This window comes from Thermobia domestica, chromosome 5 (assembly GCF_964235325.1).
Source record: "Thermobia domestica chromosome 5, izTheDome1.hap1.1, whole genome shotgun sequence".
Taxonomy (NCBI): domain Eukaryota; kingdom Metazoa; phylum Arthropoda; class Insecta; order Zygentoma; family Lepismatidae; genus Thermobia; species Thermobia domestica.
This window is the reverse complement of record NC_137458.1, coordinates 27,849,300-27,921,388: the sequence shown is the minus strand read 5'-3', so window position 1 is coordinate 27,921,388 and position 72,089 is coordinate 27,849,300. Positions and strand designations below refer to the sequence as shown.

Genomic DNA, 72,089 nt, shown 5'->3' with positions numbered 1-72,089 from the left:
CATTATTTTCCTTCTAACGTTCTAAAAATGTACTTCCTGTACTACGTAAAATGTTCTCCAAACATTTCTTAAAAAGCATTTCCGGTAAATATCTGAAATACTTCTCAGATATAACAAGGAATATGTTTACTCCAGTAACGGAAGAGTATATTCTGAAAGAATGTAAAAGTGTTTCTATAATATATATCTGAAAAGGTTGTTCACTAAAAACACAAAATATTTTCCAAAACACAACAGAAAACATTTTCTATTCATTTTCAACAATAGAAAATGTTTTCTTTTTCCTGTTTTAAAGTTTTATATTCAAAATTCGATAAAATATTCTGGAAATAATACTAAAATATTGTACGAAAATATTTCTTTTAAGTTATAATAGAATATTACTAAAATACTTTCGTAAAAATTAAGTAAATTTTTAAAAACATTTCTGAAAAATATTTTTTATATTACGAAATAATTTATTTTTAAAATATTCTAAATGTTTTTAAAAATATATATTCAATATGTTTTCTCGTAAAAATAGAAAATATTGCAAATATCGTATTGGGAAACATTTTTTGAATATATGGAATATATTTCGTTTCATTGTTTTCCAAATCATATATGAAGAACTTTTTTAGTATCATTCCGAAAATATTTTCCTTCTCAACAGTGAAAATATATTACATTACATCCAATATAATATTTCTAATACATTTTGTGAATATTTTTCTGGATTTATTTTCCGGCGAGCATTCTCAAAATGTACTTTCGGTAATTTCTAAAATGTTTTCCAAATATTTCTAGGAAAATATTTTCGGGAAATATTCGGAATACATTGGTGAAACAAGTATGGAAATCTCCAGAGAAGGAAAACATTTTAGAAACCAAGGAAAATATTTTCTTTTCGTTAAGGAAATATTCCTTGCTGTGTGGGTCTGCGTAGTCAAATTACTATCTTTCAGAACCTGCAAACATTATCCACAGACGCAGCTTATTTAATATTTGATATCATAGATCCAAAAGAGTTTCGTCAAGGATCGCAAACTATTTCGTTTCGTGGCAACCTATAAATCAAGTAGATTTTTTTTTATTAAATTAGATATTTTTGCAGAGTCCTTGGTCAGTGTATCAAGAATCAAGTTAACATACGCGTCCTTGGCAAATGCGAGAAAATTCTATCACTACACGAAAGTCAGAACGTATGTCTACCAAGTGTATGATATCAGTTGGTTTTGTTTAAATTTTAAAAATAAGGGAACAATAGTTATAATTAACAACTTCTTGTGTCCAGAATATTAATTACGAATTTATAATTGCTTAACGAAATAATTCACGGAGTCTATTGACACGTAACAAGAAGCAAAAGGGTATAGTGGCACAAAGTTCACGATCTACTGATTTAAACCGAACTAGTCCAGCAGCAATGATTGTGGGACTCAAACGTCGAAAAAAAAGAAGAAAAATGAACTCTCTGGAAGTTCAACTGTTTCGCATAAAGTTCGCGTACTCAAAAACAAAGGAGAATCTGTATGTGAATTCAATATTTTCCTCAGGTAGGATGAATTCACATATATACGCCTAGTCATCACATATATTTATGTCATCACAAACCACCTCTTCGCGTGGTGTACACGTGATCCTACTCCTTTACAACGTATAGTTGTACTGAGTTTGACGGCTAAACATACACCTATATATTACGACACGTGTACACCACGTGAATAAGTGGTTTATGTGCCGCGATACTTTCTTCATTACAGTAAAACCTGTCAACTTGGCCACCTCTCTAAGTTGGCTACCTGCTTATCTTGGCCTAGTTCGTCTTGAACCTGCATTTCCCATAAGACATTTGTTACTTACTACTCTATAAGTTGGCCACCTGTCTATCTTGGAAGTTGGCCACATTGAAGCAATGTTTACCCTATGATGATAATGATAAATTTACCTGCGTATCTTGGCCATGAAAAATACATTTTTGATATTTTTCTTAACTCTTTCGAATTCCCATATGAGAGGCAGATGTTCTGTATTTGTGACTGGACACAAAGAAGCATAGATTCACACGATTTGTTCTTGGAGGTCAATGGCCAGAAAACTACCCTCATAAGGGGGTGGTGAAGGGTCGTGCCACTGCTTATTAAAATTTTACAATCAAGTAATACTAGAAATCCTATTCTAAAAGTACACAAATCACACTTATTTTCTGTAAGTTGGACACCTGTCTAAGTTGGCCACTTTTCGATGGAACCGATGGTGGCCAACATAGACAGGCTTCACTGTAATATTGAAACCGGAAATGGTAGTAGGGTTGAGTTTATTGAGTAAACGTCCTATTCAGCAGCGAGGTTGTATGAGACGGGACCTACTGATTAATGTGGAATGCGAACCACATGAGCTTTTTCCGGGAATCAAACTCGGGACTCCCACGCCAAAGGCGCGTACGCTAACCGCTTAGCCAGGAAAGAGTTTAATGGTAGTAGATTTCTACCACTTCGGTTGTAGTAGTGAGATTAGATTGAAGATGGGATATATATTCTTGGGACGTTACACTGCTTACAGAAAATATTTTCTTGTTATCTGACTGCTTTTTATTCTATAGTGATGACTGTTAAAACCGGAAGTGGGCAATTTTCTCCCACAGCAAACCGCTTGTTGCTCTCTAATACTGGTTTTAATTCTATAGCGAAGAACGTTAAATCGGAAAATGGTATATATTGAGTGGTGCCATTCTGATTTCTAACAACTGGTTCTCTCTTTCTATTCCTCTCTGAATATATATATATATATATATATATATATATATATATATATATATATATATATATATATATATGAGAGAGAGATAGTTGATGGATAGTTAAATAGACAAATATAATGATCTTATGAAACAAACCACATAAGAGAGATTTTTACTAGATACCACAAATGACTAGTAGCGAAACAGAGTATCGTAATACAAGGTGGTGTGTCGAAATTAAGTAGCAATGTGAATATTTTCTAAACAAGTTGTCCAAGATAGATTGTTTCAAAAAGTATTGGAAAGATCTTCATCCAGCAATGGATCAACAATTGTTGATAATGATGTTTCAAATATAAATAACCGTCACTATTTCACTCATATGATTCCAGTTCTAATTGCTGATATGTGAGCATCATTCTTGATATCTCATGTGTGTGCGTCTGCGTTAATGTTTGGGTATAACAAACGATTCTGCGACCTGAAAATATTATACAATCGGTTCTAGAGAACTGGCTGAAAAGCACCACTGTTTATATCTGAAACCGCAGGTTTGAATAGAGTTAAGATGGAAGATATTTTCCATTCTTAGAACGCTACGTCGATTTTTAACCTATAACTATGGAGGTAAATTATTTAACCTTTAAATTACGCAGGTAATTTATTTGACCTTTAAACTATGTTTAAAGCGTTTTCGTAAGGGTTTACAAAGAAGTCAATTTCTTCACTCATATTTATCGAAGACACATAAAACAAAAAAGTGTTACAAACGTTATTGTAGTACCATTTCGAAATCGAAATATCCGTAGTTAAGACAAGCAACAGGGTAATTCGAAAACGAAATATCCCGTAGTTCATTGGTTAAATAAACAGCTTATAGCTATCTCTTACCAGGTTTGGCCTATGTAGAGCAATACTGAAACCGAAAGTTGTAATTGACTCTTACTGCTTCGGGTTTAGTACAAAATAAAGAAGATAGATGATATGCACTCTTGGGATGTTTAACCGATACAGAAAACCACTTCTACATACGCATGTCACCGTGTTGTCTCTACAGCGATCAACGTAAAACACAGTAATTGTTCATTTTTATAGCCGGTTTGATTATTGCCTAGGTAATCGAACTAGATTCCAAACTGGGGGTGCGGTGGCTCAGTGGTAGAGCGTTCACCCCCGGTGCTTGGAGACCCTGGTTCGATCCCAGCTCGCGCCTTGTGGACTTTGTGGTAGACAAACACCGTGCTCGTGGGTTTTCCCGGTGTTCTCCCGTTTCCTCTCACTTTGTTCATTCCACAATTTCATCCATCTCTCATAATCACCGTCTCCTTTAGCCTAACCGGCATAACCGTGGGACGTAAAACTTAAAGATTTCATTTCATTTTCATCGATTCCAAACTTTTAACTCACTAAACTTTGTGGTGATTATCAAGTAATTCTTAAGATGTTTATGGCTTGCGGAGTGACGAAATGTTTAGATATATAACGGAGTTTTAACAACCCAATCTCAAATAGATTTGTTCCTCATTGTAACAGTTTCGCCTACAAATTAAAATTGTTCCTTGTTTCTTTTCTCCTCAAGATTCTAAAACATTGTAGTAGGGGAAACGTTACTGCGCCAGGGATGAAAAGTTTCGCCTTGGAGCACACATTTTTGTGAGTGTGAAATCCATTCCCCCGTCAATGCCAATACTAGGAAGAATAAATGCTTTGACACATTTTAGTGGCATCTATGTAACTTTAAAAAAAGAAAAGTTGTTCAGATTATTCATTTCATTTCTGAAATTCTTGGATACAAACGGTAATTCGTTAGCGACTTTCTAAAGTATGACTTCTGCTGAAGGAAGAAAGAAGGAAGTTAATCCAGAAGCCAAAACCTGTAAACTTAGAAGAGCAGAAAAGTTTGTTAAAGCAAAAAAATGAAAGCCCCCCGTGGGACTCGAACCAGGTTCAAAGATAAGAAAGATAGGAAGAAGCAACGCACACGAATGTCTAAACACATTGTAGCAGCGACTCAAATCTGTCTTCAACATTAGGGGGGACGGGTAAGACCGTTTCAATAATGTTTTTTAAGCGATGTTCAAAATATTTATGAATTTGAAACACAATACTATGGAAGATCAGATATCTTCAACATTGAGAGGCGGGCAGATTTGAGGCTTATTTTGGGGGGCATAACAATTTTATCTCACTTTCCTTTGTGGCAATCGGACACAAATCATCACATTTCTCCGCAGAAAACAAATTTCAATCGGATTTTTCGGGACAAGACTCCCAATTACATGAATGGAGAGGACATGTCCCCTCATCCCCCTGGGAGTAGCGCCAATGTATTGTAGAACTACCTTTCAATTGTATTGATAGGGATGGAATTCCTTAAAATCCTCTTTGTTTTTTCACAATTTTCTTTGGATTAAAACCCTTCAGTGTTTTCTTTAACTAAACAAAGTTTTCTCCATTAGCCAAGTTAATAAATTGCGCTGAAACTAAAATTACATTAAGTAATAAAAAAGGATCTGAATACTTCAAACAGCGAACAAGAAGGTGTGTTGGGAAGGCTTCACTACCCTTTCTTTCTTGTCTTCCCCTGCTACAACTCCAAGCGCGTTGTTGCCAAGCTGACAATTTTAATGGACTTAGAACAATTCAGACGTGTAGCTATATATTGAGGAAGTACACATCCGGTATGATAAGGTTAGTTAACGTAAGGTTACCACTATATAGTTTATATCACTCGTTGCTTAGTGCGTATTGCATATTGTATATCACACAGGATAAAATAATCCAAGAGTCAGTTTCAGCACCCAACTTATTATTTCAAATAGAACTAGTTGAGCACTGTTTAGTGTGTTTAGTATTGTGTTATATAGTAACTGATTCTTATTATGAGTTCATTTTAACAGAATGAGTTTCACAGAGTTTTGTCCTTAAATGATTAAATATGTATCCACAAAGGAGATAAATGTGTACCCGCCTTAGTTAGTAAGTACGTCACTGAAATAAATTAATGTGTATTGATCAAAACGGTAATACATGTTGAATGTACGACAGGACTGAAACTGATTACACATTGAATAATGTACGATAAAAAATGTTCATTCATACAGCCTAAGACTGTAATTTTCTCGAAATTTTAAAATATTTTTGATTTATTTTTTGTATTAGTTCTTTATAGCGCATATAGGTATTTAATTGTAAAATTATTTCTTTTTAAAGATTTATGACTTAAACCATTTAAGATATTGATATCAACCGATAATACACTACTATTAACTAGACCTACAATGTAGGTCCATAATTGTTATATTTAGCAAAATAAGAGAGTATAACCCCAGTTTTAACTAATGGTGTCCTAATAAAGTAGCAAAGTCTTAATACATTTCAGTATTCTGTATTTTTTTCCTTCTTAGAGTATGACTGAATAATGCGGGACGTAACCTTTTTTAAAATAGTATTTTTGGGTAAGCATTTGAATTCTATTTGGTTGATTAAGGTATGAGTTATAGACGTATTGCCAACCTTGTATATTTTCTGTGTTTTTATATCATATTACAACTGTTTTTTTTTTTTTGAGACAGGTCTTATGGCGCTTAACGCCACCTATTAGGCCACCACAATTTCTAGTTCAGGCCATGGTTGTTGCAGAGAGTCAATAATGTTTGTCTTTTCAAATATTAATTGGTCTAAACGTCTATTCGTTAATCTGTTCCCTATAATTTGTCTCATTGCTTATCTTCTTTCGTATGTAATACAAGAGGCTATAACACTACAACACAAGGAAGTAGTTATTCGTTAGAAATACATCTTAAATGATAAATTATTAATTGGTATTCTCCTAGTGTCCGTAATTTGTTTAAGTCAAATCTTAGTGTTAAGTGCTTTTGTTCATTTGGTAAAACACTTACCATATTGTACAAATTGAGTGAAAATAACACATAATGGCATGTAATCTCTGAAACTAGCGTATTCAGAAGTTAGCTTGCTAGAAAGTCACCTAACACCCTGAATTTATTTCGTACTATTTGCCAAGAAAATTTTCATAAAGGTGAAAAGATGGCTCAATATCTATAACTACTGTAATGCTTGTATGTAATACTGTATTTTGTAGATGATTGATAAAATAGCTGACACAGGGAAACTATATGGAATTAAAATCAACATCGAAAAATCGAAAATCATGAGAATATCCCGTGGAAGTACACCGTTAAAGGTCAGAGTAGAACAAAGAGTACTTGAAGAGATTGACCATTTCAAATATCTGGGAAGTATTTTGATGAAAGACGCATACTGCACTAAAGAGATCAGGTCGAGAATTGCTATAGCTAAAGAAGCATTCAACAAGAAAAGGTCACCCTTAACTACCAACCTTATTATTGAACTAAAGAATCTGGCCAAAACGGATAGAAGAGAAGATGACGCTTCTAGCCACTATCCTTCGTAGAAAAGCCAATTGGATTGGACACATCTTACGAAGAAATTGCCTTTCTCATACCGCCAGAGAAGGAAAGATGGAAGGAAAGCGAGGAATAGGAAGAAGAACACAAGTGATCGATGATTTGAAAAATGGAAGAAAGTATTCGGTTAAAAGAGGAAGCTGAAAATCGAAACATGGAAAAAACATTTCCTGGTCAAAACTGAAAATAAGAGAAAAACCTCACTAGTCCCAGGACCTACAAAAAGGCAGAATACTTAATAATAATAATACTGTAGTGCTTATCAAAAAGGTTCGTAACATTTAAAGATAAACCAATAGAAGTTAATTAACTATTCAAGTTGATTTCCACATAAAATATAATCGGAAAATGAAACCCTACGATCCTGTTATGTAACTCACCGTATACAAAAACTACAGTCCACATTAACGTTTTTCTCATAAGTAAAGCCTCTTCGCACTTGAACTGTTATAGTACCATTACCGACTGGTAGATAGTGCAGGATCGAGTACATCTTCCGGAAAGACGACTTGTCTTAGTTTTCCTTTTTATTTTTATTTTAACATGCTAGACAAATAATCTATTACACAAAATTGGTTCCTGACGTCGTAATGCCGGACTGCTTGAATATATCTGTCTCACACTTTCTTGAATGTGCGAGGAGGGAGAGAGAGATGGAATGAATCTCAAATGATGCTAATTTAACCTACAATTCGCTACCATGGGACTTTAAATAACCGAAAAGTGTTGTTGGTTTTAGACCAGGCTTTATGATTTCCTCAAATCAGAGAGCTAGGTTAACACTATGTAGGAAAACCTAACTTGCGTTACTCATTGCAACATAAGCCAGAATTTAAAAAAAAGTGTATTTTTAAAACATCGGAAAAGAGAAAAGAACCATAAGTTAATATTTCTCTTTCGGCGTGATTGAGCTAGAAGACTGTTGAACACCACGGCGCCTGCACAGCAATCTCCTCCGCTTTCTCTGAGCGCGTGCCAAAGTGGCCTCTGTTGAAAAACACAGAAGCTGAAGGCCATGCGTAGGACGCCACGTGCTATATAATAACTAGCATGACCTTGAATTTTGTCGCCAGTCACTTCGAAACCTAATGTCGACCAGATCAGAAGTAATGGGCAGTCACTGTCAGTTGAGCACATTTTGCAAGTATGAATTTGTAAGTTAGAACTTAGGAGTTGGAGGGTTGAATGATAAAGTGTTGAGCGTACCGATGATTAGAAGGAAGCAAGCAGTAACCTGTAAACAATTGTCATGCCCTACGGTAGTATGAACTTCTTTCCCGTCTGGGTTTTACTTTTCTTAACTTAGTCTGACGAAAGAGACTTTTCAAGTAACTTACGTTTTGGTTCCCGATAGAGATCTTGTGTTCTAGCAGTTCATACGTATAGTCAGTTAAGTTGGAGTTGATTTCATAGAAAGTTAGAACCTACCGCATGTATCACACACCATGTAAGCCTCTTGTACTTTCCATATAATTTTCTATTTTTCTTCATTGTTAAAAAATTAATTGCTAGAAGTTGCTTCTTTGCTTCAACCAATATAGAACCTCAAGCTATTCACCAGTTTAACTGAAGTTATAAGATCTTGGTTCCATAAATACCTGGTACAAATCTTGGTGTATTCTCATCTGAGATTCAAGGTCCCTTAAGGTGATCTGGTACCCCTAGCAACCTTGAAAGTTAGCCCATTTAAAAAGCATTGCAAAGTTTTTCACTATTTTCTTCTTTATTATCAAAGTTACAGACGTCAAAATTTGAACAAACCTAGAGGAGATACATACCTATGCCTTGCCTGTTTTAGATTTTTAAAAAAATACAGTAAAGAAACTTCTATCTTTACTTCTATCTTTAACTTTGAAAACATGGCAAGAGTAAGACCTGAACTCCCTGCGACGGTTTAGTTTTTCCTTTCCGCCCGAGTCGAGCAGCAAGTTTAGTTCTCTGCCTCGCTCAAGTTGTTCCAATCAGGTGACTCATAAACAGTGGTACAACGAAAACTTTCTTTTCTAATCTCTCTCCCTCTTTTTTTCTTTCTGTTCATTCTGCAAATTCCTGGAAGGGTAGTTGTCACTTGTCAGCTTACCATTTCCGCAAAATAACATAGTACAGATGTCAGTTTGTGATATTTGGGAAATATTGTAGAAAAAATATTGTTGGAATCAATCTAGGAAAAAGTTACCCTTTGAAAGCGAGATCAAAACCTTCTCTTCAGAAATAATTGAAAGATACATGAATATTTTTTGAGGAAAATATGATCAAGTGAAATTTCTTATGGACAAAATTCCTGGGCCCTGCATTTTTAAAAATCACTTTCTTTCTTTGTTGCCTGTCCACATGGTCACTTCTATACTATTTAGATCTAGAACTTTTTTAATTTTTCACTCACATATGTCCGGTGACAATACAATATTTTATAAATTGTATAATTATATAATTATCGTATACTCATGTGTAATGTCTGCATCTCCCTTTTCCTGGAAGTGAAGAAGGAAAAAAATATAGACCCATGTAATGTTCACACTAGCATTTCCTAATTTTAGATTTTTTCTAATAAATGAATTTCGCAAGGCGCCTGAACGTTGTGGGATTCTATCATGTGCATAAGTACACCCTCGATCAAATTCGTGTGAAATATCTTGTACAAACTTTCATTGAGAGTTCGAACAGAAGAGAACCAAATTTAATAAACCTGGGTAACAGCTCACGCAACATTTTATGTTCTTGTAACTAAATGATGTTGGTTTATTTTAAAATTGAGCATGATTTAGTAGTAAATTTATTTTGCATTATACAAATTTGTTTAAATTGTGTAATACCTGTGAAAACCTTGTTGACCAGACCCGCAATCAGCCACTGAAGTTTGGGGGGCATAAATATGCTAGGGGGCAATCGTAACAATTCTAGGTCTCTGTATCAATATCATACGGATGCATTGTGGTTTGAGGAGCTAAAAAAATAGCAAGGGACCAGGCGTCCTAACCCCCGCCGTAGTTGCGGGCCTGTTGACGACTATGTAAGTAGATTCCTCAGTACTTTATTTTGCAAAATAAACATTACTACATTATTTCGCAAAAGATATTTTTCACTACGTTATATAAAAATTGGATAACTGGACGGGTCAGTGTGCGAATTGAATATTTTTCCCAGGGTGGATGAATTTCACTCATATACGCACCCAGCCATCACACACGTAAGAGAGGGGAAAAGTTATCCCTGTCTGGGGTGAAAATTTTCTCTTGCAGGGGGATAAAGATTTCTGAGGAGAAATCCCTGGCATCCCCTCGTCAATTAGCACACTAGGACGGGCCTCCCCCAAGTTATAACGAAATCGACGCAAAAGGCTGTAAGATGACATTTTTCATACTTTTTCTTTCCACATGACATATTTTCGACTCGAAACGACAGTGTAAGTCTTGATCAGGGACGGATTCCTGAGGGATAGGGTAGCGGTGAGTTGTGGCGAGCGATCCTTCCCTCAGGATTCGCCTACAAGTCTCTGTACCATCCCTACAGGATAAAATTAAATACGCAAGAATGTTTTGCACTTATGTTTGAAGGCACCGGCGTAGCCAGAAATATTCGTTAGTCGGGTTTAAATATAGACTCCCTAATAATAATAATAATAATAATAATAATAATAATAATAATATCCCATTCGTATTGTGTTTCGTAGAACAGATGTAGACTTCTTCCTCTGACACTGTCCGTCTCCGTATAAACATGTCCCCCCACATCTTTAGACTCCAAATCAGTCTCGGTGGTCCGTCTCTCTGTTTATTGTTAATTTCACTGGAATGCACAGTATCCCATATTTGCATGAAATTAACAATTCTCACCTAAAAGATGTGACGCAATACTTTCCTCTGGGAAACCTGGAAATGTATGTATTGCAATCGGGGATCTCACCTGTCTCTCGTTTAATCAGTAAGTACGATGGGAATTTTATTTTCTGAGGTGTTCAAAATACAAGAGGAGGAGCATTTAGAATAGTGATACATATTTTTACACGGGGTTGGGAAAGATTTTAAACACAGAAACTTCATTTCTTAGCCTTGTCTGAATTACAGGGGTGCCCACAGTCAGGTTTTGGGACACAGGTTGCGCCTATGATTTTTTTAGAGGACGGGGAATAATTTGCCATTGAAAATGGAACAATCGAATTTTATTTATACCACAACGATGCTTTTATGAAAGCCAGTGGCGTGTTTAGAAATTTGTTTCGGGGAGGGCTATGCACAATACGAGTATAAGCACTTATATTTTTCTTTTTGGATGCCGACAAATTTTAATGAAGTTGTGAATATAACAAATTTATTTTGGGGGGAGGGCTTGAGCCCGATAGCCACCCATTTAAATACGCCACTGATGAACACTAAGTATGAAGGAGAACTTGCATGAATAACATTTTTAAATAAGTAATTGTCATAATAATGAATGGTAAATTTGGGGATAGAACAGTAAATGGGAAGAATGGTAACCTTCAGGGGAAAATAGGGACCTCTGCCTGGGTGTGTATATTCTCTACCCATTTACATTTTCTAAACATTCTGGTGTATCGTCGTACGTATATGTAAGTCCCTTCTCCACACAGGAAGATTGTTGTTGATCCAAGATGAAAGCTAAAATCTTCTCACTTCAATAGTATATGAAAGGAGGGATTACAACCTGCACCAAGACCTCTTGAAGTAAGCCACTGTTTGAAGGTATTTCTTTACTAATGTACATACTTTTCAAGAACTTCGGTTTGATATGTTAGGTCCTATATTTCCTTTCTAGCTATTTATGTTTTTAAATTTGTAATCATTTTTGGAAAATATCTTTTTCTGCATTTATATGCCTATCTATCTATGTATCTATATTTATCTATCCATCTATCTATATATTACGTCTATCTGTCTACTTATCTATCAACCATTCGATTTATAATCTTTTATTCAATATTCAAATACTGTATAGAAATAAAACTATATAGAAACGCAAGAAATAACCACGGAAATATGAAGCACAATAGCACTTCTTTCTTTTTTTCTTGTTTCTGAAGCCGAAAGTCGGTGCGATATTTTCTCCTCGGTCGGCAGGAATATCTTGCTTTCCGTTGTCTTTTCACGGCACAGATATTTGTACTGCTATCCCTCCTGCTGTCACTCACGAAGTGATTATCCGTCGATATTCACATTTCAGCAACCAGGACTCGGACAGGCAGAAAAACAACCGCTGAACGCGGACAGAGAGGTTCACACAGGAGTCAATAGACATTTCAACAAAAGCAGACATCAGCTCAAAATTTGAGTGGGAGGGCTACAGCTGCGTTGCCACGTTTTTAAAGTCAAACATGGAAGCTTTCTTACTGTTTTTTTTAATCTAAAACAGGCAGGGCATATCTCCTCTAGGTTTGTTCAAAGTTTGATGTTTGTAACTTTAATAATAAAGAAGAAAATAGTGAAAAACTTTGCAATGTTTTTTAAATGGACTGACTTTCAAGGTTGTTAGGGGTACCAGATCACCTTAAAGAGACTTGCCCTCTTATATTCCCAAACTAGCGTGCAGAAGATGGCGCCTGATGTCCTAGGTTTAAATGTAACTTTCGGATCTCCGAACTTGGTTCCTAGGTGGAAGAGATGGAGAAGCTAAAACTTAAGATCCGTAGGGTAACTGTCCTAGTAATTGACAGTATACCAATAATTGACACACTCTCTTTTTCTCGCCATAGCAAGATTGCTGGGCTAGGTACGAGCAAATGCTACCATCTTTTAATCCTTTGTAGTGTTGTCAATCCTACACTACTGCTAATATTTGCCGCTCGGTAGTAGTACTTCAAAGATAGTAGAACATCAATGGACAGTGAGAAGTGAACTGTTTTTTTAAACTTCTAGTAACGGTTTTCTTAAGGTAGGTTGTTTTTGTATTCGGTGCATATCAAATAGATCATAATAAAAACTGACGAGTTAAAGATGTTTTGAGGGAATTGAAGGACTAATAGATCAGACTAAACAAATAAATATAGCTTTTTGAAAGTAAAACCAAGTTTTCAGGGGGTGTCAATTATTGGTCACAGGTTTTCTGCAATAACCAGTAATTGACATCCTCTGTGAATTACTAGTGATTTGCCTAAGCTCAATAAATATCAGTAGAAATTTGTATGCCGTGTATTTCCTTGGAGTTAAGTTGACTGATAAAGTTAAAACCAATATTTCTTATAAAATTTCAGTAGTTGAGAGGGGGTGTCAATTACTAAATCAAGTGGTGCCAATTACTAGGCTACTGTGGAAGAATTGTACAAACAATTTTCCAAAGCACGTCTGAATTGTTAGTATGATTTGTTATAAATCGAAAGGTCCTGGGTTGACACCTTTGTGATTAACATAGAACCAATCATGCTTTTTAATTTTTTTTTCCTTAAAGTGGTAAATACCTCTTGGTACGGGATTAAGTACTCCTACGTCCTTTTCTTTATTTTTCTTTGAGTGTTAAGTGTGACTTTTAAGCAAGTGCCTTCACTTAATCTGCAGTACTCTTACTTGGCACGTTGTCACGGGTAGAGTAGCCTACAGTAGCAAATTAGTTAAAAAAAAAGACATGTTTATGGATACTGTGAATGCTTTACACTGACTATACTAAGGAAAGTTTCTACTTTGTAAATCCATCAAACGTAATTCCAGGTAAATCGAAACCTTTCTTCGAGTACTCAAGGTGCAAATGTCGAAGGCAATCGCAACAGTGAGAGTAGAATATCATGTTCAAGCAAACAGTTCGGGATTTCTAGAACAACCTTAATAATGCAAGTGTTTAGAAAGGACTCCAAAGGGTAGGAAAATGAGGCAACAGACAGTATTTACTGAGGCCGAAGAATACCGTAATGTTGGTTGAGTACTCTCGATTACAAAGCGTGGTTTCCCGTTAATGACATGATGTTCTAGTAACAGCTCAGAAAATTGTCTTGAACTCTAACCCTCAAAATCCATTCATCGAAACCTGGCCGTCATTGGCATGAATCATTCACGGGCGTCACCCCGAATTAGCTGCATGAATACCTGAGCAGCTCACAAGCCAGCTTGCGAATGTTTCCCAACGGCGAATTCGTAACTGGTTTAATGAAATACAATCATAAACAGAAGACAAAAAGCTGATTGAAGTTCTTCAGGGTTCCTGTCGTGTTTTAAACTGCGACAAAACCGCATTCCAGTTGAATCCAAAAATTAATAATAAAGAGATTGGACTACGAGAAGAAGAAACATGTATAACATAATTTAAGGCTCTCATAAAGAATCCATTACCGTATCTCTGACTGTGTGTGCCAATGGTAGTCCTGCCATTTATAGTGTTCTCGTATGCTCGCATTCCAAGTGAAATTGTGCAAAATGTGTCTGACGACTGGTCAATAATAATAATGAAAAAACTTCGTAGGGATAATGACTGGAGAACCCTTTTATGAATATATAACCAATGTACCTCTATTGACTCACAGACCCTGCGTGTGTAGCAGGAGTTGCAAAATAGACTCCAATTGTGTATCCAGCGCAATGGAGATCATATTGAGCATATGCTGTAATGTCGACTCTGATAAGTGTCTCAAATTTTAACAGATCATATTTCCTACACAAATAAAAACATCGTGAAATGGATTGGATAGTTGTATTCGCGAAGAAATGGCAGTGTAAAATGATATGCGACATAACCCCCTTTCTATTTCGAAAACCTAACCTAAATCCAAGATGGCCGCCGCTGTCGGCACAGCCCCTATAAATTTTGGCCCAACCTCTAGACACCCCATACCAAACGACATTATGATTCCCCACACCGTTTGACTTTTATAGGGTATATCTAAACTTTTGCCTCACCCTGTATTTTACCCATGGCTTCTTAGTCATAAAGTGAATTTACCATTGAATTTTCTTTTTCTGTACTATGAATATTTGTATTATTTCAGTATTAACGTCCATTGTATAGAAAAATACTGTAAAAGCTCTATTTGAGAAAGAAATAAACATATGTTAATGTAAGTAAAAACTTATAAATTAGCTTGGAAAATAAGTAAAAAATTATACGGTTCATTGGAATGATATTAAGAGATGTCAATTACTGAATCACGATGTGTGAAGACACATCGTGATTCAATAATTGACATCTCTTAATATCATTCCAATGAACCGTATAATTTTCTACTTATTTTCCAAGCTAATTTATAAGTTTTTACTTACATTAACATATGTTTATTTCTTTCTCAAATAGAGCTTTTACAGTATTTTTCTATACAATGGACGTTAATACTGAAATAATACAAATATTCATAGTACAGAAAAAGAAAATTCAATGGTAATTACTGGTGATTATCCCAAATCATAGTGTGAATTTCTGGGACAATGGTCAATCTTTGGTATACATATTTAAAATATAATACGGTAATTACCAGTGTATATTTTTACCATGATGGTGTGTATGGATGAAGGAAGAATGCCTTCGTAACTATACGAGAGATCAGTAGATCAGACCCATTTAAAGGGTGAAAAAACATGTAATTTGTCAAATACTGGTCTTATATTGTCAATTATTGGGAGTTACCCTATAGGAGAGAGTTTACTAGAAAATCCTGTTCTAAGCGGAATAGTACAGACACCCATAACCCGGCTTCATATTGAGTGGTTTCTATCACACGTTGAAGTGAGACATGACGTCACACAGACACATCAACATACTAACGTTTAAAAGGAAACGCACATACACAATGCGCAAAACAGACGTGGGTAGGGTGAACCATGTTCCTACGGACAATTACACCCCACACAAATAACTCAGATCACACACACACACACATTGAGTGAAGCGACTCACGTGTACTTACGGCGGAAGCTAAAGAACTGGCATAAAATTAGGATTGCAAATCGGAAACACTCAATGTAAGAAGAATAATTTTATTTCTACTGCACTGAAAAGGGAACATGAATCGGGTAGGGATTTACTAGCTACGAAACTGTTATGCACTTTCAAACTTTGCTCACTTCTTACGTGTTACATTGTTCTAATCAGTTGTAAACTATCATATTTTAAAAAAAATAATGTTATAAGAATGGAATGGGACAAAAAAGCATCAAAGATCAAGTTTTGTTTCTACTTAGGCTTGCATCACTATGAGCGCACCACGCTAAATCCGTTGAACTAATTTCTTACTTTTCAAAATAAATGCATGTTTTCGGGCAATTTCTCTTCCCTTCAGGTTTTAGAAGACACTCTTCTGTTTCTATGTTCCCGCCCGAAATTTACAGGAATCCGTATGGGCTTGCGTAAAATGCACATGTTATAAATCAAGAAATAAATATTTTACGGGGTTACCAACAACTAACACGTAACCAGCAATTCGGTCAGTAACTTTTAACTTATTTTCCTAAAAACTGAATTAAAGATTTATCTGTGGAAAGTATATAGCTTGCATATATATATATATATATATATATATATATATATATATATATATATATATATAGTGCTTACTCAAACTTACATTATTATTCAATGGTAGGTTCGATTTTGTCTATTGTGACACAGCATGTGCATGTCAACATGCGCGCTACCAACGTTGATCTTGTATAAAATTCTTTTCATTCCCTTAGTACGAAGTTTTTAATTTTGCATGTACGACGTGTCCTGCTAAATGGGTTTTCTAATGAATCATCCGACAATCTTGGAAATTGTGAGGCTTTACACCAGTATGAGGACATGCGTTGCCAAACTTGATTTTCTTCCTAATCCCTTTTCACACTTTTGGCATATGTAGTTTTTCTCCGATATGTGTGAACATGTGTTTTGCAAAATCTGATTTTTCAATAAATGTCTGTCCACAGTAATAGTAGGTTTTTTACGTCTATGTGTGAGCATGTCTTGCCGATTCTGATTTCCAAATAAACTTTTCGCACTCTTGGAACGTTGATTTTTTACTTGTATTTGAGAGCATGTCTTCCCAAATCTGACATTTCAGTAAAACCCTTTATATTCGTGACACTTGTGAGGTATTTCACCTGTATGTGTGAGCCTGTGTTTTGCCAATCGTGATTTCCCAATAAATCCCTTTCCACACTCTTGAATATTTTTAGTGAGTGTGTGTTTTGCCAATCGTGTTTTCCCAATAAATCCCTTTCCACACTCTTGAATATTTTTACTGGGTGTTAGAACATATGACTTGGTAAATCGGCCTTTTTAATAAATAAGTTTCCACACTCTTGACTCTTGTAGGGTTTTCGCCTGTATGTGAAAAATTTCTCGTTACAAATCTGACTTACTAAATCCATTTCCACACTCTTGTCACCTGTAAGAGTTTTCAACTTTGTGTGAACTTGTTTTGCTAATCCTGATTTTCCAATAAGTCCCTTTCCATACTCTTGGGAGTTGTGAGATTTTTCACCTGTATGTGAAAGCATATCTTCTCCCTAATCTGACTTTTAATAAATTCATATTCAGTCTCTTGACACTTGTGAGATTTTTCACCTGTATGTGCGCACATGTTTTGCCAATCCGGCTTGCCCAATAAATCACTTTCCTCACTATTGGCATTCTCGAGGTTTCTCACCTGTATGTGAGAACATGTCTTGTCAAATCTGACTCTTTAATAAATCCCTTTCCACATTCTTGGCATATGTGAAGTTTTTTACATGTATGCGTGAACATGTGTCTTGCCAAATCGTACTTCCTAGTAAATCCCTTTCCACACTCTAGGCAATTGTGAGGGTGTCCATCTACATGTGTGAACATGTGATTTTCCAAATCGTATTTCCCAATAAATTCCTTTCCACACTCTTGGCAGCTGTAAGGTTTTTACTTGTATGTAAGAACATGTGTCTTTTAAAACGTGACTTTCTAATAAATCCCTTTCCACACTCCGGGCACCTGTGACGTTTCTCACCTGTATGTGAGAACATGTGATTTGCCAAATCTGATTTTTTAACATATCCCTTTCCACACTCTAGGCAACTGTGAGGTCTTTCACCTGTATGCGTGAACATGTGTCTTACCAAGTTTGATTTTTGAATGAATCCTTTACCACACTCTAGGCAATTGTGAGGTTTTCTTCCTGTATGTGTGAACGTATGTTTTGCCAAATCGTATTTCGTAATAAATCCCTTTCCGCACTCTAGGCAATTGTGAGGGTGTTTACCTGTATGTTTAAACTTGTGTTTTGCCAAATCATATTTGCGAGTAAATCCCTTCCCACACTCTTGGCAGTTGTGAGGTTTTTCACTTGTATGTGAGAACATGTGTTTTTTTAGAGATGATTTCCAAATATATTCCTTTGCACACTCTTGGCATTTGTGAGGTTTTTCATCAGTATGTGTGAACATGTGTTTTGCCAAATTTGATTTTTCAATGAATCTTTTACCACACTCTTGGCATTTCTGAGGTTTTTCACCTGTGTGTGAGTACATGTGACTTGCCAAATCTGATTTATAAACAAATCCGTTTCCACACTCTAGGCATTTGTGTGGTTTTTCACCTGTATGCGTGAACATGTGTTTTGCCAAATTTGATTTTTCAATGAATCTTTTACCACACTCTTGGCATTTCTGAGGTTTTTCACCTGTGTGTGTAAGCGTGTGTTTTGCCAAAAGGGATTTATCAATAAATCCCCGTCCACACACTTTACACTTGTGAGGTTTTTCACCTGTATGTATCAAAACGTGTCTTGTCAAGTATGAACTGCGTGTAAATTCCTTGCCACACACTTGGCATATGTGATTTTTTTTAAGTGAATATTTTAAAATGTGAGTTGCCAAATATGAACTGCGAGTAAATCCCTTTCCACATTCTCTCCCCGTCTGAGGTTTTTCTGGTGAATGAGATTTTTTGTGATTTCGTCTAATAAAGGCATTTGCTTTTCTGGAAGGAGTGTTTAAGAAACTTACAAAAAACAAAGAACAGAAACTGGAAATATATAATATGAAACTCCAGAAAACGGAAACGCTGGTATAAAAAATACACACTAATAGGGAGATACTTATTTGTACTATTTAAAATATGAGGGGTTCACAGGCATTCGGACGTTATTTTTTGTGATAAAATGAAGTTTCATAACATTGAACATGAAATATTACTAGTACATATCAAGGAACATTTGTTGTTGTAGTGAACGAACATGATATTATAGATGAATATGGAGGCAGGAAGTCAATGAATATGTTTAAGAAATATATTGTTAAAATATGTCAGAAAATTTAGTAAATGCGACAACTTGCTACAATTACAAATACCAGATACTGTTACTATAACGAGAAGGAAAAAGAGGAAGGCTATACCAAATTTTAAAAATTTTGCACAAAATGTTATTTGAAGCTGATAATAATAACTGCTGATGTTTTCAATAACCTCGGATTGCTTTGATATATTAAATTTTCATAAAAATTACGATCTTCATGTCCATTGATATAATTATATCTACGTAATAAATTTGATACATATCTAGATGTTTTTGTCCATAAAACCTTTTAAGAAACATCGACTTTTCAATTCCTGGTATCTTTTCACCTATTCATAAGAAATGTGATTGTAGAATTCGACGATAGGATAATGAGGATAAACAGTGCGCCGGTCGTCTCATTGAGGTTGATAGTAATAGAAGCTTTTAAGCTTCATAGGTTATAACGCTGGAACGTCCTTATCTTGCAACACGAAAAACAAGTGTGCTATTCTTCTAGATTCCTGGTAACACGTAGATTTACAGTTTGTAATAGCCTCATGTAATGACTTTGGACGAAACAAATACTATATTTGGTTTGCAACACTCATATTGCAAGGAATGTCAAATAGCGTCTCCTGGGTATTATTTGAATTGCGAAAAACTTCAGTGTTTATTGTTGTTACTTTAAAAGCTAAAGGAGCAGGTCCAGATAAATGGTCCACTCTATATTTTAAAGAAATGAAAGAAACGTGTTATACATTACATTATTAATGAGTAACCATCTGAGTTCTTTGAAATAAATTTTCTAGTATCTTCAGTGCCTACCTTCAATTGGGTCTTTGTCATATTACTTTCATTGAAATGGGAATCATAAAAGAACGCAATTAGAAATAAACGTGAAAAATTTTCATGTCACGAGTCTCTCTTCTTAGATAAAGAGAACTTAATACACATAACTATCAATCAAAGCAAATGAGTCGTGCACAAGTGTTGAGGAAAATACTGCACCCCCCCCCAAAGCAACAAGATCATTGTATTACTTCTCAGTACGTATATTTCACATCCACTTTCTCTTAGCTCAGGAAGGGAGAAAATCGTTTGAAATTAAATTTTATACTGAAGTTGCCACTGTCTCTGACTGGAATGAAGATTCTATGAGTAAATGAACGTATGTAAATGTAGGCTAAACTTGGGTTTTTTACGAGTGGGTTATGGCAGGATGGTGAAATCTGCTGTATTAAATCTCTACTAAAAACCAGTGGGCTAGTGATCTATGTTTTAACTGCTGACAGGGCTATTTGTGTTGTTTTCAATTATATGTATCACATTTCCATTTTGGAGTATGACACAAAATTAATATAGTACGTACATACATCTATCACACATCATCTAATAGTTTACTGTCCACAGGTTTGCCAGCACAGAAGAAATTTTAGGAAAACTAGGTTTTCATGTGGATGTCATTAAATATTATTAAGATGTGAACCCATATGTCTTAAACACAATATATATTCTTCTTTTGAAATTTTAATATTTGCAACGCCTTACACTGCCGAGGTTCTTGTGGCATAAGTCTTCAGAAATTTCATCAAGCAAACGAAGTATTATCATAATTTTTCTTCTAAATTGCAAAACTTTCCAGTTCCTAACGTATCATTTGAGGAAACTATGTCCAATAATCACACTTTCTTTCTGCATTATTCACACTTATATTACGTATTTCATTCAGGAGTTATTAGGCAACAATCTTGACGGGACAATTCTTTGTCAACTTTCTTCACTAAATATATTTATGCAATTTCAAAGGGTTCGTGCATTATATGACTTATTTAAACAACTGCTTGAGGCAGTGAAACATACATAATACTATATATCTAATGTTGTGATGAATACTCAATCTTTACAAACCGTTATAACGACGAAAATAGAAAAGGAATTAACATTTAAAATAATGTTTTAGAAAATATATTCTTTTCCCGTTTTTATCAATGCATTCTAAAAAACAGTACACATTTCATTCATATCATCTCAGCTAAAGTTCCATTTGTTTGTAAAAAAAAATGCGTCCTGAAACTGGTCAATTTTCACTCCTGTAAAAAGATCGAGAACCTGTACAAGTCCGGAACCGGGGACAACGTGCATAGCTTACCCTGGTTGTATTTACTGAACGATCTGTGAAATTGAAAAGTTGAAGTAATGCTTTGGTTTTCTGGACACACTTGTTGTAGAGGCTGCACCTTCGTGATGAAATGTGTGTTCTGCTGGCTTCAAGCAGATAAAATATTTGTTGTGATCACGTTTCGGAAAGTGTGAATGAAGACCGAAAAAGAGTTAAATATTTGCAACAGCCCTGACCTTCATTTGAAGTTTTGATAAATATTAGTAGTACACTATTTAACTTTAGAAGCAGTGTTAAACCCAGAATATAATAGAATATACCCTTCACTGTTAAACTTCAGTACACGTTCGGTAATATACGAAAACGATTCGCTCTGTGATTCACCTAAACGGAAAGCTTATAGAGCCAGAAATAAAACTTCTTCACTGGATTAAACCAAGACAACCTGGATTTATATCACTCACTTTCTTCTCGTTGTATAATGTCATATCATTTTTCGACTTACATAACCGACTGTATAGCATTTTCTTTAACAGGAATCCTACGTAACACCTGTACATTATTGATTCAAGCGACATGACCTACCTATCCTAGACATTTCGATTTCATTGTTCGTGTAATAATATGTGAACTCTTCCTATCAACTATACTTGGAGCGACGTAAATTTTCTTTCAATTCACCTCACACTACTGTGATTCAGGTCACTCGCCCGAAGTTTTGTTCTCAAAATTCGTCAGTATTCCTTCCTCCAAGTTAATAACCAATTATATAATACAATAGTCTGGATTTATTACAATATTTTGTAATTTAGCTTAATTCAAGGCGAGATAGATAGAAAAATCATCATTTTCTCAATGGTAGTGTTCCATGTGAATTGTTTACATTTGAGAAGATATCTTGTGATCTTAATGAAGAATTTCTCCTTCATACCCGATGGCAACGATTATTGAAAGTTTCTACGTTAGAAAATAAACAGTAGCTGCCTGAGAAGCCTATTTCAATATATACATTTATTGCCATGATTACAGCAAGAAATATCACTGACATAAATTATTATAAACCGTGCGTCGCATGGTCTGTAAGCCGAATAGTAGTTTCACAAAAATCCCTTACTACTACTCAACTACAGTGTGGTTCAGAGCCCACAAAAATAGTAGAGTTCAGAACCTTGTTGATGCATAAGGAAAAGTAGTCAATTACATGATAAAACACAAATGGCTTAATGCTCTAATGGAGGGTATATATAAAGCAGAAATTAGTACGAAATTTCTAACACCTAAGTATAATACAAATTCGGGTATCCAGCAGTACGCGGATAAGCGAGATTAAGAAAGAATAAAAATTGTTTTATTGATCAGATAGGAAGCTTTAATCAATTAACTGGTGTCTTGGTTTCATGCTGCAAAAAGTTATGTCATAAGATATGTGACTAAGTTTATGTAATTAGAGCCAAGAATTGTTACTAATTGCTGCAGTATCGAGTAATATAAGATAATCGAAGGCATATCTGAGTAAGAGTCATCCATCCCATCTAAATTTGACGACAATTTACCTGAAATATATAGACCAGCCTAAAGATGAAATGTTGTATTGTCTGTAATGATACAATACCAGTAATAAGAGAGAAACAGGAAGATGTGTGAAAATACACAAAGAATAAAGATAGCCTACGAGAATTCGCCTGTACATATCACATAACATTTGTATTTTTTTAAGAACTAAGTGTAACGAACAGTGCTATTCAAGAACAGAGGAAAGAACGGTAGACTGTTCCATGTGCATCTTTGAAAATTAACTATTCCAAATATTAGCATTAACATATAAGAATATATGAGAAATCTACTCCATTAAAAATGTACGAATATGTTTAGTTATAGTGTACAGTTGGCACAAAATGAACAACACCACAATTGGTACGTATTCATGTTTAAATTACCTTTTTGGTGTACGCCAGAAATGCTGAACTAAAGTTATTCTTAAACACATATAAATATTAAATTCATCCATAAGCAATCACTCCAATAATTATAGGTATTGGAACTTGTGATAATAATATAACTTTACTAGTGTATTAATAGAGTTGTTACAACGAAGTGAAACGAAAATTAAAATATAGAAATTCTTACCAGATATATACACTACTCCTTAAGAAAATGTTCGTGGTATCGAAATACAAGCAAACAGAAAATTACAACTTGTAACGTTCTTTTCACACAATCATTTCTTTTTCGTACGAATCTTATCCAAATGAAACCAACAGGTCCTATAGTACTATAGATTAACTGACTCCATTATTTCCCTCAGGGTAGTGTGATATTTGTATTTTTGCCTAATGTCGGAAAAGGTATATTTGAAAATGTGATTCAAGTCAATGCGGAACGAAATCAGATGGTGTGAAAGAAGTATTACCACTGAATGAATTGACTTGTCGAAAAGAAACACATATCTAGGACTACAATAACGCACACAAGCACTGCTTAGCATAGACGAAAATTATACCTGAATGCTGATTGTAAAACTGAACGAAAGATGTAAACCACAAGCCATTAGTTTCAAACCTCTAAAGCCAATCATTCTATTATATTATTGATTCATTTGAATAAGAGTCATATTGAACACGTTAATTATGGTTTGCCTTTCGAGCCCTCACTTAGATTACGTACGCGGCATTGGCTTGGAAGGCGTGGTTCAATTCCCGGCGGTGGTTATGTGGTTCGGATACCAGGTTAGACTGTAGATCAACGTCTGATATAGCCTCTTCATATTATAGAAATAACAGTACTTCAGCTGCTTTTGTTCTCGAATTTATATGCAGCCGCGTATACCCAACAGATGATCAAACATGTTTTAGTAAAATTATCACATTTGTTTATCCATATATTAAACACGAATATCTGCGAAGCACTTCTGACCTCCTCGAAAACAGATTAGGTATTTTTTAAAAGTGAAAATGCGTCCTTTAGTAATAATTTAATATTATGTAGTTTCCCGTTTCATGTGAAGGATGTTCTGAGATTACTGCCAGTAAAAGCCTGGAATTCACGTGGAAAATCACAAATTAAAGAGCAATGCAAGATAAATTTATCACAAATTGAATTTTTGCTCATATTCCAACATACATTCACACTTTTACTCTATTGTTGACAGTATGCAAATTACTGATGAACCATTATTCAGCATGTGACTAACCGTTTATAAGACAGTGTATGTACTCTATTATGAGTAACCACTTACCTTATGGTGAACCTTAAACGTAAATAATATCTCGTCTTGATAAGCAGTTGGTAATGACGCGTTTGTTACTAATCTCATATGACTGAAGTAAAGATTATGTCCATGAATGACTACTTCTTATGCATTTAATATGAACAATACAAAAAGTTGTAATGATCTTATCTTTATTTTTTTACTGGCTGTTATAACTACTGAATTTTAATATAAGTGTTGTAATATTTGTTTTATTTACATTTGTACACTTATTCATTGTAATATCACATAGATGACTGAAAAACAGAGTACATACCGGTACTCAAGACTGTAGGGCAATATTAGTAAATTCAGAATCAGCAGATATATACGTGACTGTCATATTCTAAGTTCAGAATAACTATGTGTATATATATATATATATATATATATATATATATATATATATATATATATATATCAGCGTGGTCGTGCATGAATATCAGAAAATTTGGGAAATGTATCTACAGGTAAAAACAAGCAAAAAAATGTCATATCAACATTGGGTGAATGCGGCTTCGTTTGGACGCTAGAGGCGTCTGAAATATCACCTTCCGAGGCGGCAATTTGCAATATCTCAAGAACGGAGAGAAATACGAATGTCGGGTCAAAACATATTAAAGGAAACTCCAGACGAAGAATCCAATTATGCTTAAGTAATGGCGAAACAGTGGCGGCGCTAGAGAGGTACAAAGAAAGTGAATGGAACATGGAGATAAGTGAACAATTTACACTGAAAAATTGTAGGAGGGGATGTTACTTGGAACATGCAACAACAAATGTTAATGGACAAAGGCAACAACGGCTAGTCTGTAGAGACTTTATGGGAGGCGGATTGTAGGAATACAGTATCTTTGTAATGGTGAGAAATAGGAATGTCGGGTCAAAAGATATCAAAGGAAATTTCATCCGAAGAATCCAATTATGTATAAGTGATGGCAAAACACTGGCGGCGCCAGGGGAAGCATAAAGAAAGTGAATGAAATGCGGAGAAAGGTGAACAATTTACACTGACAAACTGTAGGAGCGGATGTTATATGGAACATGCAGCATTAAATGTTAATGAACAAAGGCAACAATGGCTGCGCTGTAGAGACACTATGAGAGGTGGAATGCTGAAATACAGTATCATTTTAACGGAGAAATAGAAATGTCGGGTGAAAAGATATCAAAGGAAATCCCATCCGAAGAATCCAACTATACACACGTACTGCGGAACAGTGGCGGCGCATGGGAGGTGCAAAGAAACTGTTAAACACTCTTAGTGATGAAACGTGCAGATCGTAAAAACACGTATGGAAGGTGGGACCCAGTGTACTGTAAAAACAAGAGGTATCGTACTTACTATGGTCAACATAATGCCATTCTATAGCAGCTGTTCAATATGTTCTCCTTGTTCTTCGAGACAGACAGTTACACGATGGCGTAAGGATTCTCTGACTGGTGCCAATATCGCTAGCGTTTGCCATAATGTGGCAAATACAGCACATACACGCTGGCGAAGATCTTCAACATCATGCAGGGGCCGTGTATACACGAGACTCTTCACGTAACCCCACAGGAAAAAAATCTAGGGGAGTCAGGTCGTGTGAACGTGGGGGCCATGCTTGTCTTCCACCACGACCTTTCCACCTGCGTGAAAATGTTTTGTTCAGATATGCACGAATGGTGTGACATGAGTCGGCAGGAGCGTCATCATGCATAAACCACATACACTGTCGTGTCCTCAGTGGCACATCTTCAAGCAGAATAGGTAGGTTCTGAGTCAGAAACTGGAGATACGATTTTGCGTTCAATCGCTGTGGTAAGAAGTGTGTTCCCACAACGTAGTCGCCAATAATACCAGCCCACACATGCAATTGGAAACGCTGTTGATGCTTCGTCTCTACATGCATGCGGGTTGTTGAGTGCCCATCGATGGTCATTGTGGAAATTTGTGATGCCATCCCGTGTGAATAATGCCTCATCCGAGAACAATACCTGTGTTAGAAAGGCCGGTAATACACGGCAGCGGCGGTATAACCAACGACAGAAACATCGTCGGGTTTCATAGTCACCATCGTATAACGCATGCGTTCGTTGTACGTGGTATGGTCTGAGATTATTACTATGCAAGATGGTTAGCACGACTTGATGCGAAACGTGTTCCTGCCTTGTTATTCGTCGGGTACTAATACTAGGGTTCCAGGTCACATGTCGGAGTACCCTCTCTTCCAATGGGGGTGTTCGAACGCGTCGTCGTCTCGGAATGTCTGTGTTGGGAAGGAATGACCCAGTGTCCCGCAATCGCTGATGAATACGAATAAACATCCTCGGTGCTGGAATTTGTCGATGTGGGTAGCGTTCCGCATATGATCTACGTGTTTCTTCTGCTACGCTAAGCCGTACATCAAATGCATATATGCCATTTCGGCGTTAGTGTATACTATCCTATTCATTGTGTTGCATTACACACAGTACTTGTCCGTCCCGCGCTTGTCAACATCAACACTGTTTCACACGACACAAAGTAAACCACATTCACATACACATGGATCTCTGCCCTGCCTGTAGAGTGTAGCATTAAAACACTTGTGCTGTTACTGTCATTGCCCCATTCAGTACGAAAGAACTGTGCGCTGTCCTCTGCACCTTCGATGCGAACGCTCTCGTTACCCACGCTTTCACTACTCCTATAACTAACTCTACTACGCGACGCTCTGCATGCCCCCTTGTTCCTTCTACTGTAACTATGCGCCCTTTGTCATCGGACATGTATCATACAGTACACCTAGAGTTGTATTCCTTGTTTCCTGATTGCTTTCAAATAGTTGTGTTTTCACCAATTTCAACTTTTCTCCGCGTTTCATTCACATTCTTTGTTCTCCCCCTGGCGCCGCCACTGTTTGCCATCACTTATACATAACTGGATTCTTCGGATGGGATTTCATTTGATATCTTTTGACCCGACATTCCTAATTTTCACCATTACAAAGATACTGTATTCCTACAATCCGCCTCCCATAAAGTCCCTACAGACTAGCCGTTGTTGCCTTTGTTCATTAACATTTGTTGTTGCATGTTACAAGTAACATCTCCTCCTACAATTTTTCAGTGTAAATTGTTCACTCATCTCCATGTTTCATTCACTTTCTTTGTGCCCCTCTAGCGCCGCCGCTGTTTCGCCATTACTTATGCATAATTGGATTCTTCGGATGGGGGTTCCTTTGATATGTTTTGACCCGACATTCGTATTTCTCTGTATATATATATATATATATATATATATATATATAGATAGATAGATAGTAATCTGCAAGTGGTCTAGTTGCGGAAATTTGTTAGCAAAAAGACCTCTTTTCATTATCTACTTTTATTAAAGTGGCCTATTTGCTGATTGAGGTGGTCTATTGGCAGAATCTTGGTGGTCTATTAGCCGACTTGAGAAATTTGTGGTCTAAATGCGTAGTAAGGCTTGCCAACCTCTGCATTCTCTACAATATAACCGTGCACAGTAGATAGCTTCATTGTTGGCAATCATGCGATTTAAGGTTTACCGCTAGTCGGCCATACTGAATTAGGTTTTCCTGGTTAAATCTCATTTCAGGGTAGACGTATCATATCATTTCCATCAGAAATATATTTCTTCCCTAAATAGTTCTACCTTACTAGTTCATCACATTTTATTTTGCTCATGGTAGTGACTACGCTTTTCCTACTCATTTGAGATAGTTCTTATCAGCTTAAACAGCTAGGCGGTAAGATGTAAACTCATTTCAGGGGTACACATTTTATAAAGGTAACCGAGAAAGTTATGTCGCTTTTACAACCACCACCTTCTAACATCGTTGTCACCTAAGACGTACCTGGAAAATCAAAAATGATCCTCATAAACATCGACGTTCTATAAAGCCAAGGATCCCATCGCGGTGGTCCGTGAAGCGAAGAAATCAAATGAATTTTCCACCTCTACTAGGAATTTGAAGTGGCTTCCTCTAAGGTGATTGTACAAGAAATGGAACAGGTGATAATCGGGTGTACAATGTCCGGGGAGTGTGACGGATATAATAGTATTTAATGCAAGGCGTAAAATGGTGTCCCGAGTCACCCTACCCACGTAGGGCTTAGCGTTGTCCTGTAACAAGAGGACCCCTTTGTGGTTCAGAAGTACTGGCTCCAGAGCTTTGAGTTTTTCTTGAACACGGATCAACTGCTGACAGTACACAGTTACATTGATTCTCTGGCCAGCTTGTAACATGTCCCCATACATGATGCCGCAAGCAGTCCACCAAACACACAGGAGGACATTCTTCTGGTGCAGTGCTGGTTTCGGCTGTTTTAGAACCAGTTCATGGGATGCTAACCAATAACGACGGTATTGTGGAACTTCGTACAGGACCCACTTCTCATCACATGTCAACAACCTGTCCAGAAATGGGTCTTTCCTCAGACGAGAAAACAAAGAAACATATGGGTCTGCTCGTGTTGCCTTCTTGCCCGGAGTCAATTCATTTGATTTGATTTGATTTGAGTTTCACGTCCCTTTCAGCAGCGAGGCTATATAAGACGGGACCTATTGATTAATGTGGAATCCGAACCACATGAGCTTCCGCCCGGAATCGAACCCAGGTCTCCCTCACCAAAGGCGCGTACGCTAACCGCTTAGCTACGAAGGAGCTCAGGAGTCAATTCATGTGAGACTCACCTACCCAACTTGTAGTGCTTCCCAAGTTGATGGAGGTGCTGCCGAATGGTTTCTCCACTCACACTGAATTGTAGTTCCTGTTCCTCATATGTTTGGAAACTGTTAGCCTCAATTGCTGGCTGACGATCTTCATTTTGTACATGTGTTGGTCTTCTGGCATATGGGGCGTCTTCGAGTGTTTCGTCACCGTCCTTAAAGTTGCTAAACCACTGCTGCACTGTCCCGTAGTCACGACACCCTTACCAAAGGCCTGGTATATATTCCGCCCCTCTGCATTGGCGTTTGACCCCAGTTTGAACTTGTACACCATACAAGCACTTACGACGTTATGTGGAGGTCCCATGTTCATTCTGTCCTTATGCAAGTTCACGGTATAAGTGAACTGCCAGAACCAAGTAGTATGTTGGATATAACCACACCAACAACTGACTTTGGCATTATCTTCATTTGCATTCAACTCACGGTATGAGAGCCAATTGAACACAGATCTCCACAAAAATCGACAGAACTTTCTTGGTTACCTTTATAATAAGTTGTAGTGGAAGTCCGCCAATACAGTTTTGTTAATATATTCAACTTTTAATATTCTCAAAGTTATAAGACAGTAATATTCTGGATTAGGATTTCTAAACGACAACAGTTTATATAAGTAAATACTTGTTTACTTATACTAATACGAATTAAAGATGCACTGATTTTTTAAAGTTGAGATATGTAATTAGCGGTGATGCTTAGATAATTAGAAAATTCAAGTGCACTGCAACCTGCTACAATCCTTCTCAAAAAATATACATAATTCAAGTGCATTTCACACCATGATGTTTATTTTAAACGTATGAGTATAGGAAAAACTGTATTCAGCAATTTTGTTGTTTTTTTAAACATATTTTTTTTTACTTTAACATACTTTAACATATACGTATTTAAATTATGTCGAGTTTATTACTTTTATAGAAAACATAAATTTAGACATCTAATACAGTACTTTAATTCATTTTTCGTTAAATAGGTAAAGAACTCAACTATAGATGCTCAATGGTAAAGTGCTCATCTATGGTGCATAGGATCCCTGGTTTGATCCCGGTTTTCATTTAGGTTTTTTTTGTGGTGGCAAAAAGTATGTGCATTGAAATTTCAAGTTCTTCTGCTCTCGGTCGTCTTCATTCCACAATTTCGTTCATTATCATCATCATCGTCTCCCTTAATTTAGATGTATAACGTGAGAAATTAACAAAAGAAAACATCGTGTTCGTGGGTTCTCTTGGGTTCCTCCTTTCCTCCCACATAAAACTCAAAAATTTCATTTAATTTCATTTCAAAAATAGAAGACTTACGAAATTGCTGTGGAAATATTTTATTTACAATCAGAAGGGATTCACTCCCTCATTATTGACATGTGTAAAGATAGAACAATATTACGTATGTAACTGTAGAACACTTTTATTTATTTGAATACCGGGGAAATGAGATAATTTCAATGTCTAGTTCTCGATTGATTTTAAATTCACGTAGTAGGGATGATTGTGAAGCCTCAAAAGATATGCACCACATTGAGTCAATTTTATTATTATGATTATTATTATTATTACGAAAGTAATAATATAGCTTATCCTGCAAAATTGTTTTAAATGTTTACAACATGGGGTTGCTTTGATCCACCTTTCACCCCTTTAGGGGGATTTCACTCTATACTAGTAAAGCCATCGATTTATTTCTGATTGATCCCAAGCACTAAAGACTGTGAAAAATCCTAAAAGAAAATATTAACTAAAGACCTTTTATCAATATCGATTGACATTTACTTGATATCTTGGATTTTTTTAAAAATCGTCGGATGGAATGTAACACTGTCCAACAACGAAAATGTAAATTGAACAAAATCAGCTAATTCTTATTGATTTTGTGGTGCTGATCACGAATATGAAAGTTATTTTCAAATATTAGCTCTACTTTTCGTTTTACAGGCAAGTCTAATAATAACGCTTCAAAAATATTCGCTTCATATATTCGCTTCTTTGGGATAAAATGTTACACTGATCTGGCAACACTGGAGAAACTATATGATCGCTTGGTTTCATTGTGTTCCTTATCTCAGTAGTGTTTTGCCATTGTTAGAAAGGACAGGTTTAGTGCAGTTATCAGCGTTTTGGGTGTGACGTTTGTGTAGTGAAGGACATAAAAATACAACTACAAGTACGCAAAAAATACTGGTATTTCGAATGTATATTTTTAAATAATTGTCGGAACTATTTTAAGTGACAGTTTGAGGATTTCAATAAACAAAAATGCCGCGAAATTGTGTAAACAGTGCGGATAGCTTCTGCTACGTGTGTGGGGAAGTGACATTTTCCTCACAAATGCAGACTATAACACCACTAATAAGAAAAGCCTATCAATATTACTTTGGTTGTAAAATTGGGGACCAAGATAAATCTTGGGCACCCCACATTGTGTGTAACACTTGTGCCAGCAATGTAAGAAATTGGATTAATGGGAAGGGGCGCTCAATGCCTTTTGCAGTGCCCATGATTTGGAGGGAGCCAAGCGACCACATCAGAGACTGTTATTTTTGTATGTTTTTTCCGTCAAGAAGGGAATTTCCACGAAGAAGAAGCGGGCCTTGATCTATCCTAACATTCCTTCTGCAATGCGCCCTGTCCCACATGGAGAAGGACTACCTGTTCCTGACCCACCTAAAGAATACGATCTTTTTTCTGATGATGATCAAGAAATTGAAGCTCCTGAATCAAGTACTTCGAAGGACCCTACGTTTGTTGTAGAAGAACCTCCATGTGAAATACATAGACTTACTCAAGAGGAACTAAGTGATCTAATCAGAGACTTGGACCTCTCGAAAAGCAAAGCCGAAATTTTAGCGTGGAATTTATGGAATTTATTGCAGGAAAAAGTAAATATTTCAGTGTATCGGAATAGGGAGATGTTCACTTCATTTTTTACTATGGAAGACACACTTGTGGCATCTACAGATGTAAATGGTCTCATGAGGGCACTTAAAATTAATTACGAACCTACGGAGTGGAGACTCTTTATAGATTCGTCCAAGGTCAGTTTAAAGGCAGTGCTTTTACATATTGGAAATGAACTTCCTTCAATTCCTGTAGGTTACGCAGTTCATATGAAGGAATCTTATGAAAACTTGAAACGTTTACTTAAAGCCATTAAATATTACGATTTTCAGTGGCTCATTTGGGGTGACCTTAAAGTAATAACACTGTTGCTAGGAATGCAGTTAGGGTATACAAAGCATTGTTGCTTTATATGTGAATGGGACAGTAGAGATCGTGGATGTCATAACCGCAAAAGTGATTGGAGTACCAGAGAAACTCTTCAGCCGGGAGTGAAAAATGTGCAGCATGAACCACTGGTAGATCGTAACCGAATTTTGCTTCCCCCTCTACATATTAAATAAGGTCTTATGAAAAGTTTTGTTAAGAGCATGAACCAAGAGGATGAGGCCTATAAGTACCTAAGAGGACAATTCCCTCGATTAAGTGATGCCAGAGTTAAAGAGATTGTTTTCATAGGGCCACAGATTAGGCAACTATTGAAAGACCACAATTTCGACGAAATTCTTCAAGGTGAGGAGAAAGCTGCGTGGGAAAGCTTGAAGAGTGTATGTTCACAGTTCTTGGGAGGACACCGAGCAACAAATTACAAACAACTGGTAGCAAAGTTGTTATTGTGCTACGAAAATCTTGGTTGCAATATGTCTCTGAAACTACACTTTCTTCATTCACATCTAGACTTCTTTCCCGAAGATTGTGGAGCAGTAAGTGACGAACATGGTGAGCGTTTCCATCAAGATATTGCAGCCATGGAGAAGAGATATGAGAGAAAGTGGAGTTCTAACATATTGGCCGACTACTGTTGGACTATTGCAAAAGACGCTCCAGATGTAATCTACAAAAGGCAAGCCAAGCGAAGACGCTCAAAATAAAATAAACATAATCCTGTACAAGGGATCACTTGAAACTTTTGTCTACATTGCAGTGTAGTTCTTGCACAAAAAGGTATTTGTATATATTTTTTATCTTTTGATGTTAATACTGATTTTTATTACGGAATTGTTAATGCTTAACTTCACCACGGTCACTTTATTTTCTGTATCGCTGTAAAACTGGTATTTGCGCAATTTTGAAAAAGGAAGTACAAGGGTATAGAAAGCTATAGGTTAGGGCACTTCTTAACTCCCCAGATATCACATCACAGCGAAATAGATAAAAAAAAGTGAAATGTAGATTTTTACAAGGATTTTGCTTAAATGTTCTATAAATATTAATACATTTGTATATATACAGCTACTGTTGTACAAGGGCGTTTTTTTTCACAACCTGAGCTAAGAAAATTTTTCTATAATCACTTGCTTTCATATTATGCTTAAATGAATGTAAAAATCGCAATTTCAAAGAATTTACATACTTTCGATCAAAAGTTGTTGAACAGTGCAATCTCTTTATATTTCACTAATTTCAGTTCTTCCAAGAAGGGCTCAAAGAAAATATGCGTCATATTGCAACATTTTTTTTAAACGAAAATTATTGTGGAACATATTTATTTAAATGAGATAAATTCACCCTTCCATTCTTGACAAATATTAGTGACGAACTGGGATATTATCGGAATCCGCTAAGAAAATTCTACATTGTGTTTTCTCGAATAATTATTAATATTATTAATATAATATATATATGTAATTAATAATACATATACATTTATAACTAATGTAATGTACTGAACAAAAAGGAGAATATCGTAAAAATAAACTACTAAATGTTTTACAAAATGAAGTACGTTACAATGCGTTTCTGCAGGGAAGAATTTGCCATTAATATTGTTCCTAACAGGAATATTTTGCCCTATGAGCTGGCTTTCGTTCCTGTATAAATTGAAACTGATGGAAGAATGTAACTACAGGAAATTTTACACTAATCTGTACATGTAATAATCTACTTCTACACTTAAGGTCTATAATATGTTTGTATTAATATACTGTTCAAACAACTATATTATCTCTTTAAATTCTACAATAGATTATTGTACAAAATTGTCCAAAGATGAGATATGCATATCAATTGATAAATCTAGTTGAACCTAAGAACCTGACATGCAAGAGGATAAAACCTTTTGTGTACTTTTCGAAAAACTCTGCAAAAATAAATATTAATGGCGCTTAAAAATTGTTATTAGTGGCCAACAATAGCAGGCTCAGTAACATTACACCTAATAAGGCAAAATTGATATTAAAAAAAAAAAAAAAAACTTCACCAAGCTTTTCTTTATAACACCAGCAAGAAGGCAGTACTTTCTTTGGTTAAAAATACAATAAATTAAAATCATCATTAACTTTAATTTTAACAGAATATATCAAAAATCTAGGATTGTAATTGTAATAATGTATCCCCTTGAACTAGGATCATATGAGTCTTACCGCCTCGGACAAGGTGCTGATAACTATAGGAAATATGTGAAAGACGTGTGTGAATTGCCATCTCGCCACTTTCTACTTTTGATTCCTAACCAAAGCCATACTTTTAGGCTCGTATTTATGTAAGTGCTATTCTGTGCTCGAGCACAGGGCGACAGAATTTAATGAGCTGCAAAATTTTGGATTTTTTTTTTTTTTACAATTCACAATAAAGTAATATTTAAAACTAGCAACCTACAGAGTCCCGTGCAAACGCTAGAAAATATCTTAATGTGTTTAATTCGCACTAGTTACAGTAGTTACTAATTAGCTAACTTATCTGATTGTTTCTAAAATATGCAGTCCTTTCAAAGAATATTTCTTTTCAGTAGCGTATGCAAGGGGAGAGATTTCGGGGTTTGAAATCCTATTTGAGCAAAATGTCATGTAAAAGAAGTAAAAGATACACACACAGACACACACACACACACACATATATATATATATATATATATATATATATAATGAGCTTGGGGAGTCTGAATCTCCCTTGACGAACTTGTGCGTAAGCTACTGATTGTGTTCCTCTTCCCATTTTTTTTATTGCTTTCTGGTTTGAATGAAATTTGCAAGTACAGGGCAAGCATGAAGATGATCACCAGCTTTATTATTAAAATATATTTAATGCTTTTCGATTTTTCTTCAAAACAATCAATAATGAAAGAAAATAAAAGACTAGTGTGAAGTTGGATCACCCAATATTATTTTATAAACGACTCTTAATATTTTTCGATACAAATTATTTTCTTTTGAGACCAATCAGAAAGAAACGAAAAACAAATGATTGGCATGAGTCGAATTCAAATTTAAAAGTAGAATTAGTAGTATGAATTTACCACCAAATGTATCCTGTAAATATTTGCTTTCGTTTTTCGATTTTCTTCCTCAAACAATCACGAACAAACGAAAAATAAGCCACGTTCATTAATGTAAATATATCCTTATGTTTATCGAAACAAACTACTTTTCTTCAGAATGATCAACAACAAACCGATATAAAGAATATTGATTTTGGTTTTGAATCAAATTTTCTAAGTGAAGGAACTAAGGTAAATTTGGCAACATTCCAGCTTTATTTAAATATACCTTTATGATTTTGAAAACAAATATCTCTTTCTTTTAAAATCCATCAATAACTTCAGGTTTGATCTAAATTAAAGAGTAGAGGAGGGCAGTGAACGTGTAAAGATGTCTTAATAATTTTCGAAGGAAGCTATTTCTTTCAATAGAATCATTAACAACTGAAAAACAAACAACCGGCTTCGGTTTCGAATCAAAATTTGAAAGTGGTGGGTCAGTATGAAGTTAGTCCCAGCTTTGTTTTTAAATATATCTTAAAGTTTTTCGAAACAAACTATTTTTTCCTTCAAGACAATCAAAAACTAAAGATTGATTTTGGTTTTGAATCGAAATTTGAAAGTGAGTGGGTCATTGTGAATTTTGCCTCCAACTTTGTTTTGTATATATTTCTTTATGTTTATGGAAACAAATGATTGTTTCTTCCAAACAGTAACAACACACACAAAAAAAGAAAGGATTGATTTTAGTTTCAAGTCGAAATTTTAAAGTGCGAGGGGGGGGGGAGGCACCTTTATAGATGTATGTGAAAGTGGTCTCACAAATATCAAGTATAACTCACTGATCAGATAAGAAACCTTAGTCTCTGTCTGTGTAATTCTCCGCATCTCCTCCCTAATGCTGGTAAATAGTATTTGTTTTTTTGGCAATATAATTGTATTTTTCCACTTTTAAATGATTGAAATCTACTTTTAATTTCGTAAAAAAATGTGTGGCACGCTTAATTCATGTTCGACATTAGAAAATTTTATCTATTGTGTATCGTTATATTGTAGTTTATCTACTGTGCAAGGTTGGCAGCGTTACTCCGCATTTAGACCACAAAAACACAATGTTGCAAATTAGGTAGCACGTAATAAAACATCAATTGGGCAAGAACATTAATCATGTGACTTTTAAAAGGAACCGTAAAGTGCATTTTCTCATGTCAATTAGGAATTCGTGTTCATAAATTGAATTCCACCATTAACTTACACTCAGTTTCAAGTATTTGATTTAAAACATCGGTCAAATGACAATGTAGTATTCAGATAGGAGATGGTGACACTGAATTCTGCAAATAGACCACAAGCAGCTTGAAGTAAAAATTGTCATGTACAATTTCACCCTAAAGGAAAATATATTTCAAACCTTATTTTCCTTAAACGTTTATGGAGAATTAGATTACTCCGGTTTTTGGCGAAATCTGGTTCTTTTTTCCGCATATAGACCACTTTTTTTGTTTTATAATAAATATTTTCATATTAAACACTCAATTAGGATGAAAAACCTATTTTAATAGCCAATAACACAACATTAAACAATTATAGATACTCACAACAGTTAATATCAGAAATTTTAAAAAAATAATTTTTTTTCACTTTTTCCTCTGATGACCGAACATCATTCTTGACTATCACATTGACTTTTATGTCCCAAATATGCAAACTTTTTTATTCGAAGGTTGATAATATAGTTGATGAAGATTAAGTTGTTCCTTTCAGCTCTTTAATGCCTATCAAATATCAATATTCTAAAAATAAAACACTTTTCTTTGTGATTTTCATAGTCGGCAAATAGACCACTTTGGGACATGTTTTTCTCAGTTGATAATACAATTTTGCAATGAAACACTAGTTGGCTTTTACTTTTTTGGTTAATTCTACGCAATTCACTGAACCTACTATAATTTATTATACCGTCGTACTACTTTTAGACCTATAAATTCGAGTTTGCAAATAGGCCACTTTCAAGCAGCAATAGATAGATAGATAGATCGGTTATTCTAAAAATGTCGCCAACGGACAAAAGAGCAACACGCGATTTCCACTATGTGGCTACATCGCATTGCAGATAAAGGAACACACAGTTAATCTACCATTCCGTCAAATAATTACATCGATTCTTTCCAGATAGCAGTTAAAGCCGATAGACGTTGGTATCAGCACCATGTATTAGCGTCGGTACACAAATATGCACAATTCACTAGTGCATAGAAGAGCAAATACCAAGTTAACGCAAATTGTTTGTACAAAAATACCTATATTCTTCCTAAATTACTTTAATTTTATTGTTTGTAATGAATCGATAATAATCAATTGTTTAAAAGAGAATGACTCAGATCTAAATACTTGGTAAATTCAAATAAATTCTGCTTCATTGTTTAGATGTTTTTATAATGCATCACCGCAATTTAATGAGATCTCAAACTATAGTTTTATACATAAACTTTTAATATTCTTTCTAGTAAAAAGCACAATTAAATGGCATAGATAATTGAAATTAATTACATTAATTATACAATTAGATCGTAGAAGGAAAAACAAAAAGTACAACACAGTGGGATTTGAACTAGGTAAAAATAAATCTCTTAAATTTACAAAATAATTGTCAAAGAGACATGCCTTAGCAAGCTCGCTTACCGAGCCAACTGCAAAATCTGATGTTACAAATATTCTACATAAACTATGTGACTATCTTCAGACTGACTTTGGTAAACAAAGTATTATTTTGTTCTCAGTCACCAAAGATAAAATAATATTTCGAAAAACAAATTAAACATATTTTATGTAATAATAAAAAATTTGACATTCCAAACTATGAAGTGGTGTAATCTTTGTGGCGTAGTTGAAACATACTTTAAAATTTAAAAAAATAAATGACCGTTTTTCTTACATAACTTTACGTTAACTTGTTTCTAAACTATAATTCCCATAATTTATGAGCTAATGCATTGACAATAAGTAACATTTATTGTGGCGTACGTTCTGTGAAAGAATAACATGTAATTTCTATTGTTAAGTGTAGAAAACTCACAGTAAATTTCAACTTTTATCTATTTGTTCGTTCTTGATCACTGCTTATGTTGCATGGTGTACAGTTTTACGAGGTGCTATCTACTTTAGGATATTATTGCATTTCATTTTCCTTCCCTAAAATAATACCTTAATCAAGTCTAGAGTGTTATTATCTTGGTTTATGTCTAAATAAATATACAAATCAATATACTTGCCAACTGATACACTTTGAAAACAATATTGATGCGCAAAACATGCACCAACTGTACAACAGTTGTATATATATTCTCCTTAAGGGGGCAGACTACTAAATATTTTTGAAAAGTTGACAATTATTCTTTTGCCCATTTCTCGTAAGTGAAAAAAGATAATGAAATGTAACTTACCACAATAATAGATAATGTTATTCTACATCAGAAAATACATATCTATAAGTGTTGCCATCCATGGAAATTGGAGTATGTCCAAAATTTGAATTACTCAAAAATCTAGCTTAAGGCAGCGACTAGAAAAATGAACTCAACGGTAGTTGATAACTTATCATGTGGTCTTGGTATTTGTTAACTACTTTTTAAATAATGTTTGTATTTATTTTGTAATAAATCAAATAAGTTATTCATTATCTATTATTGTGGTAAGTTACATTTCATTATCTCTTTTCACTTAGAAAAACGGGCAACATTAAAATTGTTAGCTTTTGAAAAATATTTTGTGGTCAACACCCTTAAAGCTGGACGAAACTTGCGGGGCTGGTCCCGTAGGGAGCAAGCGAGAAGTGACGGCGGGTATAAACAAAAATGAATATGCTTTGGAAACTACAGTAGCTACTCATAACTTGAAATCACTAACCTCTCTAGTAAAACCGGAAAAGTTAAAAATTACTACCATTTCCGGTTTGGATATTAACTGAGAAAATACGTAACTCAATATGAACAAACTTGTTCAGGAGATATACACCTGACGCTGTTACTTGGTTTCACGCATAGCCTATTACATTATTGTCTTCTGTAGTTTGTCTTAGGTAAGCGTAACTCTAACTTAGATTCTCAGTATATCACAAAATTTTGGTCGTTAACCCAGCATTTCGAGGTAATTGGATATATACTGAAGTTAAACCTATAAGACTTAGCTGCAGTCTAAAACTTTAGAAACAACGGCAAAAGAAAAAAAAATACATCCTGATTATATGTAATCTAGCTAAATCCTATCGAGCGGGGTATTTCTTACAATGTACATTTTATAGTACGATCTGTGGGCTTTTTTTTTTTTTTTTTTTTTTTACCTTCATCAGAAAGGAAATTTACTATAATTTACTATACTTTAATGCTTGCTACTATATCACCTCTTACTATATCCAGTATATATTTCCCTTACATAATCATTGCCTTCCTAACTAACGTGTGCAAAAGAATCTGTATTGAAACTACGATCATTCAATTCTTTTGTTGAGATTCTTTTTAATTTTCACTGTACTATCCCACTTCTTAAGTACCATTTGTCATATTTGTGAGCGAGATCCTTGGTTCAATCCCAGAGAAAAAGCATGTATTTGTATACAAGCTTGATTCTGATATCTATTCGGTCTATCAAAACAAAACTTGCTACACACATTTCTTATCCCCTGTAGTATATTTCGAGATATATTTGATTTGTGTGTTTTACCCGGAGCCACTCCAAGTAGTTTAAAGTTGATGGGAGGGATTTGTGGAGGGAATTTTCTCGACATTCTCCCAATTTTCCCCGTTCAAGTACATTATGGGCTCCAATATATAGAACCTCTGGAAAGCTTGTTTCATGCAGAAGAAAATAAAAATATAAACTATGACTCCAATGAACAGTGTTGATGCAATAGGTATTTCACTACGAGTCTACGATTTTCTTTATACTAATAGGGTTTATGAGCCCCAGGGCATTACTCCGTTGTTCTTGGCACCCAATTCTTTGTGCATGAACATGCTTATCGAATGGACTAGGTTTGATTTGGATGTCCGGATGACAGGTGCATGTTTGTTCCTTGTAAGATCGGGAGTTAGAATCTTAGAATATCTCTAGCTAAGCAACCATACTCTCATCTAAGAATACATACTTTCCACTATGAAAAAAAGAAGAAACACGAAAAACGCTAAAAAAAAAAATATTTAAAATTGCACATTTAGGAGGGCTAATTTCCAGAATTATCGGGGAAAGACTGCTACTTATCAATAAAAACAAAGAAATAAATCTAAAGTTATAACTTAATATTTCGTTACATAACAGGTATTGCTCTCTATACCTAAGTAAAATGAAGTATCGAACAATCTATTCGTTTGAAAACATCGAAAGAGAATCGTTAATTATTCATAATTTTCTTCTCTTAGTAATGTTATCAAATCCCATCGATTATAAATGAATTTTAATCCTCTTAGATTCTCTTACCTTGAGCAAATTAGCTGTCAACATTTATTTGTAGAATGGTTAAGTATAATATCCCATATTTAAGAACCTAGGCTAAGGGAGACGAAACGCATGACAATAGTGGAATGAAAACAGTGAAAAGGACGTGAGATTTCCAAGAAACGCAAGGAAACTATCGTGATTTGGGAGAGAACCAGTAGCCCCAATGCCAGAAGCGATCGCTCTTCCAGTGAGTAACCTTGACCCCGTAACATGGTTAGTGTTCAAAGAACACACGAAAGCGTTCTTCAAGAGAACATATTATTTTGTCTGGAAATGTCATACAAAAGTAGGAAGAAAAAACCTTTTATCTATAAGCTTTGCCCGTGGTAGAAGTGGATATGATAAGACACTCCATCTTAAGATATAATTTTCTGAGATGTGAACTTATACCGAAGAAAATTAATGAAGCCATATAATAAAATAAGCTACTTGCAAATGAGTAAAAGCTGAATTTCTGTTTAGTCTATTAAGAGTTTGTTCGTGATGTGCCATACATCAATATTAGAGCAATCACAATATGTAAAAGGGTCCCGTAACGTTAACAAACTCTTTTTTTTTAAAAAAAAAACTTGATATTTCGTTTGTGTGATTCGTATTTGGCATTCTTAATTACTAAGTTGTTTTGTATATAAAATGATATTGCAGTTTCAGAGCCGATAAATAAACACTAAAATATGATTTTTATATTATGAAAATATTTTGAGTGAGAGGGGAAAGATATAAATAATTTGACCAGACACTGTTCCCTACACAAAGAAACACATTACCGGATACTGACATTACTTAAAAGCGTGTCAGTATTCAATCCTAACACTCAAGGCCCAGTGTAACGAGGACGTTTATAGCAATTTACGGTTACCGTTCCGATCCGATACTTATTAAAGTACCAAACTGTCTCACCTCTTACAACGCTACGCATTATGTTACATTCTTTGTGTGTTCAAATGTTGGTTATTCCCATAACACAGTTTAAGGTGAAGGAAAAAAATATTTAACGAAGTATTGCAAGTGTTGAAAAGAAATATTTATACAAAACATACCCCAAATAAAATAAAAGCATTTAAACGTACCTCAGGGTTTGCGCATTGCTAACAACTTCTCGATTATTATTTTGTTGAACATCCTCTCCGTCTTCGTTCTTGTCTCCAATAGTGGGACACATGTCACTCACTGACCCTTTGATGTTTCTAAGACCGGATGATCTTGGCCTGACCTTACTGGGAAAACGTTTGGCCTTTACAAGCACACCTATTGGTAAACGCTCCACCAAACATAATGCTTTCGAAGTTAGTTTCCAATCTGATATTGATTCATCCTCATTCTTTTCTAAATCGATATTCACTACTTTCGTTGCAATTTCTCTTTCCTTGTATTCCAAAGCTATAGCAAGAGGATCCTTATGATCATTAATGTTAGCAGTACATAGTTTATAATTACACTCTTCAAATGACTCGTTTTCATTTTTCATTTCAACTTTAATAGGAGCATTTTCTGTTTTCATTTCAATTTTATTACAACCAAAGTTCAAATAATGTAAAGACATTTCGATCACACAAAACTGTAAATCTTCGAAATTTGAAACCTTCAGCAGTTGATGTTCAAAAGAAACCAATAGAGCTGAAATCAATAAGAAAAATATTCATTTTAACAAAATTTATGAGAGGGCCACAAGAAGACAACGATAATTGCCACTACAGGTGAAATCGAGATACTGGATGGAATGGTTTTGGATCAGAATATGGACGTAAAAAGTAATGAAAGCAGCACTTTAAAAATTCGAAATTTTGCATAACTCATACTAAAATATCGATATACTTAAATACCGAAAGTACAGAATCATTCAGAAATATCCAACAACTGAACAATATCAGATTTTCTACAACCTTCTCTCTTCTCAAAGAGCAAGCTATTTTTTCTTCTACTTACATACAAGATAGTATAGTAACCCACTAAATTTAGGATTTTATGTGAAATTAATTCATAATTAGCTTAAATTTTCAGGAATAGTTCCTCTTTACATGCAGAACGAATCCTGAAAAGTCCTCTAATTTTCCATGTCGGCTTCATTCCAAAATGGCGGATTCAAGATGGCCGCCAAGAACTTTTGCCTTGTATGATATTTTTCCACGAATTATAACATTAAAGGATAACTCATTTATTATTAGTTTAAAAAAATCAACTTTCTAAGGAAAGCTCGTACAAACGCAGCTCTGACAAATTTATCTTCGCAAAGAGACAAAAGTGTATATGTATGTATGCGTCTTTGTGACGTAGAAAATCCTTTCGCTTCTACAAATATGGTTATAAAATTTACTTCCTCTGCATTTTTAACCACAGTGCTTCATAGCATTTTTTAACTATTACGGTATCCATTGTGTTGTGTTGGTGGCTGGGAGCACCTTGGTAAGAAGGCACTGGCAACAGTGCATTCACTCGACAAGATGATGTAGTACGTACAACTTCGGAAATTACTTAGTGCCACGTATCACGAAATTTGTGAATAAAAAAAATTATTAATAAGTTAAAATAAGAAAATTATATCTAAAGGGAAATGTCTTAAAAAAGAGAAGATATTTGGAACGATGCAACCTGGTGAGAAGAGGATGGAACAAACTTTCTCATACAGATAAGTCAGAACTTAAAGGGGTTTTCTCACTAAGAAAATGCTTACGTGAACGTGAATCGCGAGTTCCATAGGGCCTTAGTTAAATATAAAATCGTACGATTAGAATACAAATAATTACTACAAGTGTTTAACGATGTCTAATTGAATTATATATATATATAAATTTCTAGATATACATGATATCTTCTTGTTTCTTTGATTTCCTGTATGCATGAAAATGAAGCGTTTTAAGTAAACTAGTTACTCCAAGTTCCGTTCATAAGTGTAATTAAATACGTAGTGTTAACTTTGTAAATAGTGCTTAACATTGTGCGCTTACACTTGGTTACACCAGCACACTCTGGTCTCCGAATTCTGGATTAAGTAGGTTGGTAGTGACAGGTTAACTTTGTGAGTGTCACTAGGTGTATCTGTGCGCGGGTCCGGTATGCAATACAGACGTTACTATTGCATGGTGGATCCGAGCGGGGTGTAGCTGGCGAACCCGCAAAGAAAACAATAGTGCAATGGTATTATGACGGTAATGTTCCTAACCACTGAAGTCAAACTAGGTACCGGAACAGAAGCACTGTATTATCACTCACCCACCCGCCTACATTTTAATAGTAAAGTAGCGGAATGCATCAGTGTGCAGTAACTAAAATACCGCCACAAAATCTAAGTTAAACACATTTCAATTATGAAAAAAAAAAAACTATATATTCTACAAGAATTACTACTTCAATGTATACCATAAAATGACCAATAAAACAATTCCCTGTATGTACGTATTAAATTCTTTTATGTCGAGGGGCATTTTTGCGCTGTTAAGTTTTAGCTGCACTTTTCATTTGGATACATTGATAAATCAAGAAAAATGTTATTAAATGTTTCTTGTAGGGCTTTTCTACAGCTTATACACGAAAAATATTGGCCAGTTATTTAACATCACTATCGCTGTCATCGAAACCGTAAGAGGAAAGAGCTGAATTCTTAAAGGTCTCTTATAACCACGAGGTACAAGACTTGTAACACTGAATGTCTGCCTTTTGCATCGGTATGATTCGTCATAGTCCATTCTTGATGTTATTTTGCAGTCACAAGATATTAGTTCTAGAAGTTTCTTCTGAAGCTGCGAGAAGGGTTGAAGACACTGAGTTCAATCTACCATCATGAGACATTCCCATTCAGTAGGATTAACGTTGTTCCCTAGCCACTGCTGGACATGAAGATAAATCCGAAGTGAATGTTGTGACGCTGATGCACTTTCTGGATCAGACATGAGTTGGTTTTGAGTTTAACGCCCATTTCAGCAGCGAGGCTACGTGAGACGGGACCTTTTGATTACCGTGGAAACCGAACCACATGAGCTCGCACCGCGAATCTAACCTGGGTCTCCCAAGCACATGCTTTAGAAATGTTTCTCCAATTTCAATTACCTTTGAGGGATCAGGTTGAGGAATGTTGAATTCTGAAATAAAAAACGCAATTCGTCATTTTGCTTCATCAACTTGAAAGCTGTAGATTCCCGTTTCTGTATTTAGCGGACGTAGTGTCACATCCAGTGGCTGTGTGCAGGAAGAGAAAGATGTCCTTCATCGGCCCAAACTATTTGTGTTTTGGTTATGTCATAGTTGAGTAAGTTTTGAAGAGGTACAATAATATTCCAAAATACCTCGTGCGATTAGAATTGTAAGCACATTTGTATTAGTACCTATTACTGCAAGTGATTTGACTTTCATTTATTGCAGTTGAACAGATTAGTGTATTTGCATCCTGATCCGATTGCATCACAATTATTCTTTCAGACTGGAAATAGCCCATCATCATTGAATTGGCCTTGATTTGTTCTAGGAATTTCGCAAATGAATAGCTTGTTTAGTCTTTGCCACTATGTTTTCGTCACAGGCAATAGTTACAAACATTTTTGACATCACCCTTCTTTGCCTTTCCACAATTTTAGTTGACAAAGCGCAGGTATATCCATCATAAACCACTCCCTCACATGGAGAGAAACGTCTCTGCACAAATCTAACATATTTCGGGCATATATCTCATTCTAAGCCAATGCGTGCCGAATAAATCCTCTCCCTACAATGGACGAGTAGGTTGATGGAGCCTTAACCCGTGGCTGAACTGATTCAATAATAGCTGCTAAAGCTGATTTTGCATTCTTCCTCAAGGAAACATCATCAAAGAGCGACGGTGGTTGAGCAGCTAGTTCATATTTGAGATAACCTCGTAAATTTTCATTTGACTTTAGCACAGCAGTAATCCTGATAAACAACTGATGCTGATATAATACTACACTTTCATTTCTGATCATCAATGCATTGCTCGTGACAGATATTTTCATAGCTCTGTTTTTCCTCTGAAGTTTACCTTTTTCAAAGGGATCTTCTGCAATAGAGGATAGTAGTTTTTCAGCAACTTCTTTTGCACTGTCACAATTCGTTTTATCATCAGCAACCAACCCGGTAGCTATAATTGTCAGTAACTGCTTAGGACAATTGTTGAAAAGACTGTGAAGCGTAGCCAATAGGATAGCTTTGTCAGATCAGAGTCATCTTGTGGCTGTCTAATTGGCCGATATTCAGCGTTTTCAGGATGCAGAACGTTTTCCACAAGTCCTCCAAAACTTCTGATACTTTCCTGTTTAAGAGCATGAGGAAACCCATCTTGATAAAGTAGAATCACCCACTTTTCGATCTTGTGTTACTCCCCCACCTACTTTCATGGATTTCATCAGACACTGTTCTATTATTATGTCGGGCGATCTCCACTCAATACTTTATCTTTTCTTCAAATTGTAAAATTTTATGAATTCAGCGTTGTCCATATATTCATTCAACTCTTCCACTTACTGTACATATAAATGGGCACATTTGATTTAAGAATGTGAACCTGCTGGGTGAAAATAAGGCATCATTGATCTAATACAATACAAATGTAGTTCCTCTAATTCGATCTCCAATCGAATCTCTATCTCGATCTGCTTAAATGTAGAGAAGGATAAGTTAGACCTGTTCCATATACCGTAATCACAATCTAGCAGTTATCGAGAAGTCTCCATTTTCTACAGCCTTTTCAATAATGTCTAGTAGTTGTTTGATGTTGATGTTCCTTTGAAGATCTTCAATAGTTTTTGTATTTGTAGCCATGAGATCATGAAAAGTGTCTCAAATAACGTTTTTGCTTTCTTCATTAAACTCTTTTAGAGAATGTACAGGAAGTATCACACAGAATAATGAATATCAGAAAATGAACCCTTAGTGCTTTCGAATAAGCATGACAATTCGACATTTTTCCCAACTGTATTATTCGAATACAACCCCCCCTCGCCCTCCAAACAAACAAACACACACAGACACAGCTCTTCGATTTTACTGCCTGTCATTAGGTGCCCAATAGTGACTAGGTAAGACATTACCAAGTGAAACACACCAAACTAAACAACAATTTTTTGGCAGGTTATTCCCTGGCTCGTGCACTATAAGTATTAAAATACACTACAATTTATCGCCCAAGTTTCACTTCAGTATAAAATCATAATTGTGCACTGCTTACAACCAATGTTATAAGAAATTAAAATAAATTTTTGCTTATTGTTCAGTCACAGTTTGTTCAAACTTGCAATTTTCACTGGAATATACACGAAACATTCACAGATGATATTCCTACATTGCAGGCCCACAGAGTGCTTCGAAACCACCTAAAATTTTGATTATCGCGGAGCGCTTCTTGAACAACTACATAATGGCGCCTGTTTCACTAGAATTGATAGATACACGTAAACTGACGTAACTGCAAAGTGGGTGGGAAGAGGTTGTAATATTTATAGAATTTACTTACTTTATGTTGTTTAGGAAGCCACTTCAATAAGAATTGTCATTTGGAAAGTAACGTAGAAACATTCACAGTTATCTATCACGTACCTAATTGTACACAAAAAGTTCAACTTTGAGGTCACCATGACCATTTTACTAAGAATCAAATAAGTCAGCCATTTTTCTCCCGAGTTTCATTTTCCAACCTCTCGTGTAAAAACAAAAATACGAAGAACTTTCAGATCACTTCTCACGAATCGAAAATTGTTTCAAAGTTATAAGTCTAAACAGATTAATATTAAGTTGTAAACCAGAAAAGAAATTCGCATTTTCACCTTAAATATCAATCTATACTCGTCTTACACCTAATAGATACAATTCTTTCATTCAATAAATCTAGGTTTAAATCACAAAAGTCATTCTTGTAAAGTACACAAGGTTTTACGAAATCGAATAGTAATGTTTTTTAACTGAGATATGAATGAAAACATCTCTTGGCACGTACAGAGCTTGGCGGCCATCTTTGATCCGCCATTTTGGATGGAAGCGGAGATTGAAAATTAGGAAACTTCTCACGATTTGTTCAACACATCTCTAGGAGCTAATTCTGCAAATTTCAGCTAATTATGAATTTGTTTCATATCCACCCCATTTCTGGCATAAATTTGCTGGGCTATAGGCCTATATTTTCTTTCATCAATATCATTATAATTGTCTTTTACATTATTACATTTTATCGAGGTAGGTTTTTGATTTGTTTTTTCTCTTTTCCTTTAAATAAATTTACCAATACTCAACGTACGATCAGTGTTGTATGAGTACAGAAAACGCCAAAACTAAAATATGTTCTACTATATTTAGTAATATAGTAGAAGATATTTTAGTTATATTTGTTAAATGAAACACGACAGCAATGCAATGCAAATTTTCCACTTCAAAATGGATAACATTTTCAAGACGTACTGTAATATTTTGTAGAGATTTGCTTGTTCTAGGACACAGAAAAAGTTCATTTTTTCGCTGCGGTATAGTTTTCGAGCACATCTTGGAAGATTTAGAGGTAAAATTGAATACTTTGCATAGGAAGGCATAAAAGGATATATTTTTAGGAACAAATTTCAGTATGCGCCAAAATTTAATACAGCTGTATTTTAGGTTTAGAAACGTAGGGGTACTACCGTAATCATTACAAGTACTTTGCGGCGGATAAACTAAGTAAATGCCTATGAAAAACGGCTAAATTAGATGCTACTTTCCACCAACGGTGTATTTCTGTACAGTGTACAGAAGCTGTATTCTATCTTTAGAAGTGTAGCGTTACTAGTATGAAACCATTCCAAGTACTATAGAAACATATATTTAACCCACTTCTTTTTACTAACTGTTCTTACGCTTATAACCATCTACACTGACATGCCTGCTCCCTTTTCGCGTAGCCCTGCTTGATTCGTTTAGATACAATTTGCGCTTTTTAGTTGCCGTTTAGCACAGGTTGGCGATTTTCTACACGGTAGTTGTTATGTTATAAATCCAGAAGCTGCAGTTATACGCAAATCGTAAAATAATGTTAATTTTTCAACTATCACTATTGGTGGCCCCATTGAATATTATCTAGGCCTAGTGACATATTTTCATGTTGGCAATCGCTAATCCTTCAGGGGACAATAAGAAGGAAATTGGTGGAACAATTTTATGTTTTCAACAATTATTTCAAGTAGTGCGCCTAAAGTAAACGTACACGATTTTCTGTACCTTACAAACAAACCATCTTATATTATCTTTCTCGTTTTAAAATATTGCTTTAAGTCAGGCCTGACTTCGGGTTAAGTTTAGAGTTACCCCTCCGTTTTTTATAAAAATTAGGGAAATTTACAGGAGAAATGGGGTAAGAAATGATGATTTGGTGTTCTTATGTGATGTTTAAGTGTCAAAGTTCGCCAGTAAAATTATGCTTTATACGAAAAAAGATATGTAGAAGTGGGTACTATTTGCAAGACGCGGAAGATTTTGATGACTGAACAGCATGGTAGTCGTATAGGATGAAGAATCGGTGCGTTGAATATATTTCCGCATTGAGTTTTACAGAATTATATAAGAATAATAAAGAAAATCTATTAGATTTTCATGAGAAGCATGGATTATTGAATTTAAATGATACTTGAAGCTTATATAAGAACCTGTTCCAGTCACTGTTCTAGTCTAACTAAAGTCTTACCACGTAACGTAACCCAACCTAAATTAACCAAACCTACCTTAAACTAACCTAATCTAACATAACCTAGCTAACCTCACATAACCTAGCCTAACCTAACAATTTTTGGACAATGTTTAGCAGAAAGAATTCAGCTATTTTTTCTAACAAATATTAGGTTAGTTTAGGTTACTTTATGTTAGATTATATTAGTAAGGATTCAGCACAATATCAAAAAAAAAAAAAAAAAAAAAAACTACAATTTCGCCTGTTTCTAGTTTAGGTTAGGTTAGAGTTGGTTAATTTATGTTAGGTCTAAGTACTTGCATTTTCCACTTCTGCTGTAAATTTTGTATTTAAAAATACTTCTGACTCCGTCTGCCATACATTTACCCAATTTTTAATGTTTCAACTGCATTTTTGTAGATTGGAAACTGGAGGGGCAACTCTAAACTTAAGCCGTGTCTTCTACTACTTTATATCATAGTCACCAGATAATCTTCTAAAGTTTCTTTTTCTATGGCACTGAATGGCTCCTCCCGGGGTACAAATTTCCCCCGGACGATTCTTCCGATCGGACTGAAGTACGGTTACAGGTGCTTCCGCAATATTTCTTTCAATCTCAATCAGAAATCTTCGCAACTCATCACTGCTACAACTAATTCTCGAAAGAAAAACTACCACTGAATACAAAACATACTGAGACTACTCTCATATAAAGACGTGTTTGAAACCAAAATTTTTGTTCTCCTTCCTACTTGCACGAAGTTAGGAATCTTAAATTATACCCTGGATTTCATAGATCGTAATTTCATTACTAGATGAAGCGAAAAACCTCATTACTGTTATGTAGATGTTCTTACCTGATAGCGATGTGTATCACGTCTTAGAACAAAAATGTCGAGAAAATATATCTGATAATGTCATAGTGATGGGCAGTGGGAATATTCCCGGTGGGAAGGAATTTAAAAATGGGAATATTCCCGTTTTTTTTCCCTGACCTATAAATTCCCCGGAAGGAATTTATTTCCATTTCTTTATTTTATCTTCCAAATTATAAGAACCATATGACTTATTACTTTATTTTAATATATTATGATTTAATTCTAGGTTTTAAACAATTTGGAAGGAAAAAAATTTAAAATTCTTTGACTCTGCTTTATATAACAAATAATATATTTTTTTTGGTCCATTTTGATCCAATTTTGATCCTAGCAAAAAGTAGGATCATTTACGGAAGAAATGAGTTGATAGTGATGTTCAAGTAGTCAAGAAAGTATCGAACACATTTTTTTTAGGGCAGTAGAAGATTTATACAAACCGTAAAGATAAGTGGAAGTGATTTATGTGAGAAAAGAAAGTGAATTGGTGGTAACGAAGATAGAAAACAACGTGTTATGCGGGGTTCTAATCCGCCTTCATTCGCTAAGCTCGCTCTGCAATGCCGTCTGAATTTAATGTTGGTATCGTAATTTAACGTATGAAACTATAAAACAAACGCATCGGAATAGAATATCGCAAAATAGTAGGTGCAAAAGCTGGCCCCCAATGCTAAAGAACAGCCAAAATTAGCAAAGTACTAATTTACAAATGATGAGAAGGAACCATTTTGTAAAGTAATTTAGAATTATGTAGAAATACAGATGAAGTACTGTTAATAAACCCTGAACCACCTTTAGTAATAGACGTTGGTCTCTCTCCTCTCTCTGACTCGAATTTCAAGAGGTACTTGGACTTCTTTTACATGTGAATTAGCTTATGGAATTTCGAGAAATAGGTAGAATGATAGGACGTGTATGGCAATGTTACGTGCTAAAATATAAAGACAAGTAAGTATCTTGCAAATTTTGTGAACATAAATACCTATGCGCAAATGGTGATAAATTGGTGAGACATGTATCTGCTAGCATTTACCCAATCTAATTAGTTTATAACATTTATAAATTTAATGCGTTTATAATATCAGTAATACAGTCAAGTTGAGCAAATCCACTCACATATAAATTTAAACTGTTTCTATATAATTTTTTCACACATATTTAATTGATAGAACATATTGTAAATAAATATATATTTATGCGTACTTTCTAAATACAATAAAGTGTTAATAAAGTAACATTGTACCGTTCAGAATATACATTTTAAAGAATCCTCTGTGGACAACAGTAACAATATGCTGTGATATAAAAATTAATTCAACTTTGAAATCATAATATAGTAATAGAATGCAATTTTCTTTCTGATTGAACATAAATTCCCGGATAAATTCCCATTTTTGGTAATCTTCCAGGGAATATTCCCGAAAAATATCTTGCCGGGAATTTACCCATCACTATAATGTCATATCTATAAATTTGGGAAAAGGAATTTAGCCGACCATCTTTTTCCTGCAGCGGTAGTTCACACGTATCAATAGTTTTGGTCAAATTTTGAATACTGTACAACAAAACTACCAGCAAGAAATTACTTGCTTGTGATTTTTGAAGTTTGGGAGTGATTGACTGTAGGAAAGAGGGGACCGCAGAAGGAAACTTTTCCACGTTATGCACTTACTAGTCTGATCTCAGGACTCACATTCGAGCACTAGATTCGCACTGCCTGAATCACATACACGGTTTTCTTGCCGTTTGGTGGTCACTTAGCACAAATTGGTTTGTTTTTAATTGTATGTTTTTTTCTCTATACAAACCATGAAAGAATTTATCTTGTAAACAAGTCTTCGTGCAATTTTACTATACGCACCCATAGTATATGTAATAATAGGAACATGCTAGAAGCCCCGTAGAGATCGGTTGGGTTCTCTTCTCCACATAAAATGGGTAAATTTAAGACTTGCATAAATTTTCTGTACACTTCAGAATCTGTGGATTCCTACAGTAAAACTTCACCCTATTATCTCTGGTGGATCTCGTGATATATATCTATGCTATGTTCGGATTTTGTGATGAGAGCGATAAATTCTGGAGGACAATCACGTTTCAGCCTCGCATCGTGTAACATAGAGATAATTAGTGATGGGGTAGGAACGAGTTAGCTTACGGTTAGGGAAGTTTTGACCCATTTTAAACCTAATAGTTTCTTTTTGTTTGTTTCTGAGTGATTATACCTGCAGAAGCGGTCCTTGTAAAGTTGCTTATTGGGAATTTAAAATTTTATGAACTCACGTTGGTATATTCTCTTCTATAAAAACAATAACTGTTGAAAAAAATAAGTGCTCAGAGATACATCATATAGCTCACAGATGTAAAATTGTTTCATCTATGCTTCATAAAAATATTTTGAAATTAAAACTATATTCTCCACGCGCTAGCGGTTTCCATAACTGCCCTCACTACCAGTGATGCCAATTGCTTCAGAGCCGTTTTCCCTTCACACGTTTTAGAATTTCCCTTTTCCGGACAAAATTTCCCTTCATCCAAACCGTTCAAGTACTGTATTTAGTAAACGTATTTTTAATCGTTTTTGATTCCACCCCCTCACCCCAATCTTATAACCACATTCAAGCAGATACCTGACAGCCTTCCTTTGAGCTTATGCAGAATTTCAACTTGATTCGTTGTTTACCTATCTAATGCGTCGCGATAGAGGAGGGGAAAGGATATAGAAAGGTGTAGGTCAGGACCTTTGTTAAAGGTGCAATCTCTCCATTTGCCTGGTGTGACTGAGAAAAAATCCTATAAATACCTTGGTCACGACGGACAACCTAAATAAATCAAAAAAAATATAAAATAAAATATTATGTAAATTTAATTTTTATTCATGATAGATTTTAATATTAATGTAACCTAAGGTACAAGGAAAATATTAAGTATATATTTGTTATGTACTTACTTAAGAACAGCACTCCAATATTTATTGAAACGAATATGAACAGTTACAAAGAAAACTCTAGCTGCTGCTGTCTTTGGCTGTACACGAGGAATGTTCGTAAGCACAATACAAACTAAATCAAAGTTTAGAGATGCGGAATTCTTAAGAATGTATAATTCTGTGCGCACAGTCACCAGAAAATTTGTAAACTTACACTAACACGCATACACTAATGACCCAGTATTCGCCCATATAAACATATTTACATTCACGACACGTCCCGAACACGAATCCAAACCAAACTTCCGGTGCTTGGGGTCCTTGGTTCGATCCCAGCTCGCGCCGTGTGGACTTTGTGGTTGACAAACACCGTGCTCGTGGGTTTTCTCAGGGTACTCCCGTTTCCTCCCACTTTCTTCATTTCACTCATTTCTCATCATCAGCGTCTCCTTTAGCCTAACCGGCATATCCGTGGGACGTAAAACTTAAAGATTTCATATCATTTTTCCAAACCAAACTGTTATAATAGTTGGAATGATAATTTCATTGATAAGTATTTCATCTTTTTATATTGCATTTAATTCAAAAACATCGTACAATAAACCAAACATAAGTTGTAAAGCAAATTGAAATTAATAACGTCATAATGCCTTCTACATGATGAATCTTCTTTCTAAGTACGCGATAAGTATGTATTCACATCATTATTTTTATTAAAAGGATATTCAACAATGGGAAGATTAATTTTGATAAAAGATTTTAAATAAGCATTGTTGTAATGTTTCGAATTTAACTGAATATGTTGATCGATGTGTAATGTTGATAAATATTAACGAATGCAAAGCAAGATAACTTGTAAGAATTTATGTGAAACATGTGCAACGGATTATGTTTGGAACAAATAGGATGTTGAATTTATACTGAATTTTAATTAGATTAATCAGATACGTAAATACATTCAATCTATAAATGATTGAAGAGAGGTTCAAATTTCCCTGCAATATTGAGAGATTACAAGCAATTTTCCTTTTTCCTTTTTCTTCAAAATTTATTTAAAATTTCCCTGCGTCAAGGGAAATTTCCCTTCAATTGGCATCACTGCTCACTACGCTTACTTTCTATGTCTTAGTCAATCCTTCTTCTTCTTTTTCTTCATCTTCGGGAACTTGTCACTTAACTTTCCTTGCAATTTTGGTCGATATTTTCAAAAGAAAAACATGGAACAATGAGTTATATCTAAAATGCGAAATAATGTAGAACTTTGTAAATAGAGATAATAGGCGGGTTAAGTTCCAAATTTGGGCGTTCGTTTCCAGCAAACTTTTTAAAATTTACAGGAAAGATATGGATAATTTGGTCGTTTGTGTGCTTAATAATATATAAGGGTCTCGAAAAATCTGTTTATTTGTTATATATAAGCGGTTATAAACATGAGACTATACGGCGAGCGGAGGGAACTACGTGATGCAAGGTAACCAAACAGTTGCATTGTGGGAAAGTAACGAGCATTTATGTTATGAACATGGCGAATGTACAAGGGCAATGAACTAACATTTTTAACATTTGTGAAGCAATACGTTGATAACGAGCAAAATCTTTTAAAAGTTTGTGAAGAGCACGGAATAATGAACCTATTAACAAATTGCAGAAAATGTGGAAAGGAGATGACAGCGAAAAAACGTGGCGAAAGCGAACGCCCAACTTCGGAATAAATGCCTAATAGGCATTAAGAAGAGGTGGAGATAAGGTGAAAATTAACGATTCGAAATTCAATGGACCCGGACCTTGATATTTGTGAGAATGGCGAGAAAGGGCTGGCGATATTGCTGGTAGCGAGGACAAGAGAAAATTAGATGATTGATGGAGCAAGTATCGAGACCACAGTTACAAGTGTAGTAGTGCATTTTCGAAGATATAAGCGTTGGGGAATATACAGATGTGAAGTTTGTTACGGAGAAGAAAATGGGAGGTAGGACGGAGAGAGAGTATGATGAATTAAGTAAGATGGAGAACGGAGAGAACAAGAATAGAATAGAATAGAGTATTGTATTGTCATTGAGCTTTACAGGCAATAGACAACGTCCGATTGAGATATACATATAGATACAAATATATAAAAAAATAATCATTGCATACAAACAATCAGTTATTGGTTAATTTTATATGAACAACCTACTAATATTTGAAATAAAGTGCCGCTGCAAATTAGGACATAACGTCTTGACATTCACTAAACTCTTGAATCGAGTAAAATGGATTCGTTACTAACCAATCATATAACTTTTTCTTATAGACCTTAAATGGCAGCTGTTGTATGGAGGATGTTTGTTTATTAAACAGCTTTGGTCCTATAACTAAATAACTATTTTTGATCTTCGATAATCTAGTGAAGGGTATATCAATTTTCTTACACAATCTAGTATTATATGTATGTACTTCATCCCTGAGTGTCATATTTGCGAGGTTTTGCTTAGTGTAAAGTAGCACTTGATAAATATATACATTAACTACTGTCATTATCTTAAGCCTGATAAATAGTGGTTTACAGTGTTCTTTATTATGTGTTCCAACAATAATCCTGATAGCTTTCCTTTGCAAAACTAGAACATCATGTGCTTGGCTACTGTTGCCCCAAAGCAAAATCCAATATCCAATTATGCTGTGAAAAAATGCAAAATATGATTTCGTCAGATACTCATAGGGAATTGTATCTTTCAATTTTCTTAACAGAAAGAGCACTCGGGAGAGCTTTGTACATACATATTTGACATGTTGTTCTCAGGTCAGTTGGCTGTGTATACGTATACCAAGAAATTTAACATCAGATACATCATAGTTTCTTCTATCGTTACAGTGATTGAGACTAAGGGTTACTTTTTTTGTTTTATCTTGATTTAGCACAAAACCATTTCTTTTAAACCAGGTCGCTGCCTCTCTTAATGCAGCTTGAGCTTCTATATACACTTCTTGAAAGCTTGTATTTATGTTAAGTAGGGTAGTGTCATCCGCGTATAGAATTGATTTCGTATTATTATTTAGAGGCAAATAATTTATTGTTATTAAAAATAGTATCGGACCCATAATTTAGTAAATCTATAATATTTGAACCAGGTATTGTTTTTCCTTGGATACGTACTATACCAGACATCCCACTGAATTTTATCAGAATTTGTCAACTGCTTTAATAATAGATCTGTTTTCTTACGTAGTGTTTTCGGTACTGATTTTAAAATGTCTGATGCAAATGGTAAAATAGAAGTATTGTTATCATGTTGCAAAGCAGATAATTTTTCTTCTTGTTCATCCTGTATAACACGTAATGTAATAGGCTTATGTGCAGAAGACGATGTATATTGTAAATAAAGATGTAAAGCTTGCTGATATAATTTTCATTTTTGTTGTACACTAAGATCATGACGATTTAAAATATTATTCATTTCTTCATCTAAACGTGATTGATGTGAATCTATAGATTTAAGATTTAATCGAATTTCATGTAATGCATTTTTAGGAATCATTTTACGTAATTCTGACATGATTATCGACTAAAAATACTACTGCCTACTGCTGCTAGAAGTGGCCCCAAAATTAATGGTAGAAGCGCACCACCTTTTTGTAGTAACAACTTCTTTTTCTTTAATGCTGTACGTTGCTGAGATAAAGCGCAAGGTCCTTTTATGTCTACGTAATCGTTGCTTCTGGCGTGAATTTAAAGTGATGTTTCCTTTTCTTGTGTTTCTAGCTGCTTGAGAAATTGTTCTTATTAAATCCCCTGAAGCATTTTGTAAAATTTGTTTGCGTTTTGTATTCTTGCATTTACACAGAGCACGGAGCGTGTTGTAGTGTTGTTTCACCTTCAACATCTTGATGTCGACTAAATAAAAATTTCTGTATGCATGTCTTTTATGTTAGCGTATGCATGCATGGTTTCATTCGGAAAAAATATTTGTACGTATTCGCAATGCATCGTTTGGTTTTGGGTTTAGTCAAATAATAAATAAGTGTGAGGCTCATGTGTTACCTCCTCGAATACATTCACGATTTCCTTACTATATCGAGGCATAATTTGCCTTGCTAAATGTTGTATTTGTAATTTATCACGCGGATTTTTAAATACTATAATATAATATGCATTTAAACTACTATCACGTGCTTGTTTTCCTTTTGGAAATAAATTTTGAATAGTAAATATTACAGACAACTTTTATGATGTGCATACTTTGTAAATAAATTAGCAACATCACCATTAGTTTCTGACATTAAATAATCAAGTATTAATAATGAATTTTCTTTAATTTCAAAATTATTCATGTCAGGTATCCCTTCTACAAAACGTATTTTTGCATGTGCGTCCAAGTTTGGTATTACTGCGCCATAACACCACACAATATCATTAAATTTTATACTAAACATTTGATCACGTTTCTTATGTAATCGATTTACAAAACATGTTTTCTCTGCCCTTGATGGGCCCGCAATTAAAATAGTAGAGGGATGTTGAAACTTTAACATGCTGTACTCAATTGAAATGCATACAATAGAGCTTTTACTTTATATACACTCACACATACACACATTTAACAACGAGCTTCTAATGAAGCGATCGAACAAAAATAAATATTAAAGCTTTTCAGTGAAAATAAATAATTAACGACTTTCCACGGGAAAGAAGAAGTTAAAAAGGAAAAAAGAAAAACCCATTCACACAACTCACTTTTACTCGTTCGTGGGCCTATAACCGTAAGGTACAGTTACACGCTTTCCTATGTGTATATCGTCAGTCACCTCATTATCGTCAACATGTTTACGTTTTTTATTGACCTCACGGTGTGTCTTAGTCTCAGTACAGCTAAAGATACGGAATCCTGGTTTACGCACTATACTATTTGGATTTTCTATTACTGTGGACTCTAATTGTCCAGACACTAATTTATAGAAACTCTCAAAGTTAATTTTCTGACAGTTTCTATCGTTTAGTATTATCCTCCTAATTTTGAGTATATGCCGAACATCCCCTTTGGCATTAATTAGCTTATAGACATAATTTTTTGGGCCTAAACCATAGAAGGTTGTAAACTTCCAACCTTCTGGAATTTCATCTGTTAGATCATCCAAATAGTTTCCAAGTAGTAACAAAGGTTCCTAATCATTTTTCTGTATAGACATAAAACTGTCAGTGTCACAGTAGATGGCTCTGTCTGGTCCTACAGTCGTCAGTAGTTTGTAAAGTTCAAGTCTAGCCCACGAAGTAATAAATGCGGTAGTATAACATTGGAAAACTGAAGCGGAGCATTTTCAGTTTCAATGTCTCTGTAAGTGATAATTAAATGATCATCATTAATTGGGACCACACTTTGAATGTCATACCGTGCCGTTGTTAAATACCTAAGAAACGTGACTTCGTCACTAACGATTACATTATGTGACATATCAGTGTGCTGTCCTCATTGGCCATATAATGAGTTGAGGTAAAGTTTTGCACATTGCCTCAAACTCGGGTTCGTCCTGATGTTATAATAATTTAGCTGTATGTCTTCATGGGCATAATAGTCCTCGATATATTTTTGTTTGTCTTCAGTTTTACAATAAGCAGGAAAACCAGAGGCTTCCTGCTTCATCTGAAGCAAGGAATTCACATAAGTTCCAAACAAACCACCTGAATTCCCCTCTTCAGGATCCATGAGTTCGATTCCCATATTTCATGTATATCGAGTATTTTGTATCCTTTTTGAAGAGCCAGGTGTAACTCTGGAGTACGAAATGTCCCTGTAAAAGCACACTCATCGTCACTATTAGTACAATCGTTAGTGTTTTCCTCTTCTATACATGTACGGCAGAGTCCGAAAAGTAATCGACCTCGCGCAACGTACGGAATAATTGGAAAATATAAGTCTTTCGGGGGCAAGATAGTGCATTTTACTACACCATGAATACTTTCCACATCTGAAAAGTCCGGCCTCGTATGTGTCTTAGGCGATTTAACAGACAGGTTTACGTGACATCACATATGGATACAACGAGGTAATATGGGCGTAAGCAATTTACTCATTACCCGTACAATTGACGTAAGATTTGAACACTTCAGTGCGTCCGCCATTGTAACAGTTCTTGGTAATAGGGAAATTAGGCAGGTTACTACAACGTTCTTAATTGAACCTTTGTATGTTCTTATCCGTCTTAACCTTCTAATCCCAAGAACATTCCAAGATTTCATATAGGTTTATATCTAAACTTTTTAGGTACTTCCGGCGGAGCATTGTTTGTTCACATCTTTTTTCCATCGTATTTTACGAGTCTTGAGCGTCATGCAAAATGGCGTCATGGTTGTAAGGGTAACAACGCGGGCACGAATGCCAGTAGCAGCCCATGAAGTCAAAGGCAGCGTTGAGTCCTTCATGCCATCCATCGACTTGGTACCTACCAATATACTTTTCCCACCTCTCCTACCATGCTGGATTTTTATCCCTAATTGTTTTTCCATATACATAAGTCATTGCATAGCTTTTGTACTATACTTTGTCTTATGATGGAAACCCAACGCGGGAATTACGGGGATAGTATTCTCAGGTAATTACAAAGTACGATATGTACGCATCGCAAGATCTGCAATGGTGGATGATGTGATGAAAGATTGCAAACCATTCGTTTTCTCTTCAATAATGTCACTAAATTTGACGATCGCTTCTGCTAGAATTCTAACATTATTTTCGCAATAAGCAAGCATTTCCTTTTCTAGATTATACTCCTCGCCACTTAGTGCACGTTCTTGGTGCCAGGCAATTAATTCTTTTTTCTTCGGTCTTTCGTCCTTCAGGGTCACAGAATTCAATTGGGGGATAGTGACCAATATAATTTTGATTTTCTTCGGTATTAAATAAGTATGTGAAATTTACCTTTCGTAAAATTTCGCGCTGTCCTAAAGTTTTGGGAGTCTATTTAGTCTACATCCAAGGAACAAAAATGAATCTTTAAAAACATACGGTTTTCAATGTTAATATAGAAAATGTTCTGAACCTGAATGAGCACACTAGCAATACTATGTTTCTCTTCTATTAGATTTCTAAGCCAGAAAAGACCATCATATCTGCTACAATTGTGCGCCACACAAATTATACGTCTAAAGTCGGGTCAGTCAACAAGTACGTGATTAATAAAGTCAGTCATTGTCTTAAAAGGAAACGAACGATTTCCATTATTATCACCACATGTCTTACAGTGCTCATCAATGCCTTCACTCATGCAATTGTAACAAATATGCTTACAGCATACCAGCACTACTTCATGTTCCCTTTCACCGCGCGCATTTGGTGCCATTAACATTGTTTCTACATCATAAGCAATATACATAAACCTATTAGTATGTACAGGCCTTTGTCGTTGCACAAAACATGTATGGGCGATATCTACATGCTTACGACATGTTGAACAAAAATGTTCACCACATACATGATGTGATTTTCAACGCCTGTTATTAAAGATGATACCGCAATTAGTGCAGACCTTAAAATTATCACAAACAGATCTATTCGCTTTATTACGCTTCACATGATTCTCAAAACAGACACCCTCAGCAAACTCTCTATTGCATGCATCACATTTAATTTTCTTACTCGTATAATCTCGCACGTGATTGCATTCGCAAAGAGAACACTGAGTTTCACACTTATGTTTATATGTTAACCCATTATACGCTTCCAAGCAATGATAGAAATACTTCTCTTTCCCAAGAAAACTTAATATTACGAATGGCTTCAAAATGACCAACACTGTCACCTCTTTTATAGTAAATGAAAATCTTATTTTCTGCATATTCTCCTGGGTAACGTACTATATATTCCCGGTTATTTTTTTCAATTTCCTCATAAACCACAATTTGATATTCACGAATCAAATATGATTGGATCAAGTCCAGGTCTTTAGAAACACAACCCCCCTTCGCCTTAATGTCAACTCCTGCCATCTCGCAGAGAACTTCTGCTTTAAGAACCCATGTATCATAATCTCTTGTTCTTAAGTTGCACAAACTGTGTCTACTTGCAGTATGTTTGCTAATCCACCACACAATTGCCATGGGAAGACAATAATATTATTGTTTTCTATGCGTATTAAACGCTTTTCCAAATTATCTTGATGTTTGGAATAATTTTTCAACACTGCTTGTTTTATTAGTTCTTCCTTTCTCATGCATACTCTGCCAAGTGGAACCGAAAAAGTACTTCTTGCCCCAAAAGAAAATCCTCATTTGAATTTAAAACTCGTTCAATTGAGGAAAGGACAGATCGAGCAGAAAAATCGTGTTTTCTTCTAAATGGGAAATACAGAGAATTGTTATTACTATTATTACTACTATCTATGTACATTCCAATATAATCTGTGGGGCGAGCATTATATAACACATGTTCTAACGCAAAATTAAATAAACTTTGAATATAGGCCTCTGGATTATCAATACGTCTTTCATTATCCACAGGTCTAATCACGATTTTATGGCCCGTAAGATGAAACTTACGAAACCTTTTTCTGCTTTCTCTTACAACTTCGAAATTACTATTGCTCTGATTTTTCCCGTCATTATTATTATCACTATTACTACCACTTGTTTACTACTACTATTACCACTACGTTTAGTACTATTTGTACTATTATCGTTATTGCTCCCATATCAAACCAATATTGAATCAGGGGCGTATGAGGGGCGAGGTTGAGGAGTAAATTGGCTCCCATAACAAGGATTATCCTGTACACAAAATTTAGGTTGGGGGTTGTATACAGGATTTTGTCCCTGAACCTCTTGCGTGGGTATAACCATAGCATTGTTCGTATTTTCAGCCAATCTCCTCATTTCTTCTTCTTCAACGGAATTTAGATTTACTCGATCTAAAAATGCCAAGCCTTCATTACTTAATAAATGTAAATTAGTATTATTATCACTCAAGTTATAATTTTCTTGAGGGGTCACTGTTATGGGTATTTCAGATGGAGTTAAACATTCATTCGAAACAAACCGCGAGCCAAAATTAAAAAAATGGATAGCTCGACATCTTTTATTTTATATATTTGTCCTCCGCACGCCATTAAGTATATAAATCTGTTTTGAGCACAATCGTAAGATTCTTTATTACGGAAGAATCCAAACACAAACAACTCTAAGATATCGGCACTGCTCACGCAGTGCTGTAATAATAAAATGCCATTACCTTCAAAGGCACGAAGAGCGCGCAGTACAGCGTCGCATCTTTCCGACCCACGATATCCTAGCCTTTGCATTTCCATAATCGCCTTCCACGTGTTAAAGACTAGGGTTTAATCATTGAGACCACGCAACACATCTTGCAGGTAGATTTCATCAACCATATTAAATTCACCGACTGGGCAAAAGAAATCCATCTGAAAAAAATGAAACGAGAAAAACTATTTTGAGTTATCAAGTTCAGTTTAATTTATGAGTTTCACTCAATAAAAAGAAAGACAAATCAATAATTTTAAATCTTCAGTTCAATTATATTGATATGCAAAGAGAGAGTCATCAAATATTAATATGTTACAACGAACCTAATCAATACTTTTGTTATAGTAAGATTATAGTGATATGGAAAAAGAATATTCAGTTTTTATAATTACAAAGTCTCTCTTTGTTCTTTAATATTAATTGATTAATGAAGTATTAGTAAGTACAAAAAATATAAAATACACACCTTTTTGATCCTTAGTTGTTCTTTAAAAAATTAAGCACTAAAATCGGGGAAGATAGTGGGCGCGCCTCGCTACTTTTTTTCTGCCACTGCAGGTTTTTTTTATTTGTCGGCCCAAAATTAGCACACTGTAAAACTGGAATAATATATTTAGACTTTTACTAAATTCTATGCTTTCAATTCAGTACTAGTACTAATATTTATTTTGAAATAAGTCAAGGATTGACAACACGCGTATTTAGTACGTTACGTCTGGCGGCGTACGATAAAATGATATCAAAACCATGTAATGTGCTTATATATAGCATTGCATCATATTTACCAACAAGTTCACACATGTTTTCAGGCAATCCTCTAGTAAGTGCTGCCCCTAATGGTTAATTGCAAAAATACTCAGTACACTCTAGCACATGTAGGAGATGGTTCATGTCTTGCAGTGCCCTCATTCCATTCTAAAATAGCTTAAGACCATGTCTGTATTTGTGTACAATATTTTATTTATTCTCAGACTAAAGGTTCATGTATTGCAGTGTCCTCATTCCATACGGGTTTTAATATATTCTATACTGGTATGGGGCCTCACATCAAATAATCTCAGACTAAGCATTCGCTCATGCATTGCAATGTCCTCATTCCATACGGGTTTTAATATTGTACTGTGTATGCGCCCCACAATATTTTATTTATTGTATTTAAAATATGCCAAAAAAGATTCCCATAACTTGTCTATGATTAATCCATATTTAATTAATCTTGTTTAGTAAGGTACTAGTATATTGCTAACATGTCTGTGACTAAACTATAATTAAAACTTGCTTAGTAAGGTACTACTATGTCGCTAACTTGTCTCTGACTAATCCAAATTTAATAAATCTTGCTTAGTAAGAAACTAATATCTTGCTAACTTATCTCTGACTAAGTAATGATTAAGATGGGCTGCATTGTAGTTTGCATATAAACCACCCTAAATCCCTATAGGTTACATTTCAATTTGCGTAAACAGGTCTAAATATGCTAGAGGTCACATTACAAATTTGCGTAAAGCATCGCAAGTCCAAAGCGGTTACATTGCATTGTAAACTTGGGTATAAACTACCCTAAATCCTTATAGGTTACATTTCACTTTGGCTAAAGCGGCGCATATCCCTAGAGGCTACATTACAAATTTACGTAAAACATTCTAAATTCAAAGCGGTTGCATTGTAAACTTGCGTAAAGCAGCGCAAATCCTTATATGAAGTATAGTGCATATATATATTTATAATTAAAAATAAATCAAGGCAAGAAAAATACTACACATCTATGTTACACTCGTGCTTTTCAACGTAAAGTTTCATCGTAACTACCTACAATTGTAATTTTAAACGCGGACACAGAATATTCACAAATCACTTGTGTACCGGTTTTCGTCAACGCATTTCATTTATTTTCATTTATTTTTTATTTTACAAACTAGGCAAGACATTTACTTTTTTGCACTTGTAGTCAAAGCATACCAAACCAATTCCATAATAATTTGTTAATTATTAATCTCTTTGAATCAAAAACATCTTCCATTACAAGTCTGTAACTAGACACAGAATACTCAAGATTTACTACCACTGCTAAATTCTACAGGAAGTGGTACAATGCGCGCTCTATCGGTGAAATTCCGAAGTATGCAGTGTCACGGTTGTTTTCAGTGCGTATACAATGAAAAATGTGTAATTTTCAGTTTCAATGTGTTTTTTTTTTCGTTTGTGTTTAATTATCGTAGTGTGAATATCAATTTTATGTGTAGAAGAAATATAAGAATTTTAAGGGTAAGTACAATATTTTTTTACATTTCTTTTTAGGAATAATAGTGAAATAAACCGAATCTGTGTTTCGTACATTTGCGCTTTCCGGCTTTACTAGCGTTAAAATTAAGCTAATCAATTCCGTCTCAGATTACAGGTTTAGTTCAAATTTTGGATGATGTCGGTACTTGTCTTAAATCATTCCTTGATCGCAACCTATATGTGTGTTAAAATATTACCAATAACCCGTACATTGTGAAATAGTTAAATTACTGCTTTTTAAAAATATGTATCCAGTAAAAACGAATTATTTTGCAGGGGTGGATAACTTAACGTAACTGTAACGTAACGAAAATAGCTCTCTGTAACAAAATTATTGGTTATTTAATTTCGGTGGGTACAAGACATAACACACATTTTCTTTATGAGGCAGTAACGTTATTCAAGCGTGTAACGTTTTTGTACCGTAACTAATTGAAGGAACAAATCTGTTTCTGGTATGCTTTATCACTCTTATCGGCAGAAAATCCAATATTGGTACCACCACAATGAGATTCTTTCCTCTGCGGGTATCTAATGGAACGAAAATGTGCGGAACAGAAGCTATTTCGTTACAAATACTATTTGCCACATGAGTAACACAGTTGATCAGATAGGTTTGGTAAAGGTATTGTGTTCATCAGTTACAGATCTTATCAGATCTTTGGAGAGTTCCTCGGACATGGTATCAATTGTATTGTTCTTCAGAGGGTCACATTGAACTTCGTTCTTCAGCTGGCGAAGCAGAAAGAAATTTCACTTTCATATATTATTGCAAATCTCAAGCAGTAGGGAGAAAAAACAACTTGATCGATTTCTGTGAATATCATAGGAGAAAGTCAGTCACATACGAGGAAAAATGCAGGTGGAAGGGTTAGCAGGGTCAGGGGAAAGCATAGAGTGAGCCAAAAGTAGCAAAGGGGAGGGAAAATAGACAATGTCTTTCATTCATCTTGCTTTGTTTTTATAGCGCTCTTCGCTGTCCACAACAAGAGTAGGATTAATTGATGTGAGACCTGTTCCATGAATGGGGGCGGAAGCCTGTGGAAATGATATTATTATTATTATTACTAAAAAAACTTTACAGTTCTATAGGCCACAAGATAGCTAGGAAATTGCGTGATGCATGGCCACGGGGTATTTCAGCGGAGTTTGCTGATTCTTAATCCAGGCAAATTCCCAATTGGTTCACTATATTGAGTAAAGATATATTATTATTATTATTATTATTATTATTATTATTATTATTATTATTATTATTATTATTATTATTATTATCATTATTTCTAACGAGCGTAGGCTAGTGGTTAGCGTTCTTCCTTCGCAAAAGGGAGATCCTGGGTGCAAAGCTTGTGGCTTGCTATCCTGACTAGTTACACCAGTTTTTTCGCGGATCCACAAGGTGAATGTCAGGATGTTATCTTTAAGCATAAATCCTGCCTGATTTTCTTCTTTCCTTTTTCCACTATTGATGTTAAAATATTCTGTTGTAAATTGGCCTTAGAGTCTGTATTTGAAATATTGTTATATAAATAAATGAGTGTTTAGAGCACACCAGGCACGCGTCCAATTTTTTAAGGGATCCAAAGATTTTTGGGGGTCTTATATGTATATTGTAGTATTTAACCTGTGTTATTCAACATCTGAAAAGCCTAAGTAATTGTTAATTAATGCCTCCTATTTCTCAGAAAAATGATAGTGCTAGAGATATAAAACAAAATTTTAGGCCACATCATTCATTTCGATATGAAACAAATATACTTGTGTTAAGAAAGTTCACAAACACTCGTCAACCTACGAAGTTTAGTGAGGGCAGGGAATCTGAATTCAGTAGACCCCACGTAGCTCCTGGTTTCAATTCTCAGTAGGAGCTAAAGTATTTTCCGGTGTTACCCAGCATCTTGAGACAATGGGGAAACTTCCTAAGTTAAGACTACGGTAGACTAGCGGAGTCTGGTAATGTGCTATTTGTCTTCCTTTCACTTGCAGCAATAATGCTGTTGTTTAGAGTTAATATTCATAAAGTATACTGAGGGGGGAGGGGAGTAAAATCAATCCCACGTTGCAAGTTTACACATGTACATGGAAAATAATATTTCAATTTAAACTATGTAAAATATTTTTATGACAAAAGTTGGTGTATACTATATTTTGTTTATGACATCTTGTATATCCCTCAATTTTAGGTTAAAATCTGCCAAGAATAAAAGTTTAAGTTCACCTTTCTCCATAATTTTTTTTAAAAAATATATGTATGGTCAACGATAATTTTCGTTAGAAAGTATTCGATTTTGGGGTAATTTGGCGTACTTTTGTTTGAGACTTCCCGATTTTTATTCCCTCCGCTCTGAGTTAAAACCAATAAGAAATAAATTATTGGGTTTACCCTCCTAGCCCCCGTGCATCTCTTTTAGAGTTCTATGGTAAATTTTCTATAATTCATTCGGTTTTTATACAATATAATGTTTTTTTTTTATTCTTTCCATAATCCCCAGTGCTTGGAATTAAAATCACTCAAGAATGAGCGGTGAATTCAACCCTCTTCCCCCTCAACTTAAAAATGTTTTTCTCTATAATTTCCGTTAGAACAAACCGAGAAAAAATGACTGATACGTAAAATTGTGTGTTACATTTATAAATCCTGTAGTTTTTGGACTTAACGTACAGCAAACGTATAACGGAAAACGCATGTTTTATAATACTTTCTGCATAAGTATTCCAATTCCATCTGTACGTACTTTCCGTACGAAACAATATAGGCGATTAGGATCTCACATTCAAATGGACGTATATAACATATAGCTGACAAAGGTAACATACATATATGTATATTATAAGGAAGACTGTTATATATCCGACATCATGCAACGGCATGATGTAACATCTAAGGGCAGGGCCTATGTAGCATACGGATAACGTTTGTTCCCTATTGATTTCTGTAGTAAGCAAGTGGATTCTGTATATTTGTACAATATACGGCTGTCCGGAGAACGAATTTTTCTCAGTGTATGGGTAGTGGATCTGAAAAGGAAGGAGGGTTGCATGACGTCATGCCGTCCCCCGAGCCTATCTTTGCCCATTGTATTTTTTTAGGAAGTGGGGAGTGCCATAGATATTTTTTGGAAGTGGGGAAAGGCTTTTAGTCGCCTTTCCCGGTTACAACTGTTCGATTTTAGTGTAATATGCCGTATATTTTCCTTAAGGCTTCCTAATCATTCACTCTACATGGAGCCGAAATCAGTAAAAAATAGCTTAGTAGTTTTGCCCTCTCCCCGACTATTTATAGTTTCACAATCTCAATCGGTTTTATGCAGTATTATATATATTTTCTTTGACTTTTTCCGTAATCTCCTGTTCTTGTAATTAAAATCGGTCACAAATGAGCGATGAATAACTCCCTCGCCCCTTTCTTTATATTAAGAAATATGTCCAAGATATCTTTCGTAAAAATATTAGATTTTCATGGAATATACCGTACTTTTTGAGGCTTTAAATTCATTTCCACTACTTTGATATAAACTAGTAGTGAACTTATCTTTTAAATAATAAATAATGTAGAAAACCATATCCAATTTACTTGAATCTTAGTGCAAACATAGCAATAATAAATAAGGGATAATGTTTCTTTTCCTGTTCTGTGAAAACTAGTATAAAGAGTTAATGTCCCCTCTCGAAATATTTTGCAACTAAATCTGAAAGTAGTAGAAGAATATGACTAATTCAGTTGTAGCTCCGTTCATACATACATTACAATAGTAAAATAATATATTATGAACTTTATCTTTTACATGAAAAGCCCGTTCAAGGGAAATATTTTCGCCCCTTCGGAAATATTTTAATGCCAGTGAGAGAAACGCTAGAACATGTCCAATTACCTTGAACTTGTATATATGTACATACTAACGATAAAATATGAGCGCTTTTTTCTTTCGTGCGGAAACTCACGGAAGGGACAACACATCTCTAAACATTTTGCAGCTGACTCCGAAAATGGCAAGCTATGTCTAGTTCACTTAAAATTACGTGCATACATAATACCTAACAATAAAATAATAGTTTTCTTTTAAGTCAGCAAGAAAATTAAAATGGCAAAATCCCCTTCGAATTATTTAGCAGAGATTGTCGAATATGTCATATCAATATGTACTATTAACTTATAAGTGCGTACAACAGCTGAAAAGGAATGAATCCAGAGGTAGCCTGGTGGAAAATAGCCCACAAATTCAGAATTTCCCCGGGAAAATTATGTAACAGTTTTATATTATGTAGGTTTTAGCTTTATGCATTTTACACCAAATGTAGTAAAAATATAAAAAGTAAAATTGTTGTGTTATTCTATTTACAATATAGTAGAATCTTAACAGATAGGGAGACGATTTGTAGCTATTATTATACTAGGGTATCTCCGAGATTTATGCCCGTTGTTTCTAGAAAAATGAAATTCTATATTATTTTCTAAGGTTCCTAAACACATCGATTTATACAGAACACACACTCCTTGCAAGATCATTCTTGGCCTGGACTGGGTTGATATCGTCTCGAATTATAAATTTATCTCTGTCTCGTCTCGACACATCGAGTCTCAGTCGCATCTCGAGACAGTATTATTTGTCTCAGTATAGGTGCCATCTTTGCTTTGAAGAAAGGTGTTTTACGACTCGTGTTTATTAGAAAGTTTGTCTCCTTTGCTATAATGAAGTACATTGCATACTTGTGTATTTTTCTTCCCCAGGCTGTATATAATTGCTGAGTGTATGGCTACCAACAGTATATAGCTATGAAGATGACAGCGCCGTAACTGGGAAGTTTCCCTGGAAGGGCAAGAACTAATATTTGGGTCCGCAGAATTTAAAATCTCAATAAAGATTTGTATTACTTCTAGAAGCACCAGTTGGTGTTTAGTGGAAGTAGAGGACGAATTACATTTATTTTATACTTCATTTTAGTTTTTTTAAAGATACCAGTATTTTAAATTATTTTCAATTGTTTTAGAAATGGCATAGTGGTTCCAGATAAGATCATTGAAAATATTCTCTACAAAGTGCTGGAGGCAGAACGAGAATGAATTGGAAAAGGTCTTGAGAGGGGGGGAGGGAAATCCCTGCCTGTGAGCAGCACATCTGTTCGCAAAGATCAAATTGGAGCCGACAACCTTCAATGTTACCAAAAAATGTTCGTTACTCTTGATCTAAAATTAAGCGTAAAATTGAAACAATCATCCAACTTCTATTGCTTTTCTGTGTACATTTGGAGCATTTTTAGTTGTTTAGTACCATACTTCATTAGATATTCATGAAGTAAAATTTACGTTATCTTAGGAGGACTGAGAAACCAATGGTAAAAGGTATAAGATCCTCGATATATATTAGCCGAAACGCCTTCCGTGATGCACCTTCACGATTCTGTTCAATTACAGGGGGTTGCGTTGGCTCAGTGATGGAGCATTCGCCCCTGGTTCGTGTGATCTTCAGTTCAATCCAAGCTTGCGCCAAGTGGACTTTGTGGTGGACAAGCCTCGTGTGCGTGAAATCTCCCGTTTCTTTCCACTTTCTTGCCATTGAACGATCCACAGTGATAATTTCTCCTCGATACAGAAAGACATGATCTATCACCTCCACCATAAAACATTATCATATCAGCACCTTCTGCAGCTGGGTGGTGGTATTGGAAAATATGTTCCTGAAGTGATCACGATCCAACTACTGCCCTGACCGTTTTCGATTGTTGTCTAAAGTCCTGACTGTTTACAATTGCAGATCTATTTTTCAATATTTTCAATATTGCAATCTAATGCCGAAAACTTCTCGGTTATTCCATACACTCAAAGAATGGCATACGTTTTAACGGCGATATTAGCCGATGTAACTCATGTAGCCATTAATCCAACTTTTTCTACTTGCTGATTGTGTGGAACCTCAAACAATAGTGTCATGATTTGTATAAAATTCGTTTACAATTTTAGGAACATTTTTCCGAAGATCTGTTTTCACAGTTATCTTAAGGAGCTCATAAGAATATGCTGTTGGTCGGTGGATGCGGGGTTTATTTTTCAATTTTTTCACTGGCAGGAAAGTTTACAAACCAATGGAGAACGGACAGAATGGCAGGAGGACAGAATGGCAGGAAATTAATTTGAATTGTCGGGTTTTAAACTATTTTGTTTCTTGCTTGATAAATGAAGATTTCAACATAAATTTTCGATTTATTCATTATGCTCCAAAATTCGAACTGCTAATAATATTTCAATTCTAATTGACACTCATCTACAAACACCTTACTATTGCAAGCTTTCTATTCATACCAGCAGTGTCTTAATAAAAGAAATTAGTTTTAGTCGTTTTCTTTTTTTATATATATTATTTAAGATCTTTTCGGGTATTACTAGAAGGAAGCAGCTTTTATCTTTATTTCTCTCTGTGATCCGTATATGCTCAAATAAAGACAAAAAGTTTCAAAAGTTATTGAAGTTATTTGCAAAACATTTTAAGAAACAAGCAAAAAAAAAAAAAAAAAAAAAAAGGAAAGGAAAATACACACATCGTCCATATTAGCTTGCGAATAAACTAACCTCGGTATTGTACAAAGGATCGGATACTTTCTGTGGCAAAGAAAACGAATTAAAATTGGTTCGATTCGACTCGTTCCGAAGTTTTTGACGAAAGGATATGTAGGATGTGTACTCATTATTTTCTGGTGACTGTCTCTAGTATTTTTAAGTCTATGAAATATGCATAGAGACAAATTCAAGGGAAGCTCGGGGCAAAAATCATAGGAGGAAACAAATTGTAGATTACTCACAAGAAACACTAGAACTTTCGGTAGACATAGGATCTCCCGTTTTCAAAGAATACAAGAAAGAGCATTTATCAATGTTTAAAGATACGCAAGTCATTACACAATTTACTTCATTAATAAATATGATTTAAGTGTCGTTATATCAATCTTTCATGGACTCGTCGTAACATGGAAGAATTCTGATAAATTCTACATGAATC

General features: G+C 35.0%; 1 protein-coding gene across 5 annotated transcripts; it reads right to left on the bottom strand.

Annotated features, from left to right (window-relative positions):
* Nucleotides 1-15,591: 15,591 nt before the first annotated feature.
* LOC145685812 (uncharacterized) lies at nucleotides 15,592-53,131 on the bottom strand. 5 transcript variants are annotated; one of them, XM_081758377.1, is made up of 3 exons: nucleotides 52,882-53,131; nucleotides 42,223-42,769; nucleotides 15,592-19,029 (listed from the first exon to the last, which is right to left on the bottom strand). In XM_081758377.1, the coding sequence occupies exons 2-3, from the start codon at nucleotides 42,693-42,695 to the stop codon at nucleotides 17,892-17,894; spliced, it is 1,611 nt and encodes a 536-aa protein (XP_081614503.1). In that variant the 5' UTR covers nucleotides 42,696-42,769; nucleotides 52,882-53,131; the 3' UTR covers nucleotides 15,592-17,891. The 5 variants fall into 5 exon arrangements, with proteins under 5 accessions (XP_081614503.1, XP_081614504.1, XP_081614505.1 ...); XM_081758378.1 differs by having other exon boundaries at nucleotides 52,940-53,131; XM_081758379.1 differs by lacking the exon at nucleotides 52,882-53,131 and adding an exon at nucleotides 50,639-50,719.
* Nucleotides 53,132-72,089: the final 18,958 nt, after the last annotated feature.

Bases quoted from the DNA above. Each gene is read 5' to 3' on its own strand.
- LOC145685812 (XM_081758377.1), bottom strand. From the start codon at position 42,695: ATGTCTTTACATTATTTGAACTTTGGTTGTAATAAAATTGAAATGAAA. The intron at 19,030-42,222 runs GTACGTTTAAAT...CACTCCTTCCAG, and splicing joins AGCAATGCGCAAACCCTGAG to AAAAGCAAATGCCTTTATTA.